Source organism: Rutidosis leptorrhynchoides, chromosome 3, assembly GCF_046630445.1.
Source record: "Rutidosis leptorrhynchoides isolate AG116_Rl617_1_P2 chromosome 3, CSIRO_AGI_Rlap_v1, whole genome shotgun sequence".
Lineage (NCBI taxonomy): Eukaryota > Viridiplantae > Streptophyta > Magnoliopsida > Asterales > Asteraceae > Rutidosis > Rutidosis leptorrhynchoides.
Genome location: NC_092335.1, coordinates 314,124,148 through 314,196,236, shown reverse-complemented (window position 1 = coordinate 314,196,236; position 72,089 = coordinate 314,124,148). Strand labels below are relative to the sequence as shown.

General features: G+C 35.3%; 1 protein-coding gene across 1 annotated transcript; it reads right to left on the bottom strand.

Moving 5' to 3' along the window:
• Positions 1-44,601: 44,601 nt before the first annotated feature.
• On the bottom strand, positions 44,602-46,000 carry LOC139901080 (thaumatin-like protein 1b). The gene is made up of 2 exons (XM_071883819.1): positions 45,868-46,000; positions 44,602-45,266 (listed from the first exon to the last, which is right to left on the bottom strand). Exons 1-2 carry the CDS (start codon positions 45,998-46,000, stop codon positions 44,602-44,604), a joined length of 798 nt encoding a protein of 265 aa, XP_071739920.1.
• Positions 46,001-72,089: the final 26,089 nt, after the last annotated feature.

The following is a 72,089-nucleotide window of genomic DNA, read 5'->3' as shown; positions in this document are numbered from 1 at the left end:
CTCTAGTTCTTGTAAGTTACTTGAGCTTTTTCTCCTTCTTTTCTCTTGTAAAAACCGTGACACACACACACACATATCACCATCATTGTTTGTTGTTTGCTTGTTCTTGCTAAAGTTTACTTACTTGTTGTTATTACTTACTAGTTATCAAGAATCAAACTTATTAGTTTATTCTTCATTTATCTTGTTCATAACAAGAACATGCAAGAACTAAACTTCCTAGTTTATGTTCTACATCTAATGTCTTGAAAGATTAAAGTTCATGGGTTGTAAAAATCATTACTTGAATGCATGTTAGTAAACATAAAAGTTTACTTTCTAAAGATCAAGACTTAGGCTTGAATCTTTAAAAGTATGAAACTCATGAACTTGTTACTTGTTTATTTGTTTATCACTTCCATTCTTGCACCTTAATTACACTTTACTAGTTGATAATCAAAGTTTTGTAACTTATGGTTTCACTAAAGTAAAGGTTCAAGTGTTAGTACTTATGATTTAACTTAATGACTTTACTTCGACTTGCACATGGGTTATGATGGTCAAACCATGGTAAAGATGATGTAAACATATCAATGATTTGTACACTTGAAGCTATAGGCATCAAGGATGAGAACCATGATGAACATCAAGCACCAAACTCACCGGAACCCATTATTTTCGGCTTTAATGTTCTCTGCTTACTGTTTTACTGTTTCTGTAACAGACCAGTAGACTTGGGCTGTTGTAATTATGATTTTCAAATATATCTGTTCGTGTAGATAACTTTTCATTTAAGACTCATCTTAATTCGAGTTACGGTTTAGGATTTATGGCCCTCCGATTGTCACTATGTCCTTTAACGTTGTGCAGAAATTTCTGACCCACTCGCACTTAGACCGTCGCCACGGTCAAATGAAGATGAGTTTGCTTCTGTATATTTTACCACACTTAAAGGACTCGTATACGGAGCCATGGCCACTGGTCTCACCTTATTTCAGTAGGTTTAGAGGCCGTGGTGACTGACCGAACTCAGCCCTTGTTTTAAACTACTTTCATGAACGAAACTTACTTTACGCCTTTTGTTTGATGATGAATGATGATGACCCTTAAGACCTTATTTACATGCTTTTAAACCTATTCAGACGATTTACTGACTTAGTACTATTTGACTTAGGTTGAGGACCTTCGGACCGATTACTTGCACACCTTTTCCGAACCGACCTTACGACTACATTATCATTGTGAGTTATAGCATCCCTTTTTACTTTAACTATTTGGGACTGAGAATACATGCACATTTCATGTTTTACATACTAGGCACGAGTACTTAAAAACTTATATATGTGTGGGTTATACAATGGCACAAACATTCCCTTTAGCTCGGTAACGTTTAATCATTGGTTTTTGGAACCGTGAACGCGAATCTTAGATATGGATCCATAGGGTTTGACATCCCCACTCGGGCTAGTCGCGCTAGCATTTAACGAGTGATTAATACTTCGTAATCATACGCACTTGCCAAGTGTACTTTCAGGGGGTATAAACGTTAAGTTAGTTACCAAGTGCCCACGGTTAAGCATATACTTTATCATATCATTTTGAAACGCTCTTGTAGCACTGAAATCTCGTGGCCTACCTTATGTTACTGTTATACTTAAACTATAGCTCACCAACCATTGTGTTGACATTTTAAGCATGTTTTTCTCAGGTGCCTAAGGTTTGCTTCCGCTGTGTTACTAGACTTGCTGATTATTTTGCATTTAAACTTCAATACTTTTGAACTATGTTTTGTAACGACCTAAAGGTCACTTTCATTTATTCATGCTTGCTATTCGTAGAAGCATACTGTTGGTGTAAAACATTTGATATCGGTTATGACGTCACCTTTTTAATCGTGAATGCAACTTCTTTTATTATAGCATATAGTACTTAACCTTGTAATGATCCTGTTGTTGATGATTCGTACACGATGGTTTTGTACGGGGCATCACATTTGGTATCAGAGCGTTGGTTTTAGGGAATTAGGTTGCATTAGTGAGTCTAAGACCAACCCGAGTAGGATTCACTAATAGGACTAATCTACAGCTTGCTAGTTTACGTGTTTCTGCTGAACTTACTGCATGCTGCTGCTTACTTTTACTGCTATATGCCGTATGCTACTACATGATTTCACTACTATATTATATTATTTGCTTTCGATTGCATGCTACTTGCATACGATTTGCCGTTATTGCCATGCTGTACATGATTTAAACTGTTGGCCTAATACGTGCTTGCTTTATGACTTACTGACATGGAAAATTTATTTTTCCTTGTTCAGATGTCGGATGTACCACCTGCTAGCATTTTAGGCAGTTTAGACTCTTCAGCTACTCCACCTACCACCGTTGCCGATCCACCGATCCTGACACGCACGAGTGACCCCGGCGCTTCATCTTCCGGGACTAGCAGCCAGCCGCCTGCAACAGTGACTACTTCTGATGGACACGTGGGCCCTACGGAGATTCCAGCTCCGTCTGCTCCCGGAACGTCGGGGTCACAACCCCTGCATCGGTGGGATTGAGATTCCCGCGGAGTTCGGGGAAGGGCCATTTTGTAACCATATGCGTACGCCTTGCCGACGCACTCCCGACGGACGTTTAGTGCCAATTCCGTCAGGCAGACACAGACAGATGTTGGCCGCCTTCGGACTGCCAGTTGAGCCACCCATGTCTCCACCACGTGATTCAGACGACGGGTCTTCCACTGATGCGCCATCAGACGACACCTCTTCGGATGACTCCAGTGATGATGAGGACCCTGCTGATATACCTATTCAGGCACCCTCCACCCCACCGAAGAAGCGGTACCGTCCTGATGGCACCGTCATTCCAGGGGTGAATGGAGGTCGTGCTTTCACTGACGCTTTTGGTCTACGTCGGAGGGTTACTGCCCGTAAGCGGCTCGTGCCGTACCCTGCCGACCCACTCATACGTAAGACACCTCGTTACGTGCTGACTATTTCTGGAGCCGGGACATCTGCACCCCGTTTCGTGCGGTCTGCACCACCCGCTCCGCCAGCACCATCCGCTCCACCTGCCCCACCTGCACCACCGGCACCACCAGCACCGCCCGCCCCACCAGCTCCCACTGTCGAGGAATTGAAAAGGGAGGTGGAGATTCTCCGAGCTCGGGTTACTGGGCTCAAGGAGCAGTTGGCTCAGGTTTTGGATATCCTACACCCACCTTCACCGTAGGACTTTTGTATTAGATTTCATGATGTAATCTAGTTGTAGCTTCTTGTATTATTTATGTATTGTAAGAACTTATGCGAATGTATGAAACTTATTATTAATGAATGGAACCTTGCGTTATTTAACTCTTGCACGATGTTCTATTTGCATTACTGTACGATGATTCTGTGGTATTTGTACCTAGATGCGTTATTTAATAACATGTGATGTTTTGATTCCATGTTGGTTAATATATACTATATCATTACTACTTGAATACTGGATTTTGACTTGGGTCAAAATTTTTGTTTAGAACATCATGGCTAACGGTCGATCCACACCTACTGCTGCTCAAATTGAAGAGATGATCCAAGAACGTGTCGCCGCAGCCCTAGCTGAAAGAAATCTCCAAGCTCCACCGCCACCACCACCAGTTATCCCACCCGTTCGAAATGGGTGTACTTACAAGGAATTCCAGAGCTGCAAACCACATAACTTCAGTGGAACTGAGGGACCGGTTGGTCTCACCAGATGGTTCGAGAAACTTGAATCAGTATTCCGAGTTAGCAACTGTTCGGAGGACAACAAGACCAAATTTGCTTCTTGCACGGTATCTGACGGTGCGTTAACGTGGTGGAACACGTTAGCTCAAGCGAAAGGTATCGATGAGGCGTATGCTACACCATGGGAGGAATTCAAAGCGGCTATGATTGATGAGTATTGTCCGAGAACCAAAATACAAAAGATGGAAATGGAATTCATGCAGTTAAAGGCCGTTGGGAACAACCTTGATGGTTACAACAGGAGATTTTTGGAACTAGCTCTTATGTGTCCGACAATGGTCACCCCGAAATTCAAGCGTATGGAGAGATACTTCTGGGGACTCCCTAAGTCCATCAAAGGAAACGTCACATCGTCCAAACCACCGAATGTTCCCAAAGCAATGCGCATGGCGCATACCCTCATGAATCAGATTCTCATTGATGAGCTGGAGAAGGCTAAGTTTGAAGCTGGTAGTAGCGAAAAGCGAAAGTGGGATAATAACAACCACCACAACAACAGGGGGAGAACCTATGATCAGACCACCGCTAAGAGACACAACAACGGTGGAAATCCCAACCCCGGAACAAGCTCCAACCCGAACTACAAAGGTACCCTACCGCAATGCAAGAGGTTTTACAAACACCACACTGGGTATTGTAATGTGGTTTGTGAGAAGTACCAACGGTCTGGACATATAGGCAAGGATTGCAAGGTCACAACTTTGAATGCAAGGGTGAACCCCACCGGGCCGAAGAAGTGCTACGGATGCGGAAAGACGGGTCACTTCAGGAATGAGTGTCCCGACAAACGAAAAGACGGCGGACCACCACGAGGTAGAGCTTTTAATGTTAATGCAAGGGATGCACGCGAGAACCCCGACTTGGTGACAGGTATATTCACTATCAACAATCTTTTAGCTTCTGTCCTATTTGATACTGGTGCCGATAGAAGTTATGTATGTAGACACTTTTGTGATAAGATGAATTGGTCGTTAGTCCCTTTAAAAGAAAGTATGCTTGTCGAGGAAGCCAACGGTAAACTTGAAAAGGTTGACCAAATTGGCCGAGGGGCTATTATTAATATAGCTGGTGCGAATTTTGAAATTGACTTGATACCTATCAAACTGGGAAGTTTTGACGTGATCGTCGGTATGGATTGGTTGACCAAAGTAAGGGTGATATTATTTGTGAAGATAAAGCTCTTCGTATACCACAAGGAGATGGCGAGCTGCTGGTTATTTATGGAGAGAGATGTACCTCGAAGTTGAACCTCATCAGTTGCGTGAAAGCGCAAAAGATCATGAAGAAGGGACGTCTTGCTGTTCTAGCACATGTGAAAACAGTAGAAACCGAGGTGAAGAGTGTGAACGACGTACGGATTGTAAACGAGTTTCCCGATGTCTTTCCAGAGGAGTTACCTGGATTACCACCACCGAGGGCAGTGGAATTTCAGATCGATTTAGTGCCAGGAGCTGCACCTGTAGCTCACGCACCGTACCGACTTGCACCTTCCGAGATGCAAGAGTTACAAAGCCAACTACAGGAACTCCTAGATCGAGGGTTTATTCAACCAAGTTCTTCGCCGTGGGGTGCACCTGTTTTGTTTGTGAAGAAGAAGGATGGATCCTTCAGTATGTGTATCGACTACCGTGAACTCAACAAATTGACAATCAAGAATCGGTATCCACTACCACGAATTGACGATCTTTTCGATCAGCTGCAAGGATCGAGCGTTTACTCTAAGATCGATTTGCGATCTGGTTATCACCAGTTGAGGGTGAAAGAGAGTGACGTGATGAAGACTGCATTTAGGACTCGCTATAGTCATTATGAGTTTCTCGTGATGCCATTCGGATTAACAAATGCACCTGCCGTGTTCATGGACCTCATGAATCGTGTCTGCAAGCCGTACTTGGATAAGTTTGTTATCGTCTTCATAGATGATATTCTCATCTACTCTAAGAGCGAAGAAAAGCATGAGCAACACCTCCGATTAGTGCTTGAACTCTTGAGACAAGAGCAACTATACGCCAAATTCTCCAAGTGTGAATTTTGGTTGAAGGAAGTCCAGTTTCTGGGTCATGTTGTGAGCGACCAGGGTATCAAAGTTGATCCCGCGAAGATTGAAGCTATCAGCAAGTAGGAAACCCCCACCACTCTGACTCATATTCGCCAATTCCTAGGTCTCGCCGGTTATTACCGAAGGTTTATCGAAGGTTTCTCTCTGATTGTGCGTCCTTTGACCGCACTGACTCACAAGGGCAAGAAGTTCATTTGGGAACCCGCACACGAATCAGCATTTCAAACTTTGAAGAAGAAGTTGACCACCGCACCTATCCTATCACTTCCTGAAGGCAGTGACGACTTTGTTGTTTATTGTGATGCATCGAAGAGTGGTTTTGGTTGTGTACTGATGCAACGATCAAAGGTTATTTCCTATACCTCCCGCCAATTAAAGATTCACGAACAGAACTACACTACTCATGATCTCGAACTTGGAGCCGTTGTCTTTGCGCTTAAATTGTGGAGACACTATTTGTATGGAACTAAGAGCACTATATTCACCGATCACAAGAGTCTCCGGCACATCTTCGATCAGAAGCAACTAAATATGAGACAGCGTCAATGGATCGAGACGCTTAACGACTACGATTGTGAACTCCGTTATCACCCTGGCAAGGCTAATGTTGTAGCTGACGCTTTGAGCCGAAAGGAGAGGATGGTACCCCTTCGCGTTCGGACTCTGAACATTACCATCCATTCGAACCTCAACAATCAGATCCGAGTAGCCCAAGGTGAGGCTCTCAAGGAGGAGAATATATCTCATGAACATTTGAACATACTTATCTCTCGATTCGAGGTTAGGGAGTCTGGACTCCGATGTTATACCGGAAGAATTTGGGTACCTCTTTATGGAGATTTACGGAACCTTATACTTGATGAAGCACACAAATCGAGGTATTCGATTCACCCTGGAGCGGGCAAAATGTACCACGACCTAAAAGAACAGTATTGGTGGCTGAATCTTAAGAAAGACGTTGCAACTTATGTTGGTAAGTGTTTGACTTGCTCGAAGGTTAAAGCCGAGCATCAGAGGCCCTCTGGATTGCTTCAACAGCTGGAGATCCCACAATGGAAGTGGGAAAGGATCACAATGGATTTCATTACCAAGCTACCAAAGACGGTGGGCGGATACGATACTATTTGGGTTATTGCTGACCGCCTTACCAAATCTGCACACTTCCTAGTGATGAAGGAAACTGATACAATGGAAAGACTTGCTCATCTATACATCAAGGAGGTTGTATCACGACACGGTGTACCTTTATCGATCATCTCAGATCGCGATCCCCGTTTTGCTTCTAGATTTTGGTGTTCTTTGCAAGAAGCCATGGGAACTCGTCTTGACATGAGTACTGCTTATCATCCTCAGACTGACGAGCAAAGTGAACGAACGATTTAGACGTTGGAGGACATGTTGCGTGCATGTGTTATCGATTTCAGAAAGGCCTGGGAAAGGCATTTGCCACTCGCCGAATTTTCTTACAACAACAGTTATCACTCGAGCATTAATGCTGCACCTTTTGAAGCGTTGTATGGCCGTAAGTGCCGATTTCCTATTTGTTGGGCCGACGTAGGCGAAAAGCAAATCACCGGACCCGAGGTAGTCCACGAAACGACGGAGAAGATTGCTCAGATACAAGCAAGACTTAAGACTGCCCGCGATCGCCAAAAGAGTTATGCCGATCTTAAACGTAAAGACTTTGAATTCAACGTTGGTGATCGTGTAATGTTGAAGGTTGCACCTTGGAAGGGTGTGATCCGTTTTGGAAAACGTGGAAAGCTGAACCCACGATACATTGGTCCTTTTGAAATCTTGGAACGTGTTGGACCCGTTGCTTACCATTTGGATCTACCAGCACAATTGAGCTCAGTTCATCCTACCTTCCACGTGTCAAACTTGAAGAAGTGCCTTGCTGCACCTGAACTTATCATACCACTGGAGGAACTTACAATTGACGACAAACTCCACTTTGTGGAAGAACCTGTCGAGATTATGGATCGTGAGATCAAAACTTTGAAACGCAACAAGATTCCGATTGTACGAGTACGGTGGAATGCCAAACGAGGACCTGAGTTTACTTGGGAACGAGAGGACCAAATGATGCGGAAGTATCCTCACCTTTTCCCGACTCCTCCATCTACCTCAGCTTAAGATTTCGGGATGAAATTTTCTTTAACAGGTGGGAATTGTAACGACCCTGGATTCTCCAACATTTATTTATTAATAATTATTATTATTAATACGTGTGATTAAACGAATGTATGTCATTACATTTGCATGTTGCCATGATTGCCCGAACTTGACTTTAATTGCCCGAAACGTCTTTGTGACACCCGGAACTTACCCGAATAATAATTTCAAGTATTATTTACATTCATGGTTAATTTTATTAATCATTTTAATTAACTATGGTGATTAGTTAGTTACTTGGGCTTTAATTGGATTTATTTGTTAAATACTTGAACTTGGGCTTGACAAAGTTAATGGACTCATGATATTGGACATATAAGCCCACCCTACATCTAAATGGACTACTAGAAGCCCAACTTTAGACTAGTAACTTGTTAATATAAACCTTGGAATAACTAGATTAAAAAAAAAAAAAATACTTGCAAGCATGCTAGTGATATTTCCTCATGCAATTAACTTTTCACATTCCACACAAACACCACTCTCCAATGCAAGAATCTAGCATGTTGACCCCTCCCCTTTGGCTAAGAAAACCGTCCACCATGGTGGCCTTGGAGGGTGGTATTGTTTTTAATTTTTGACTACATATTACTAGCATTCTCTCATTCTAAACACACACTACAACTTGCATCTTATTTTCTCTCCTTATTCTCTCTAGTTCTTGTAAGTTACTTGAGCTTTTTCTCCTTCTTTTCTCTTGTAAAAACCATGACACACACACACACACATATCACCATCATTGTTTGTTGTTTGCTTGTTGTTGCTAAAGTTTACTTACTTGTTGTTATTACTTACTAGTTATCAAGAATCAAACTTATTAGTTTATTCTTCATTTATCTTGTTCATAACAAGAACATGCAAGAACTAAACTGCCTAGTTTATGTTCTACATCTAATGTCTTGAAAGATTAAAGTTCATGGGTTGTAAAAATCATTACTTGAATGCATGTTAGTAAACATAAAAGTTTACTTTCTAAAGATCAAGACTTAGGCTTGAATCTTTAAAAGTATGAAACTCGTGAACTTGTTACTTGTTTATTTAGTTTATCACTTCCATTCTTGCACCTTAATTACACTTTACTAGTTGATAATCAAAGTTTTGTAACTTATGGTTTCACTAAAGTAAAGGTTCAAGTGTTAGTACTTATGATTTAACTTAATGACTTTACTTAGACTTGCACATGGGTTATGATGGTCAAACCATGGTAAAGATGATGTAAACACATCAATGAGTTGTACACTTGAAGCTATAGGCATCAAGGATGAGAACCATGATGAAACACAAGCACCAAACTCACCGGAACCCATTATTTTCTGCTTTCCTGTTCTCTACTTACTGTTTTACTATTTCTGTAACATACCAGTAGACCGGGGCTGTTGTAATTATGATTTTCAAATAGATCTGTTCGTATAGATAACTTTTCATTTAAGAATCATCTTAATCCAAGTTACGATTTAGGATTTATGGCCCTCCGATCGTCACTATGTCCTTTAACGTTGTGCAGAAATTTCTGACCCACTCGCACTTAGACCGTCGCCACGGTCAAACGAAGACGAGTTTGCTTCTGTAAATTTTACCACACTTAAAGGACTCGTATACGGAGCCAGGCCACTGGTCTCACCTTATTTCAGTAGGTGTAGAGGCCGTGGTGACTGACCGAACTCAGCCCTTGTTTTAAACTACTTTCATGAACGAAACTTACTTTACGCCTTTTGTTTGATGATGAATGATGATGACCTTTAAGACCTTATTTACATGCTTTTAAACCTATTCGGACAATTTACTGACTTAGTACTATTTGACTTAGGTTGAGGACCTTCGGACCGATTACTTGCACACCTTTTCTGAACCGACTTTACGACTACATTATCATTGTGAGTTATAGCATCCCTTTTTTACTTTAACTATTTGGGACTGAGAATACATGCACATTTCATGTTTTTCATACTAGGCACGAGTACTTAAAAACTTATATATGTGTGGGTTATACAACGGCACAAACATTCCCTTTAGCTCGGTAACGTTTAATCATTGGTTTTTGGAACCGTGAACGCGAATCTTAGATATGGATCCATAGGGTTTGACATCCCCACTCGGGCTAGTCGCGCTAGCATTTAACGAGTGATTAATACTTCGTAATCATACGTACTTTCCAAGTGTACTTTCAGGGGACCAAATGCCCACGGTTAAGCATATACTTTATCATATCATTTTGAAACGCTCTTGTAGCACTGAAATCTCGTGGCCTACCTTATGTTACTGTTATACTTAAACTATAGCTCACCAACCGTTGTGTTGACATTTTAAGCATGTTTTTCTCAGGTGCCTAAGGTTTGCTTCCGCTGTGTTACTAGACTTGCTGTAGACACCCGCTGCTCTAGTGATGTCAACTGCATGAAACACTTTTTTTTGCATTTAAACTTCAATACTTTTGAATTATGTTTTGTAACGACCTAAGGGTCACTTTCATTTATTCATGCTTGCTATTCGTAGAAGCATACTGTTGGTGTAAAACATTTGATGTCGATTATGACGTCACCTTTTTAATCATGAATGCAACTTCTTTTATTACAGCATATAATACTTAACCTTGTAATGATCCTATTGTTGATGATTCGTACACGATGGTTTTGTACGGGGCATCACAAATAAGTTAGCTAGGAACAGTTAGCGTAGATTCTTAACAAAATTCTTCTCATAGTTAAATTGTTTGTTTCTAACAAATTTTATTTTGTCCAATGTTTTCTTCATTATGCCACTTGTTGGATTCTGATAGATCAAAATCCAAATATGAAATTGAATGAAAATGGTTATTCTGCGGTGAACAGATACGTATATCTGTGGATGTATGTAGGATAGTAAATGACTGTTGAATTAGATTCGAAGAATATACAGTTTAACTTATTAATGTGAAATCTAAATATTCCTCGGATATTACCTACCCGTTAAAATATTTTCACCATTAACAGTTTGTACAAAAGAATTTTTAATTACAATCTTTATGAAAACATATATACATATATATTTTCTTCATATGTAATCATGGATTTAATGAGTTAATATGATATTAAACTCATTTGATTTACCTTTAGAACACGATTATATAATCTCTAAAACATTAGAGATTACATAATCGCCATGTTGAATGAAGATAAATGATGTAGAACGATGCTTAGAACTATGATTATACTCAAGGTTGTAACATCCCGCCTTTTTCCGTTTATTCATTTTAAAGTTCGTTATATATTTATAACATCTCCCGTTGATACGCGTTTTAAATTATCTCATTTAGGTAATTCACGCACCTGAATGAAACTTGAGGGACTAGACTTTCCAAATGACCAAAGATGTTACTAGGTCAAAGTGGTCCACATTCACTCTCATCCATTCATCCATCTCTTTCTCTTTTACTACTTCAACATTTTTCTCTCAAACTCAAATCCAAAGAATCATCATCTAAATCCAATCTAGCAAGTGTTTTGCAAAACAAATTACATATTTGGAATCCTTGCATCTTTCTCTTTGATTCCATACCGATTTCATTACATTTGGGTAACTTTCTAAAATCACTAGATTTTGTGTTCTTGATGTTTTTAACTTATAAAAGTGTTAATTAGTGTCTATGGATCAAGTCTAACATGAATATATGATTTGTATGCTCGATCTTGTTGTTTTGAAGTAACTAGCATGAACTTAAATTTTGGTGTGTTGTTCTTGAGATTTAGTTGCTTAAAATTTGTTAGATGTTAAAAGTTCATGTTTTAATTGTGTTACTAGTATCACTAGCTTCAATTTGATGTGTAAGTTGCTTTAGAAAACTTCATAAACTTGATTATTGATTTTGGTGATGTTGGTTAGGGTTTGATAGAACTAAATGTGAACATTTGATGCATTGAATGCCATGAATTGTTGTTGGTAAGTGTTTAGTTGGATTGTATGCTTGATTACCTACGAAATGGCGTATTGTATGTAGGTAGTAAGTTCCCGAATCACCAAACCGCATTTATGAACTTGAATGTATTAAATGTTGAGCATTCAATGTGATTTTAGTTGTTGTAAGTGGTAGATTGATTGATAAAATATGCTTAGTTGTTTTCCTCGTCAAAATACATTTCTGATGATATAAGATACATGTTTTGGTTGTTTGCGGGTCATAAATTGGGATTGTTTGAGTTTTGGTTCGTGCATTTATGTGTTGCAGCAAAATAGGAACTGTATACTGATCTGGACGCCGTCCAGATTCTTGGACGCCATCCAGTCCTTCAATGCTGGATGCCGACCAGCAAATCTGGACGCCGTCCAGATGCACTGCCAGTGACTGTTTTGATTTGCCATTTTACGAAAAATGTTTGCTATGCTACGCACCTCCGATTCAAATGTAACTTGTTCTAACATGCTCATATATGATTAAAAACCTCAGAAAAATAGTTCGAGGCCCGACCCGAACGTGTTGACTTTTTCGTTGACTTTGACCCGACCCAAGTTGACTTTTAATCAAACTTAACCAAATGTTTGTGCAATCGTTCTAACATGCTTTTATACTTGTATCTTGAATGAAACGTGACAATTTGACTCACATGCTATAGTAATCGAGTCGTAATGAGCCATAGGACTAATTGAACACTTTGACCGACCGTGTTTACCGATATTGATACAAACCAATTTGTTTAGGTCAAGACTAGCATTCGTTCTTGCACACGTTTACTTTATGAAGTACTTTTACATACGTGCACTCAAGGTGAGATCATAGTCCCACTTTTACTCTTTTGAACTTACATTTGGGATAAGAAAACATAAACGTTTCTTTTTACTAAGTGAACACAAGTACAGGAAAACAAACATTCTACATACGAGTTTAGAACAAAATCCTCAATTCGATTATTAGTACAGGAAAACAAACATTTTGGTGATGTTGGTTAGGGTTTGATAGAACTAAATGTGAACATTTGATGCATTGAATGCCATGAATTGTTGTTGGTAAGTGTTTAGTTGGATTGTATGCTTGATTACCTACGAAATGGCGTATTGTATGTAGGTAGTAAGTTCCCGAATCACCAAACCGCATTTATGAACTTGAATGTAATAAATGTTGAGCATTCAATGTGATTTTAGTTGTTGTAAGTGGTAGATTGATTGATGAAATATGCTTAGTTGTTTTCCTCGTCAAAATACCTTTCCGATGATATAAGATACATGTTTTGGTTGTTTGCGGGTCATAAATTGGAATTGTTTGAGTTTTGGTTCGTGCATTTGTGTGTTGCAGCAAAATAGGAACTGTATACTGATCTGGATGCCGTCCAGATTCTTGGACGCCATCCAGTCCTTCAATGCTGGATGCCGTCCAGCAAATCTGGACGCCGTCCAGATGCACTGCCAGTGACTGTTTTGATTTGCCATTTTACGAAAAATGTTTGCTATGCTACGCACCTCCGATTCACATGTAACTTGTTCTAACATGCTCATATATGATTAAAAACCTCAGAAAAATAGTTCGAGACCCGACCCGAACGTGTTGACTTTTTCGTTGACTTTGACCCGGCCCAAGTTGACTTTTAATCAAACTTAACCAAATGTTTGTGCAATTATTCTAACATGCTTTTATACTTGTATCTTGCATGAAACGTGACAATTTGACTCACATGCTATAGTATTCGAGTCGTAACGAGCCATAGGACTAATTGAACACTTTGACCGACCGTGTTTACCGATATTGATACAAACCAATTTGTTTAGGTCAAGACTAGCGTTCGTTCTTGCACACGTTTACTTTATGAAGTACTTTTACATACGTGCACTCAAGGTGAGATCATAGTCCCACTTTTACTCTTTTGAACTTACATTTGGGATGAGAAAACATAAACGTTTCTTTTTACTAAGTGAACACAAGTACAGGAAAATAAACATTCTACATACGAGTTTAGAACAAAATCCTCAATTCGATTATCATTAGTTACACTTGCCGGGTGTAAGCGAGAACTTATGTTGTATGGATCCATATGGGTTTGACAAACCCTCATTCGGACGATTCGCTACCGTTACTTCGGATAAAATATATTTTCGAGAAACAGTGTATGTTTTAACACTATTGTGATGGTGTTCTATGGATGGAAAGTTAAGCCTTGATAATTGGGTGTTCGTGATAGCAATTTTTAGAATGGATAATTATTATTTCAATGATATAAATCTTGTGGTTCATTTGTACTTACTTACTTAAACCTATGATTTCACCAATGTTTTCGTTGACAGATTTCTATGTTTTTCTCAGGTCCTTGAACGTTTTGTGATACATGCTTCCGCTCATTTCTTTTGATACTTGCTTGGATGTCGAGTATACATGCATACGTGGAGCGTCTTTTGATTTATCTAAAATTGTGTCGCATAGGTTTCAATTGTACTTATAACTTAGTAACGTAACTTTTGGTTGAACAATTCTTGTAAACTTTGAAACACTCTTACTTTTGAAATGAATGCGACATATCTTTGGTTAAACGTTATTTTAAAGACTTATGACCACGTGACGGGACCTAAGTAGATGGCGCCGTCAATGACAATTTTATCGGGTTACTACAGATGGTATCAGAGCGTTCGTTTTAGGGATTTAGAGTTCATTGGTGTCAACACCGAGTCATAGGGTACATTAGTGAGTCTAGACTACAACCGGCATATAGACTTGAAGTAGGAATTACTTGACTACTTGTGCATTTATACTCGAACTTTTCCACTCATATCTACTCTTATTTCATCTTAATCTCACGTTGTCTAATTTGATTGACACGCCACCTTGACTATACGAAATAATGTCGAATGCCCATATGAATCAGGGTAATATAATTTTCGAGATTATATTACGGTGACTCATATGAACGTTCCGACATTATGACATAAAGAATTTAAGGCGAGTCAAGGAAAATTTTCTCTCTATCCTTATTCCATATCATGATTAGTATTATTGAAAATATTAATCAACGGTATTCTTGTGTTTTGAAGGAACAATGCCTCCTCGCCGTGTACCACGCCACGAAACACCCGAACAAGCTCTACAACAAATTATAGCCACCACCATGGATGCCGCCATTGCCGGTCACTCATCCAACAACAACAACAATAACAACAACCACAACAACAACAACAACAACAATGGAGCCGGTAATTCAAATGAAGGATGCTCCTACAAAGCCTTCATGGGGTGCAAACCTCATACTTTTGATGGGACCGGGGGACCGGTTATTCTCACTCGATGGTTCGAACAAACGGAGGCCGTTTTTAGCATAAGAGGTTTTCGGGACCAAGATAAGGTCAAATACTCCACTCACACTTTCGCCGGTATCGCCCTCACATGGTGGAACACCTATGTACAATCGGTGGGTACCGATGAAGCTCACGCCCTCTCTTGGGCCGACTTAAGGGAAAAGATGATCGTCGAATATTTCCCTCGTGAAGAAACCCGAAGGCTCGAACAAGAGCTAAGAACTTTGAAAGCGGTCGGAAACGATCTCAAGGCCTATAATCAACGATTTTCCGAACTAGCCTTGATGTGCCCAAACCTTGTGAACCCCAAATCTTTAAGGGTTGAACTTTACATGGATGGTCTTCCAAAGAGCATCAAACACGGAGTAATGTCATCCAAACCCACTAATCATCAAGAAGCTTTAAACATGGCCCGCAAATTGATAGAAACGGTGGACAAAATTGTAGTGCCGGCACCTAAAGCCAAGGATAAGTCGGGTAACAACAAAAGAAAATGGGAAGCCCCCCAATCAAGCAACAACAACTTTGCCAAGAAGCCTTTCACCTCCGACGGCAAGAAGGGTTATGTCGGAAACCTACCTCTTTGCAACAAATGCAACAAGCATCACTTTGGTGAATGTGGCAAGCTAATTTGTCATCGGTGCCAAAGAGTTGGTCATAAGGCCAACGAATGCAAAAGTGTCGCCCCCGTCGCTCGAAAGGGGCCCAATGCACCAAAGACGATCACCTGTTATGAATGTGGCCAAACGGGCCATTATAGAAATGCATGCCCGAAGAAGAAAGATAACCCCAATACGCGCGGCCGAGCTTTCAACATTACACCGAGGAAGCCCGAGATGTCAATGAACTAGTCACGGGTACGTTTCTTCTCAACAATTCTTATGTTTCTTTGTTATTCGATTCGGGTGCCGATAAGAGTTTTGTATCCAAGACTTTGACTCATTCTTTTAGCACTCCACCACTTCCACTAGATACCACTTATACCATTGAAGTGGCCAACGGGAAACTATTGAGTGCCGACACATATTACCGGGGGTGTACATTAAACATTTTGGGTAATGCGTTTGAAATTGACTTGATACCCATGGAACTAGGAAGCTTCGATGTAATAATCGGTATGAATTGGTTAGCAAAAATGAAATCCCACATCCTTTGTGATCTTAACGCAATCCGAATTCCTATCAAGAATGGTGAACCCTTGATTGTTTATGGCGATAAGAGTTGCACCGGACTCAACCTCGTCTCGTGCCTTAAAGTTAGAAAACTACTCAGTAAGGGTTATTTTGCGATCCTTGCCCACGTTAAGAAAGTCAAGTCCAATGAGAAGCATATCGATGATGTGCCAATTGTTAGTGACTTTTTCGATGTATTTCCCGACGAATTGTCGGGTCTTCCACCTCATCGACCAGTAGAATTCCTAATCGATCTTATTCCGGGAGCCACACCCGTAGCAAGTGCACCGTATAGACTTACTCCATCCGAAATGTAAGAATTGCAAAGTCAAATCCAAGAACTACTTGACCGTGGTTTTATCCAACCTAGCCATTCACCATGGGGCATCTCCGATTTTTTTCGTTAAGAAGAAAGATGGATCCCTACGAATGTGCATTGATTATCGCGAACTAAATAAATTGACGTTTAAGAACCGATATCCTCTTCCTCGCATCGATGACCTCTTTGATCAACTACAAGGATCTCGTGTATATTCGAAAATCGATCTCCTCTCGGGTTATCATCAATTAAGGGTTAAGGGGTAAGATGTCTCCAAAATCGCTTTCCGGACTCGTTATGGTTGTTATGAATTTCTTGTTATGCCATTTGGTCTCATTAATGCACCGGCGGTGTTCATGGACCTTATGAACCGCGTGTACAAATCGTATCTCGATAAATTCGTTATTGTGTTCATCGATGACATCTTGGTCTATTCTAAAAGTGAAGAAGAGCACGAACAACATCTCTGACTTATGCTTGAACTCTTGAGACAAGAACAACTCTATGCCAAATTCTCTAAGTGTGAATTTTGATTGAAGGAAGTTCAATTTTTTGGTCGTGTTGTAAGTGTTCAAGGTATTAAGGTCGATCCAACAAAAATCGAAGCCATTAGTAAATGGGAGACTCCTACCACTCCTACTCACATTCGTCAATTTTTGGGTCTCACCGGGTACTATCGTAGATTCATCGAAAACTTCTCCTTGGTTGCTCGTCCTCTAACCGCGTTAACCCACAAGGGAAAGAAATTCATTTGGGCAACCGAACAAGAATTCGCATTTCAAATCTTGAAAACAAAGATAACCACCGCTCCTATCTTGTCACTTCCCGAAGGCAATGATGATTTTGTTGTATATTGCGACACCTTGAAACATGGTTTTGGGTGTGTATTGATGCAACGAAAGAAAGTCATTGCTTATGCCTCTCGACAATTGAAAATTCATGAACGAAACTACACGACACATGATCTCGAACTCGGAGCCGTTGTCTTCGCACTTAAAATGTGGAGACACTATCTTTATGGAACAAAGAGTACTATCTTCACCGATCACAAAAGCCTTCAACACATCTTCAATCAAAAGCAACTAAACATGAGACAACGATGGTGGATTGAAACTTTGAACGATTACGATTGTGAGCTTCGTTACCATCCGGGAAAGGCAAATGTGGTAACCGATGCCTTAAGTTGAAAAAAAGGGCGGTGCCTCTTCGTATCCGATCTTTAAACATCACCATTCACACCAACCTCAATAGTCAAGGATGAAAACATCTCTCTCGAACACTTGAACGTCCTCACCTCTCGATTTGAAGTTAAGGAGACCGGACTCCGATATTTCGCCGAAAGGATTTGGGTTCCTAGTTATGGGGATTTACGAAACCTCATTCTAGATGAAGCCCACAAGTCACGATACTCGATTCACCCCGGTGCCAATAAGATGTACCACGACCTCAAAGAACAATATTGGTGGCCGAACATTAAAAGGGACGTCGCTACTTATGTTGGAAAATGCCTAACTTGCTCCAAATTCAAAGCCGAACATCAAAGACCGTCCGGACTTCTTCAACAACCCGAGATCCCGCAATGGAAGTGGGAAAGGATAACGATGGATTTTATCACCAAACTACCAAAGACGGTGGGCGGTTATGATACTATTTGGGTTATTGTTGACCGCCTCACCAAATTCGCGCACTTCCTAGCCATGAAGGAAACTGACAACATGGAGAAACTCACACAACTTTACATTAAAGAAATCGTAGACCGTCACGGTGTACCCTTATCGATTATCTGCGACCGAGATGGCCTTTTGGTTTCTAGATTTTGGCGTACTTTACAAGAAGCGTTGGGAACACGTTTAGACATGAGCACCGCATATCATCCACAAACCGATGGACAAAGCGAACACACAATTCAAACTTTAGAACATGCTACGAGCTTGTGTTATCGACTTTGGAAAAGCTTGGGATAAGCACTTGCCTCTCGCCGAATTCTCCTACAACAATAGTTATCACGCGAGTATTAACGCCGCACCATTCGAAGCTTTATATGGCCGAAAATGTCGTTCACCTCTTTGTTGGGCCGAAGTAGGCGACACACAAATCACCGGACCCGAACTCATTCATGAAACAACCGAGAAGATCGTTCAAATCCAAGATAGGCTTAGGATGGCCCGAAGTCGTCAAAAGAGCTATACCGACAAATTACGTAACGACCTTGAATTTCAAGTAGGTGATCGCGTAATGTTAAGAGTCGCACCTTGGAAAGGTGTAATCCGTTTCGGGAAACGCGAGAAGCTAAATCCGCGGTATATTGGTCCTTTCAAAATCTTTCAGCGTGTTGGAACCGTTGCTTATCGTTTAGATCTTCCGTCTCAATTGAGCTCCATTCATCCTACCTTCCATGTATTCAACTTGAAAAAGTGCCTTGTCGAACCTGATATTGCCATCCCTCTCGAGGAGCTTACCATTGATGACAAACTTCATTTCGTGGAGGAACCGGTTGAAATTGTGGACACCTCCGTCAAAACATTAAAACAAATCCGAATTCCAATTGTCAAGGTCCGTTGGAACGCCAAAAGGGGACCCGAGTTTACCTGGGAAAGACAAGATCAAATGCAAAGGAAGTATACTCATCTATTCGTGAATTAGGAAACGCAAGATCTCGAGGAAGAAACAACGACTACTACGCCTACTTAAATTTCGGGACGAAATTTCTTTTAAGGAGTAGGTAATGTAACATCCCGCCTTTTTCCATTTACTTTCCGTTTATTCATCTTAAAGTCTGTTATATACTTATACCATCTCCTGTTGATACGTGTTTTAAATTATCTCATTTAGGTAATTCACGCACCCGAATAAAACTTGAGGGACTAGACTTTCCAAATGACCAAAGATGTTACTAGGTCAAAGTGGTCAACATTCACTCTCATCCATTCATCCATCTCTTTCTCTTTTACTACTTCAAAATTTTTCTCTCAAACTCAAATCCAAAGAATCATCATCTAAATCCAATCTAGCAAGTGTTTTGCAAAACAAATTACATATTTGGAATCCTTGCATCTTCCTCTTCGATTCCATACCGATTTCATTACATTTGGGTAACTTTCTAAAATCACTAGATTTTGTATTCTTGATGTTTTTAACTTATAAAAGTGTTAATTAGTGTCTATGGCTCAAGTCTAACATGAATATATGATTTGTATGCTCGATCTTGTTGTTTTGAAGTAACTAGCATGAACTTAAATTTTGGTGTGTTGTTCTTGAGATTTAGTTGCTTAAAAGTTGTTAGATGTGAAAAGTTCATATTTTAATTATGTTACTAGTATCACTAGCTTCAATTTAATGTGTAGGTTGCTTTAGAAAACTTCATAAACTTGATTATTGATTTTGGTGATGTTGGTTAGGGTTTGATAGAATTAAATGTAAACATTTGATACATTGAATGCCATGAATTGTTGTTGGTAAGTGTTTAGTTGGATTGTATGCTTGATTACCTACGAAATGGCGTATTGTATGTAGGTAGTAAGTTCCCAAATCACCAAACCGCATTTATGAACTTGAATGTAATAAATATTGAGCATTCAATGTGATTTTAGTTGTTGTAAGTGGTAGATTGACTGATGAAATATTCTTAATTGTTTTCCTCGTCAAAATACCTTTCCGATGATATAAGATACATGTTTTGGTTGTTTGCGGGTCATAAATTGGGATTGTTTGAGTTTTGGTTCGTGCATTTGTATGTTGCAGCAAAACAGGAACTGGATACTGATCTGGATGCCGTCCAGATTCTTGGACGCCATCCAGTCCTTCAATGCTGGATGCCGTCCAGCAAATCTGGACGCCGTCCAGATGCACTGCCAGTGACTGTTTTGATTTACCATTTTACGAAAAATGTTTGCTATGCTGCGCACCTCCGATTCACATGTAACTTGTTCTAACATGCTCATATATGATTAAAAACCTCAGAAAAATAGTTCGAGACCCGACCCGAACGTGTTGACTTTTTCGTTGACTTTGACCCGACCCAAGTTGACTTTTAATCAAACTTGACCTAATATTTGTGCAATCATTTTAACATGCTTTTATACTTGTATCTTGCATGAAACGTGACAATTTAACTCACATGCTATAGTAATCGAGTCGTAACGAGCCATAGGACTAATTGAACACTTTGACCGACCGTGTTTACCGATATTGATACAAACCAATTGGTTTAGGTCAAGACTAGCATTCGTTCTTGCACACGTTTACTTGTTGAAGTACTTTTACATACGTGCACTCAAGGTGAGATCATAGTCCCACTTTTACTCTTTTGAACGTACATTTGGGATGAGAAAACATAAACGTTTCTTTTTATTAAGTGAACACAAGTACAGGAAAACAAACATTCTACATACGAGTTTAGAACAAAATCCTCAATTCGATTATCATTAGTTACACTTGCCGGATGTAAGCGAGAACTTATGTTGTATGGATCCATATGGGTTTGACAAACCCTCATTCGGACGGTTCGCTACCGTTACTTCAGATGAAATATATTTTCGAGAAACAGTGTATGTTCTAACACTATTATGATGGGGTTCTATGGATGGAAAGTTAAGCCTTGATAATTGGGTGCTCGTGATAACAATTTTTGGAATGGATAACTATTATTTCAATGATATAAATCTTGTGGTTCATTTGTACTAACTTACTTAAACCTATGATTTCACCAACATTTTCGTTGACAGATTTCTATGTTTTTCTCAGGTCCTTGAACGTTTTGTGATACATGCTTCCGCTCATTTCTTTTGATACTTGCTTGGATGTAGAGTATACATGCATACATGGAGCGTCTTTTGACTTTATCTAAAATTGTGTCGCATAGGTTTCAATTGTACTTATAACTTAGTAACGTAACTTTTGGTTGAACAATTCTTTTAAACTTTGAAACACTCTTACTTTTGAAATGAATGCGACATATCTTTTGGTTAAACGTTATTTTAAAGACTTATGACCACGTGACGGGACCTAGGGCGCCGTCAATGACGATTTTGTCGGGTTGCTACAAAGGTACAGAATGAAATGTTGAGGCATGCATTGTTGATGGTACTGGTGCTGTTATTGATGGTACTGTTGGTGCTAGTGATGTTGCTGAAGATGGTAAATTTTGCACCATATTCTCCAATTTGATTACTCGAGCGCGAAGTTTGTTGACTTCTTCTTTTATTCCGGGATGATTGTCGGTCGGAATGAGCGGATGAATAAGGTTTAGAAGTTTAGATAGAATATAATCGTGGCGAGGTATTCGGGAAATGAGGGTGAAAATGATGTTTTAGACTGGTTCGCCGGTAAGTGCTTCAGGTTCATCGCCAAGAGGTGAATTCGGTTGATGGAAATGATTGCCTTCTTCGCGTCTCCATTGATTAAGTCGACTACGAACCCATCAGATGAATTGGGGATAAATGATTGGTTAATTCATTCTGGGGACACTGCTTTCGGAGCTTAGGTGAAACTCCATATCGGAATAGCTGTCGAAATCCGAAGAATAGTTGATTCACAATAGTTGATTACATCGCGAGGTTTTTGACCTCTATATGATACATTTTACAAACATTGCATTCGTTTTTAAAAAACAAACTTTCTTTACAACGAAAGTTGACGGCATGCACACCATTTCATAATACATCCAACTATAATTGACTTAATAATAATCTTGATGAACTCAATGACTCGAATGCAACGTCTTTCGAAATATGCCATGAATGACTCCAAGTAATATCCTTAAAATGAGCTAATGCACAGCGAATGATTTTCTTTCATACCTGAGAATAAACATGCTTTCAAGTGTCAACCAAAAGGTTGGTGAGTTCATTAGTTTATTGTAAACAATCATTTTCAATAATATAATAGACCACAAGATTTCCTTTATTCAATAATCATACACTCGCAAGTGTTTAAAAATTATTCATATGGATTGAACACCTGGTAACCGACATTAACATTATGCATATAGAATATCTCCAAAACAGAAATCCATCTGTATAATATAAACTCGAAGTACTAAAGCATACCATTTTCTAGTATGGGGGTGTTAGTGCTCGTAGATCTACCTTTAGGATTCGCGTCAATTAGGGTGTCTGTTCCCTAATTCTTAGGCTTCCAACCTAAAAGGGGTGATATTTGATTCGATAATGCAACCATAGTATGTAGTTTCGATTACTTGTGTCTATTTCGTAAAACATTTATAAAAGCAGTGCATGTATTCTCAGTCCCAAAAATATATATTGCAAAAGTATTTAAAAATGGAGCAAATGAAACTCACAATATTGTATTTCGTAGTAAAAATACATATGACGTCATTGAACAAGTGTAGGGTTGGCCTTGGATTCACGAACCTATATCAGGTATATATATATATTAATACACATAGTCGTAATCGAACAATTTATTTATATTATTATAACTTATATTATATATTTAATTTTTGTATATATTAAAAATGATTAATCTTTATATAATTATATTACTACATATATTTAGTTAGTATTATATTAAAAGTACATAATTTGTTATATATGAATATTTGTATGAAAATTGTTATTATGATTAATACATACTTATATGCAAAATTACTTATAAATATATTTTTATATATTTAATATTTATTTAGTAAAATAAGTTTAATACTGGTAAATAAAATGTATTTGATTATAATGATAATATTAGTAATAATAATATTGATAGTAATGATAACAATAATAATAATAATAATAATAGTAATAAGAATAATGATACTTATAATAATGATAATACTAGTAATAAAAATAATGATAATAATAATATTAATAATAATGATAAAATCATGTTTAATGATAATAATAATAATAATAATAATAATAATAATAATAATAATAATAATAATAATAATAATAATAATAATAATAATAATAATAATAATAATAATAATAATAATAATAATAATAATACTAATAATAATAATCCTAATAATATCAATAATAATAATAAACATATAATTAAAAGTAATAATAATAATAATAATAATAATAATAATAATAATAATAATAATAATAATAATAATAATAATAATAATAATAATAATAATAATAATAATAATAAAATATAATGCTACCTCTGAAAGAATCGAATTTAAAAACAAAACGCCACCGTTTAGGCTCGAACCCACGACCTCTTGCATAACAAACACGCAACTAACCATTGAACCATTCGATATTTCTTGTTATAACTCGCACTTATTTTTATTTAACATGTAAAAAGCGGTTTATTATTTTCGTTTAAAACCATCATCACCATTATTGTAATAGCACCATCATCATCATCTTAATCAAGTATTATTATCATCATCATCAACTTTATTTCATCGTCATCATTTTAACGAGCATCAATACCACAAAATCATCACGCTCATCATTTTACATCTTCATCATTATCATCACCATTTCCTTAAACCATTCATTAACCATCATCATCAATCGATTATTAGAAACAAAAACAAAATATTTTAGTGAGAAAGAATATCAATCGTGGCAACAAGTAATCTTCATTACTCGTATCATCAAATATCATCACTGTAGTGGCCCAAATAGAAATTATGGCAGCCCAATTCAAGATTTTTAATCCAACAGCCCACTTCGATTTTTTTTAGTTGGCCCAAGATGTATGAATGTTTCGGTGTCTAGGTTTATTCATGAAGCAGGAGTCGCCCAAATAAAAAAAATATACGTGTAGCAGCAATAAATTATGTCCAAGTGGGTTTGCTTTAAAACAGAAACTGCAGCCATCGAATTAAATAATCACAAGTTGCACAAGTGAGGTTTTCTTTGATGTTAAAGGTAATTGGAGACAGGAGCTCAAGTTGCAGCCATAAAATAGCTGACGCAACAATTCTTCATCAACAAATAGCATGGTCATCATCTCTCGCGTTTATTATCACAGGAACAGAAAACTTGTTATTAGAAACGAAAGAAGGATATAAAAATGATGGTGGTTCGTTGGGTTTTTCAAATGGAACAGAAAAGTAGCGAGGGAATAGTAGCAGGGTTGTTTGGTTCGGGTTCACATTCAAGAAGGAGAGAGAGGATAGAGAGATGAAAAAAAAATATGTGAAGGTGGTTGTTTATCACGATGGAGAGGAAAGGGAGAGAGAGGTTGTGATGGAGGTTAACGGTTTTGACAGAATACAGACTTAGCAATTATAAGCTTGAAACTCAAATGGGTTTCACTTTATTAAATAAAAATTACATTAATTATTCACTCCCATCCCTAAGTAAAATATAAAAAGTTTTAAAATTCAACAAATAGTTCCTAAATACATTTTTAAAAAGCCTAAATTTTATATTACTCATTTTTGGATCACCGTTTATTTTAAATTCACCTAAGTTTGAACTTAACTTATTTAAAAAAAACATCGAATGATAAATGAGTGCTTCGATCGTTTACTAAATAAATTCGGAACTATATTTATATATTCAGTATACCTTATTTATAGATATAGATATGTTTTAAATAATAATTATTATATATTATTTTATTTTACATAGTTAATTATAATATATTTCAAATTAATATTTATATATATTTAAATATATACGTATCTATTTACAATTAATTGTTCGTGAATCGTCGAAACTGGTCGAAGGTCAAATGAATACATGAAACAGTTCAAAATTTTTGAGATTCAATTAAATAGACTTTGCTTATCGTGTCGAATCGAATAAAGATTCAAGTTTAAATTTGGTCGGAAATTCCCGGGTTGTCACAATATATCCGTTGATGATTGTGGTGTTGATATTTGAGGGGGTTATAGAGTTTACGGAATTTGTGGTGTTGTAGGCGTTGCTGATGCTGGTAATACTATTGGTAATGACGACGGTACTGCTGGTGCTGATGATGCCGATGGTACTGCTGTTAATGCTTGTGCAACTTGTGTCGTTTGTAAATCACGCACTATTCCGATCAGGGTTTCTACTCTATCTGATTTATGGTTAAGGCTAGAATAGATAATCTCTAAACTTTAGAAATTACATAATCGTCGTAGAATGTTTCTCCGATGAAGTTATGAATCAATACTTCATCATTTGTTGCTGTTGGTATTCCTTGGTATCTATAGGGCGTATGACGTCGATACTCGTGGGACGGATTGTGACGTTGAGGTTTGCGATGCAGTTGTTGTTGGTGGTGGTAATGGTACTGTTGCTGTTGTTGATGATGGTACTGGTTATGCTGCTGGTGCTGATGTTGGTGTTTGTAACTTTATACCATATTCTCCAAAGCCACTACCCGAGCGCGAAGCTCGTTGACTTCTTCTATTACAACGAGGTGATTGTCGGTTCGAACGAGCGGATAAATAAAATCTAGAATTTGATGTAGTATGTAATCATGACGAGATACTCTGAAAATGAGAGAGAAAATAGTGTCTCGAACAGGTTCGTCAGTAAGTGCTTCAGGTTCTTCGCCAAGAGGGCAATGTGGTGGATGGAAAGGATCACCTTCTTCTTGTCTCCAATGATTAAGGAGGCTATAAACCCGTCCTTAATTCATCCAGAATAGATGATGGCTGATTGGTTGGTCCATTCCGGTCACACTGCTTTCGGAGTTTGAGTGGGATTCCATTTCGGAATCTGAGGGACTTGAACTAATGACGAATTCCATTTCGTACGATTGAATAAGGATTTTTGGATATGAAATGATTTTCGGTTATCGGATGGTATTCTAATTACATAGAATATCCATAGATATAGAACAAAGATTTCGTTGATTACGGAGGAATTTGCGGGATATGTCAGGCAAAGCTTACAGTGAAAGATACGCTAAGATATGAATTAGCAGACATGCTAAGATATGAATTTTGTCTATACACTATTCATGCAATCAATGCTATAAGATGTGTCTAGACTAAGAATGATAAGCAGGTAATTTTTCGACAAAAATGATAAGCAAAACTTTTGACATGCAGACACGGTCGAAGTCCAGACTCACTAATGCATCCTAACGACTTATCAGTTAGACACACTAATGCAGACCTGATTCACTAAGACCACCGCTCTGATACCACATGTAAAGACCCGTCCTAATCCATAAGAACGAATACAATAACATATGATTACATTGCAAGGTATTTGACATCTATATGTTACATTTTACAAACATTGCATTCGTTTTAAAAGACAAACTTTCATTACATAGAAAGTTGACAAGAATGCATACCATTTCGTAATATCCAACTATAAATGATCTAATCTGTCATTTACTTAATCATAAACTTTACTGAACTCAACGACTTGAATGCAACGTCTTTTGAAATATGCCATGATTGATTCCAAGTAATATCTTTAAAATGAGCAAATGCACAGCGAAAGATTTCTTTCAATCCTGAGAATAAACACACTTTAAAGTGTCAACCAAAAGGTTGGTGAGTTCATTAGTTTATCATAATCGATCATTTTTATCATTTTAATAGACCACAAGATTTTCATTTCCATTTCTCATAAATATCGTGCATGCAAAAATTATTCATATGGATTGAACACCTGGTAACCGACATTAACAAGATGTATATAAGAATATCCCCTATTATTTCGGGACATCCATCGGACATGATAAAACAACATCGAAGTACTAAAGCATCCGCAACCATGGATGGGGTTTGTTAGGCCCAATAGATCTATCTTTAGGATTCGCGTCAATTAGTAGATCGATTTACTAATTCTTAGGCTACCAAGCAAAAAGGGGCATATTCGGCTTCGATCATTTAACCATAGAATGTAGTTTCAATTACTTGTGTCTATTTCATCAAACATTTATAAAAAAACAGTGCATGTATTCTCAGTCCCAAAAATTTATATTGCAAAAGCATTTAAAAAGGGAGTAATGAAACTCACTATACTATATTTTGTAGTAAAAATACATATGACGTCATTGAACAAGTGTAAGGTTGTCCTCGGATTCACGAACCTATATCAATTATATATATTAACACATATAATAATATTTAACAAGTTTAGGTATTAATATTAATATACTTGTTATATTAATAATTCATATATTATTTATTATATTTATTACATATTAATGTTTAGAATATTCTGTAATGTATTACATTTTATATTTTGTGTATTACTTAATTTTATTATATAAAAGTAACATTTTGATTAAAAATATAGAAGTATGTAGTATTAGTATATGTATGTAATAAATATATTTTATGTAAATAATATTTATTGTAATGATAATAATAATGCTAGTAGTAATATTAGTAATAAATAATGATAGTAATAATAATAATGTTCAAAATAATAATTTTAATGTTAAAATAATAATGATAATAATAATTATTATAATATTCATAAAACTAATAATAAAGGTAATAAAAATACTGATAATTTTAATAATAATATAAATGATAGTTTTAAAGATGATAATTTTAATAGTAATGATAATAATAAAAATATTTATTTTCATAATGATAATAATGTTAGTGGTGTTAATAAAACTTATCTCAATAATAATAATGATATGATAATAATAATAATAATAATAATAATAATAATAATAATAATAATAATAATAATAATAATAATAATAACTCTAATAATATCAATAATAATAATAATAATAATAATAATAATAATAATAATAATAATAATAATAATCATATTAACAACTATAACCATAATTTTACTAATAATTATAATAATAATAATATTGATAATATTACTAACAATAATAATAATAAATATTAATTACAATAATGATATTAATGATAATTTTTAATAATAATATTATTTATTTTATTTATTTTATTTATTTATAGTTTTAATAATAATAATAATAATAATTCTAACAATAATGATAATAATAAAAGTAGGATTTATACCATCTCGATAATCATCCGAATTACGTCATTTTCGTTCTCATACTCATCATAATCATAATCAATACCTCATCACCCTCCATCATCTTCATCATCTCATGTATACTATCCATCATGATCATATTTTTATCGTAATCACTAACATGTTATCTTCTTCATTAACTTACACAAGCCTAATAACCATCATGATCATCATTATCTTTATAACCATAATTACGATATCACGATCATAATCGTCTGAACTATATTCATCATCATTATTATTTGAGCTGGGTCTCGGCCTATTAACACCAACAGGAAAACACGGCCCAAGTCGCTAATTTTTAAAAAAATATCCTCTGGCCCAACAAGCAAGACCCACTTAGCTTAGTCCATTTGTGTGATTAAATGGATCCACAAGGCAGTCCATAGTAAATAAGAAAGGTTTCTTTTCTTGGTGATGGGATCTAAATAAAGTGGTGTTTTAAACTCGTCAGACAGCAAAAATCAATTCGAGGAAGAGCAATAGGGTTTAGTAGCAGCAGCAAAAGAAATGGTGGTGGTGATGGCTGAAGCAAAACAGAAATAATAAGTGTAGGTGATGGTTTAGACAGCTGGAAATCAATAGTAGTAACATTAACATAGTAGCAGCAAAAAGGGAGTAGAGCTACAACAACCTCGTCTGATTCATCAACGTCTTCTTCACATTTTAATTGTAAAATAGACAAAAGAAATAGCAGCAGTAGCACACTAACAATATAGTAGCAGGTTTGTGACAACTTAGGGAGGTTGTGTTGAATTCGACTAAGATTAACAAGAGTTCATCACATCGTCCGTCATCGTTTAGGTGTGTTGGCTACCCAAATTAAAAATACATATACATATATATCTGTAACAGAATAGAACAGGGATGAACACATACAACCTTTAAATTCGATTCATCAATTTCGAGCGTTTCATGCTTTAATCCCAACATAAAAGTTGTTATAAATCACTCCTCAAATGCTCGACACCCATAATTAAAACCTGAAACAACCTCCAATTTCCCAATTTGATTGAAGAGTACCGGTTTTGACTTTTTCCATAAATCTTTGACTGTCGATTTAACAATTAATTTGACAAATTGGAGCTTGAAAATTTATAGAGAGCTTCACTAACTGATTCATAACAACTCGGCCTTATTAGATTTTTGGGTTTGATTCAAAAATGGATTATGGATTAAAACATGTCGCGGAGAGAGTTTTAGGTTTGTTGCTCAAATTTCTGTCGGATTTAACGAATGGCAGTGGAGGATGTATAACGTATAAATAATTGATCTTATGCAGTACCAATAATTGATCGAAGATTATATGGTAGTGATCATGGTCGACAGGGAACACGGGTAGGAGAGGAAACGAACAAGGGAGGAGAAAAAGAAGGAATAAAACAAATTTAGATACATTTATTAGATAGAGATATATAACTGATCTAGTTTAATTATTTATTTTTATATATTATATTTGATATTAATACTAAATAAATACAATAACAATAATATTTTTAATATTGGTAATAATAATATTAATGATAATAATAATAATAATAATAATAATAATAATAATAATAATAATAATAATAATAATAATAATAAGAATAATAATAATAATAATAATAATATTTATACTGATTATAATAATTTAAATGATAATTTTTGCAGTAACATTAATGATAATAAAATAATAAAAATATAATACTACTAATTCAATCACTAAACAACTATAATTAATTACTCCCTATACACTTAGCTAACATTAAATAAATAAAATACCTTCTAACAGTTAACAATAATTATTATCTCAAACATAGCATAACTAATTAATGCCCATAACAATTACATCAATTAGGACACAGTTTTATTGTATGCATCAAATCTTACGTTTAAAACATAATTACTTTGTTTCATTTATGATTTTCTATTCATGATCACTTAAATAGTTGATGGATAATTAAAAGGTTTGATTCATCACAGACCACTAGTTCATGTCAACAAAATTTTATCTTAACAATAACATCATCTATTATTTTATTTACATAAATGAATTAAATTATATAAGTTTCTTTTTTAAATTAATATTTATATTTATTTATTTACAGCTAGTAGTTCGTGAATCATCGAGAATAGTCGCAGGTCAAATGAATATATGAAACAGTTCAAAATTTTTGAGATTCAGTTTAACAGACTTTGCTTATCGTGTCGAAATCATATTAAGATTAAGTTTAAATTTGATAGAAAATTTCTGGGTTGTCACATTTGTTTTCTTGGGTGGTAGAAGATTTTCATGAGAAGAAGCTAAACCGGAGTACAAGAAATTGGTTTAATCAGATGGGTTTGTTTTCTTGGGTGGTAGAAGAGTTTCTTGAGCAACTTGATCTGGAAAGTTGTAGCCGTCAAAGGTGCTGTTGAAGGTGCATACGAGGTTGTTGAAACTTGTTCGTGAAAAGTGACTAACCGGGGACAAGAAATTTGTAGAGCCCGTGGCCGATTTTTTGGGTGGTGTAAAAGACTCTTGGAACAGGTATGTTAAATAGGAAAGCACACAATTGTATGCGTTGTGGCTATGGATGTTTAAATTGAGATAACTGTGGACGTGATCGGGGAAGATATCGGGAGTCCGGATGAGCAGAGATGTTGTTGAACAAGTTCAAACCAAAATGACTGTGGACATGACCACGGAGGAGGTCGAGATTCCAGGTGAGTCGAGATGGTATTGAACGTGTCGAAGAGAGCTATATTAGATGTTACAAGTGTGATGAATGAGTATAGCATAAAAAAACCAATTAAGGGGTGATTGTTGGGTTAATTGGTTTATGTTATTATTTTATTAGTTATGTTTATTATTTAATAGTTATTAAATGTTTTAGTCTATTTTTTAACTGTAATTGTTAGGTAACTAGACAGCCAACCCGGATGCTACGTTTATTTGCTTTCTATTTGGAAGGAAGCAAGAATAAAAATAAAATCGGGTAAAAGAAAGAAGAAGAGATAGGTGAAAAGTGAGGTCCAATGAGGTGGAGAATAAATTACAACAACCAATCAGATTTGGAAATACACTTTTGTAAATAGCTTTTTAGGTAATGTAGTCCGAGATTGGTGGACAATGACTAGTTAAATCATGGGTCAAATAGGTGCATGGAGTAAATGGGTAGTGGACTAGTGGTGCTATTTACGTGTATTTATGTGCATGTACATTAGTTTATATTAAGATATATATACACTTTCATGTTATAATAAAATTTAGAAGTTTTGCTACCTTTCTTCTCTAAACATATTCATGTTTTAAGTTATGTTCATATGATTGATTAATTCTTTTGATATATGAGTTATAAGACCACTTCCAACAGTAAGTCCTCAACTATGTCATCCTCACCTCCATCCGAGGGCGCCGATGGCAATCTATCCGCCCTCGGCCGCCCTCGGCCGCCCTCGGCGTCCCTCACCCTGGTCATCCTCAAATTTTTCATATCCAAGCATATTCCAGGACGTGTATTGTTGGTGTTTTGTGTTGGTCCGGATTACGGATCAAAACAACCATTAACGGGCAAGATCAAAGACGGAAGAGATAAACACGATGAATCAAACATAAATCAATATTATTAATATAAACGTCAAACTTACAATTGATTTAAACGGAGAAACATCGGTGGCCAGGGGAGATCGAGCATGATCTCCCCTATGCACGGGAATCGCCAAAACGGCTCTTTCAAATTAGGGTTCTAGCCTGACCCCAATTAGGGTTTTACTCTCTTAACCCTAAAGACACACATAAACTGATATATATAGACGACCTAGACTTAGGTTGCCCTAATGGGCCTATCAACATGAATAGCTCAACAGTTACATATGCTCCTATAACTAATCAGTTTCAAGTGTGTATATAAACTAGGTGTACAATATATGAATAGACGTTATTCGCTCAGTGACGGCCATACAAAAATATGCATCAACAATTTCCCCCTTGGACGTTGCTGGCGAATGATTGTAAACACCTCTTGCAATCTTCAGTCAATCTCTGCAGTAGTACCATAATCTTTTGAATCACAAGCTCCATCAAAAGTCTTTCAGAATACGTGAAAACCCAAACTTCGAACATCAAAGTCTTCCAGAATTGAAGTCGAAATGCTAATTATCATCCTGTAGTTTCTTCAAACTTCACTCGTACGTGTTACCCATAGTACCAATGCATCAAGATTCCCCCTAAGACTGAACTGAGATCCCTATCGACATCTCTGATAAAATCTTCAAACAAACCAACTCTCTCAGAATCATAAACCACAGAATCTTCCCCCTCACTGATAGCTGTATCCTATTAAACATTGTAGCACTAACGTTCATCCTGACTTGCTTCTTGTAAAGGCAAAATATGTAGAGAAGTCCGTCCCACAATTAATAACTCAAATAAGTCTTTATTGCCATCAAACTCACCAAAGAAAGTCAAATTGGTATCTCATGATCGTGAAACATCAACCTTAGTTCCTTCTTTAAGAGGAACTGGAACAAACATATTCCCTCTATAAAGTGGAATATCAAAAAAACGATTCCCTCCATAACGTGGAATCTCGAGAAGTGCGGAATTATAAACGTTGTTGGCCCATAAATAGTCGTATGCTCCCGACTACCCCATAATACTTCTCAAAATAAGTGTTTCCGTACTCAACTTACTAAATAAGTCTAACGGACAAGGAGGTTGTCCACTAAACTTTATACAGCAATACTTCAGTGAATAAACTAGAAAGGTTTCATGTGGAAATAATGAATGATAAACATTAAGGACCTTGGATGAAAAACTTACGAAAGTTGAGGACCAAAGGTATAAAACTTTGAAACTTTAGGGACAAAACTTGTAAATTTTTTAAAGTTCAGGAGCTGAATATGAAATTTTCAGAGAGTTCAGAGATGAAAACTGAAAATTCTGAAATTTTGTTAAACATTTTGCACTGGTGGTCCCTGAGGTTTTAACAGCCGTTAGATAAACTAACAGAGAAGGACTACAACTGTTAAATATTAATTGTTGGTTGAAATTGGGTCGGATCCGATTTGCTGGTTCATGGGTACATTTGAATTAAATGGATCTGTGAAAGGACCCGTTCATATACATTATAAACGATTCACAATAGTTGATTACATCGCGAGGTTTTTGACCTCCATATGATACATTTTACAAACATTGCATTCATTTTTAAAAGACAAACTTTCTTTACAACGAAAGTTGACGGCATGCACACTATTTCATAATACATCCAACTATAATTGACTTAATAATAATCTTGATGAACTCAATGACTCGAATGCAACGTCTTTCAAAATATGCCATGAATGACTCCAAGTAATATCCTTAAAATGAGCTAATGCACAGCGGAAGATTTCTTTAATACCTGAGAATAAACATGCTTTAAAGTGTCAACCAAAAGGTTGGTGAGTTCATAGGTTTATCATAACAATCATTTCAATATATTAATAGACCACAAGATTTCCGTTTATAAATATATATACACTCGCAAGTGTATAAAAGTATTCTATAAGTTGTAGGCACCCGATAACAAGCCTTAACATTCATGTTTTACCCTCTGAAGTACACCAGATCAGGTGTGTTTAAAATAACCTCGAAGTACTAAAGCATCCCATAGTCAGGATGGGGTTTGTCAGGCCCAATAGATCTATCTTTAGGATTCGCGCCTACCGTACATAGACAAGTAGTTTAATGTTACCAAGCTAAGGGTATATTTCTGGTTTAAACCCACATAGAATTAGTTTTAGTACTTGTGCCTACTTCGTAAAATATTTATAAAACAGCGCATGTATTCTCAGCCCAAAAATATATATTGCAAAAGCAATTAAAAAGGGAGCAAATGAAACTCACAATACTGTATTTTTTTGTAAAAATACATATAACGTCATTTAACAAGTGCAAGGTTGGCCTCGGATTCACGAACGTATCAATATTGAGATTCAATATTGCAGGAAAGTACGTAGACGCAACGGAGATGATAAACACTAGATTGACCTCACGAGCATAACCATGAACCATACCCATCACCTCCATAGCTATAACCCATAATTTCCTTAGTTTCGACTCATTCAAAAAAACTATTTTGAAATCACTCGGACAGCACTCCGTCGTAATATTTTATGTATACTAATAATATCTTGAAATAATACAGAGCAAATATATATATATATATATATATATATATATATATATATATATATATATATATATATATATATATATATATATATATATATATATATATATATATATATATATATATATATAAATCGATTGAGAGAGTTTAGAGAAATATATTTTCAAGTTTCTATGAAATAATGAAACCTATTGAATTCTATTTATAATAGATTTTTGAATTATTAAAGTATGAATTATTAAAGTGAATTATTAAAGTATGAATTATTAAAGTGAATTATTAAAGTATGAATTATTAAAGTGAATTATTAAAGTATGAATTATTAAAGTGAATTATTAAAGTAAATTATTAAAGTATGAATTATTAAAATGAATTATTAAAGTTAAAGTAAAGTAAAAGTAAAGTAAAGATAAAGTTAAAGTATAGTAAAAGTATAAAAACTATGTATGTATAACACGCGTATAAATATATATAATACTAATTTAAATCGTTATATATATTTAATGAAATAAAATATAAATATCGTTATATTTATTATACTGGTTAAGTAATGAGTTGCCAAAAGTTATTCTAGATATTTATAAAAGTTATATACGTTTTAATAATAAAGTTCTTTTTAAACTGAAAACATCTTTGTACGTTTGAAAATAGATTAATAGAATATTATGGAAACCAATTCTCCACTAACTTTTGTCTAACTTTCGTAAATGACATTTTTTTTGTTTTTATTTATAAATAGCTTTACAAATTATTCTGAATATCGTTAAGAGGAATAGATTTTCTCAAATCATAGTGGACCTCTCAACAGAGACTTGTAATCATAATTCAATGTTTCTGATAATTCAATCATTTAATATATTTTTTAATTTCATCGAAAATGTGTAAAGTATTATACGTTTAATACTTTATTAATATTCTCAAGTTATAATATATATATACATATACATATCTATTTATATATAACGGTTCGTGAATCGTCAGAATTTGGTCGAGGTTATAATGAATGTATGAACACAGTTTAAAATTCTTGAGATTTAACTTAACAAACTTTGCTTATCGTGTCAGAATAATATAAAGATTAAAGTTTAAATTTGGTCGGAAATTTCCGGGTCGTCACAGTACCTACCCGTTAAAGAAATTTCGTCCCCGAAATTTGATAGAGGTCGTCATGACTAACAATGAGAATGTTATTATAACGATTATAGAGTTTTATCATGTTAAAGAAGAATGGATAAAATAATTCGATTACTCGAAGCGTGTGAGTGTAGTTATCGTAAATGAATGAAATAAGATAATAGTGATTCGTCGTATCTTTTGACGTCATCACGATTGATCTCCGAAAAGAAAATCTTTGTAATCTATATTGGATTTGATTATTCGGCGATTAAGGAAATTATGATCCTCTTCGAATTAATGCGATAATCCATTTTGATTTCTCTGTCGGATATTTCACTATAAATCCACCTCATTTGTTTTCTTACAACTCACACCTTCTCAACTCATATTTTAAAGTATTTGTCAATATGCTTCATCCAGTGCTGATTCTTGATATACTCCTCACTTTCATATCTGTCACTCTTCTTTTTCATCTGCCTCCAGAAGAATCTATTTACTTCTACTATACTCTTGGTTTTATAGTGTTTTTAGTTCTCCCGTGTCTTTATATTGTTATATGCATTGATATATACGGTTTGTGATTTCTGGGTTGTTGTTGGGTTTTATATCTTCCCTTATATTTCAAAGTCCTTGCTTCTTCTATAATCATTGTCATCCACAGTTAATGCTCTCTTCTATTTGCTATGATTTATACTCCCATTTCTAGTTCAGAGCTTTGTCCTTTCGTTTCTTCTTCTTGCGATTAAGCACCGCTTGTAATGGTCCAGAATTCGCAGATATAAATTTCGGAATGAACATTGTTAATGTTCTAGGAAGGAAATTGTAATGACACGATCTTGACTTGTCAAATTACCAGAATACCTCAGAAAAGGCCGAATCATCAAGAAATATATTCTTGATATTTAGAGATCAAAGAGAATACAAGAGTCGTGTAACATAGCACATGATGACGTTATGATCTGTGAATCATCATGTTCCATTTAGAAACTCAGCATGAATTACTGTAATATAATCACGTTGATCAAGTGTCATTATATTATACTAACTCATGCTTCAGCTCCCAACACTTCTTCAAGAATATTCATATTTTAAACTCGAATGTTTCAGAATTTAGAAACTAAAATAGTTTCTTTTATGATATAATACAGATAGCGCGAAGAGGTAAATGATTTCAGATAAGAATAATTATAAAAATATCTTCAGAAGTATGGATGATATTTATAATGAAAGATACGATGATATCTTAGAATGTCTAATATCAGAGGATGATGAAGGATATTGTCCGCAGGGGTTTAGAGTCAGGAGCAAGGTATTCGTTAATGACTTCAGCAAGTACTGAATCATTTGGATTCTTTGAAGGCAGGTTCAGCCTTTGTGATTTGTCCACAGCCTCCTTTACACTTTGCTCAATCCGTTTTCCAGTTCCAAATCTTCTCTTTTTCTGAGCTTTGCCAATATACTATCCTTTATCATCCAACTTTTTACTGTTAAGGTCGTTTACAGTTTTTGCTGCTTCATCAGCATTTTTCAAAATTTCGAGAACTGGTTCGCAGTTTAGGGTGTTTTTCAGAAATTTCTCATTCAAAGAATGTAAGTCTTAGAGGTAGACGTTGTGTGTATATGTAATTGTTGATGTAGACATGCTGTGAGGTTTCAAAATACTGATTGCTGATTCTCAATAATTGGTATGGCAATTCTTGTTATAAGGTACGAATGAGTATATGATAGGGTTTCGATAATTGTAATGATTTTTTTTTTTGGAAAGTCAAAGATCAGTGAAGTTGTTGGTAAGTTTATTGCTAATGTGGTGAATATAAACGATTCCCCGGTAACGTTGGCGAAAGGGCAACGTATCTATCGAGGTTATAATAAGACTGTTTTGATTGAGAAGTCGAAGTTGACTTGCTGGAGCTGTGACAAAACTGTCTATTTTGAAACGGAATTGAAAAGTTATTTTAGCTAGTAAATTCCAAAGGGTCTAACACGGATACGTGTCGAACTATGACTTGGGTTTTGAGAGTTTTTCAGGTGTATAACTGTGGGTAACATGTGGTTGGATCATCATCTCGATTGTTCCTTAGTTGAAGTGTCTTCAGGAATTTCGAAGGGTTTGAGCACATATTGTAATCGTTAATACATATGATGTTCTAACACAGTTTTGAAGTCAAAGTATAGCTTTGAAAGATATAGGAATCTAAGAGTGATGATACTGGTTATATTTCGAATTGAATTATGCGATTTCAAAATCAGACTATGTAATTGAATTTGAATGAGTATGATTGTTTTGATTTATATGAAAGAATGGAATATATAATTGAATTTGAATGAGTATGATTGTTTTGATTTATATGAAAGAATGGATATTGTTGTGAAAGTAGGGAGTATAGTTGATGATTGCTGAATCAGTTTCGAAAAATGTAATATATTAATTGTGAATTTATATATCTCTCGGGTATTACCTACCTGTTAAAATTTTTTTCACAATTAATATTTTGTACAAAAGAAGTTTATTACAGTCTTTATGAAAATATATGTGTATATTTTCTTTAGATGTAATATAGATTTAATGAGTTAATATTAAATTAAACTCATTTGTTTTATGGTTGGAACTAGAATTGAGTAATCCCTAAAACTTTATAAATTGCATAAGTATTTCTTCAATAATATTGAAATTATGAATCATTACTTTGTTATTTGTTGGTTTTCGTGAAATTCTTGTGAACTTCGCAAGGTACGAATGATGTTATTTGAAAAGTTTCGAGTACATCGATGATGAAAGTGTAAAATCAAACATATATTCGAATAATACACTTGATTTATTATGAATTGGATTTTTATTGAATTGAGACAGAGATTGTAATTAACGATGGTTAAGTTGCGGACGAAGGACGTACATCATTGCATATTTGTAATATGAATTAACTGAGTAGTTAAGATTCACACATAATAGCTTAGTACGGGAAGATTTATTACGGTTTAAAAATTTATACATATAAAATATACATATAAATCTTTCGATTGGAAATGAGTTAATACTTCATAACTCGTTGATACAATATATTTATTGTTGATTCGTAATGATGTCCATAATGATTCTTGAACTGACAGAGTTTGTGATGTTACAGGTGCTGTTGATTCTGACGATGCTGACGGCACTGACTGTGTTAATGATGCTACGGTCCTGTTGATGCTGTTGGTAAAACAATTCTAGCTTGTAAATCGTACACCATTTTCGATCAAAGTTTCTACTCTACCATATCCGTTCACTCATCCGATTTACGGTCAGAATTAAATAATCTCTAAGATTTTGGAGATTACATAACTGCCGCAGAGATATCTCTTCAATGAAGTTTATGAATTAATACTTCATCGTTTGTTGTTGTTGATATTCCTGGATATTTACAGGGCGTATGACGTTGATGTTTGAGATACAGATTGTGATGTTGCAGTGTGGGATGTGGATGTTGTTGTTGGTGGTGGTGGTGATGGTACTGTTGGTGTTGCTGATGGTGGTACTGTTTATGCTGCTGGTGTTTGTAACCTTTGCACCATATTCTCCAAAGCCACTACCCGAGCGCGAAGCTCGTTGACTTCTTCTATTACACCGGGGTGATTGTCAGTTCGGACGAGCGGATAAATAAAATCTAGAATTTGGTGTAGTATGTAATCGTGACGAGATACTCTAGAAATAAGAGAGAAAATGGTGTTTCGGATAGGTTCGCCGGTAAGTGCTTCAGGTTCTTCGCCAAGAGGGCAATGTGGTGGATCGAAGGGATCACCTTCTTCTTGTCTCCAATGATTAAGGAGGCTACGAACCCATCCTCAATTCATCCAGAATAGATGATGACTAATTGGTTGATCCATTCCGGTCACACTGCTTTTGGAACTTGAGTGGGATTCCATTTCGGAATCCGAGGGACTTGAACTAATGACGAATTCCATTTCGTACGATTGAATAAAGAATTTTTCGATATGAAATGATTTTCCGGCTATCGGGTGGTATTCTAATTATATAGAGCAAAAGGTTTCGTAGATTACGGAGGAATTTACGGAATATGCCAGGCAAAGTTTACAGTAATAGATACGCTAAGATATGAATTAGCAATACGCTAAGATATGAATTTTGTCTATACACTATTCATGCAATCAATGCAATAAGATGTGTCTAGACTAAGAATGATAAGCAGGTAATTTCCAACAAGAATGATGAGCAAAACTTTTGAAATGCAGACACGGTCGAAGTCCAGACTCACTAATGCATCCTAACGACTATCAGTTAGACACACTAATACAGACCTGGTTCGCTAAGACCACCGCTCTGATACCAACTGAAAGTTGGGGACGCATCCCACTCAGTGCCTTCAGCTAACCGCCTGTGACCACTGAGCGTACCTCAGAAACTGATTTTACGGCCCGCCTCTCGGCAGTACAGCCAACCCTAATAGGGACCGCGAGGAGTAAGAGCCAATGCTTCGTCACAGGTAACACTGTGAGAACCCCCTCTACGATTAACCCGCTAATAAACGGTATTAAACCAGCTCTGATACCAACTAAAAGGACCCGTTCATATACATTATAAACGATTCACAATAGTTGATTACATCGTGAGGTTTTTGACCTCTATATGATACATTTTACAAACATTGCATTCGTTTTTAAAAGACAAACTTTCTTTACAACGAAAGTTGACGGCATGCACACCATTTCATAATACATCCAACTATAATTGACTTAATAATAATCTTGATGAACTCAATGACTCGAATGCAACGTCTTTCAAAATATGCCATGAATGACTCCAAGTAATATCCTTAAAATGAGTTAATGCACAGCGGAAGATTTCTTTAATACCTGAGAATAAACATGCTTTAAAGTGTCAACCAAAAGGTTGGTGAGTTCATAGGTTTATCATAACAATCATTTCAATATATTAATAGACCACAAGATTTCCGTTTATAAATATATGTACACTCGCAAGTGTATAAAAGTATTCTATAAGTTGTAGGCACCCGATAACAAGCCTCAACATTCATGTTTTACCCTCTAACGTACACCAGATCAGGTGTGTTTAAAATAACCTCGAAGTACTAAAGCATTCCATAGTCAGGATGGGGTTTGTCAGGCCCAATAGATCTATCTTTAGGATTCGCGCCTACCGTACATAGACAAGTAGTTTAATGTTACCAAGCTAAGGGTATATTTCTGGTTTAAACCCACATAGAATTAGTTTTAGTACTTGTGCCTACTTCGTAAAACATTTATAAAACATCGCATGTATTCTCAGCCCAAAAATATATATTGCAAAAGCAATTAAAAAGGGAGCAAATGAAACTCACAATACTGTATTTTTTAGTAAAAATACATATAACGTCATTTAACAAGTGCAAGGTTGGCCTCGGATTCACGAACGTATCAATATTGAGATTCAATATTGCAGGAAAGTACGTAGACGCAACGGAGATGATAAACACTAGATTGACCTCACGAGCATAACCATGAACCATACCCATCACCTCCATAGCTATAACCCATAATTTCCTTAGTTTCGACTCATTCAAAAAAACTATTTTGAAATCACTCGGACAGCACTCCGTCGTAATATTTTATGTATACTAATAATATCTTGAAATAATACAGAGCAAATATATATATATATATATATATATATATATATATATATATATATATATATATATATATATATATATATATATATATATATATATATATATATATAAATCGATTGAGAGAGTTTAGAGAAATATATTTTCAAGTTTCTATGAAATAATGAAACCTATTGAATTCTATTTATAATAGATTTTTGAATTATTAAAGTATGAATTATTAAAGTGAATTATTAAAGTATGAATTATTAAAGTGAATTATTAAAGTATGAATTATTAAAGTGAATTATTAAAGTATGAATTATTAAAGTAAATTATTAAAGTATGAATTATTAAAGTGAATTATTAAAGTATGAATTATTAAAGTGAATTATTAAAGTTAAAGTAAAGTAAAAGTAAAGTAAAGTAAAGGTAAAGTTAAAGTATAGTAAAAGTATAAAAACTATGTATGTATAACACGCGTATAAATATATATAATACTAATTTAAATCGTTATATATATTTAATGAAATAAAATATAAATATCGTTATATTTATTATACTGGTTAAGTAATGAGTTGTCAAAAGTGATTCTAGATATTTATAAAAGTTATATACGTTTTAATAATAAAGTTCTTTTTAAACTGAAAACATCTTTGTACGTTTGAAAATAGATTAATAGAATATTATGGAAACCAATTCTCCACTAACTTTTGTCTAACTTTCGTAAATGACATTTTTTTGTTTTTATTTATAAATAGCTTTACAAATTATTCTGAATATCGTTAAGAGGAATAGATTTTCTCAAATCATAGTGGACCTCTCAACAGAGACTTGTAATCATAATTCAATGTTTCTGATAATTCAATCATTTAATATATTTTTTAATTTCGTCGAAAATCATATTGAAACAAATACGTTCGTGTAAAGTATTATACGTTTAATACTTTATTAATATTCTTAAGTTATAATATATATATACATATACATATCTATTTATATATAACGGTTCGTGAATCGTCAGAATTTGGTCGAGGTTATAATGAATGTATGAACACAGTTTAAAATTCTTGAGATTTAACTTAACAAACTTTGCTTATCGTGTCAGAATAATATAAAGATTAAAGTTTAAATTTGGTCGGATATTTCCGGGTCGTCACAATCTGGGTAGCTGAATGATCCATATGTACATGCTTATCAATCGTGAAATAAAAAGAAGAGAATCTTTGCAATGTTGGAACATAGGAAACAAGGGGACAAAGGAATAAAGTGGGGAACATGTGAGACCCAATGCAAAAGAACTTCATAATATTATCTCACCTAAAATTTTTTGCAGTTTCTGTTTCTTCTTCCTCAATTCACGTACGCACACCAGTTTTTCCAGCTCGAAATTCGCGAAATTTTTGCGTTAATTTTCCAGAAACACGCGTGAAAGATGTTCTCCAGCGTGTTAATTACATGTTTAAGATTTTTGTACGTGTGGAAACTCAAGAACACCGGAGAAATTGAAGGATGAACATGCGGCGGCGGTATGGTGGTTCCATGGTGGTTGGTGGCGGCCTTCATAAAAAACATATCAAATCTCCACCAAAACGCACCAAAATTTGCAGGAATCACCATTAGAACCCAATAAACGTAAAACCATTCTCAAATTCACCCAAAACATAACCAAAATCTCGAATCAAATCGATTTCAGTTTCGATTTTTTGAAAACAAAAACTTCTCAGATCTCGATGAATATAACGAATTAGATTCTGAAACTTTGAAGAAACATTCACGAGATGATTTTCAACCTTTCTATTAAAACACTTTTTCTTAATTCGGTCTAGATCTCAAAACCCCATAAAAGTCAACAAAAGTCAACTGTTAGATCTAGAAACGAATTTACAGCAGAAATTAACGTCTTTAACATTTGATCTAATCACAAACTCGGTTGTACCAGCTCTGATACCAATTTGTTAGTCCGGATTACGGATCAAAACAACCATTAACGAGCAAAATCAAAGACGGAAGAGATAAACACGATGAATCAAACATAAATCAATATTATTAATATAAACGTCGAACTTACAATTGATTTAAACGGAGAAACATCGGTGGCCAGGGGAGATCGAGCATGATCTCCCCTATGCACGGGAATTGCCAAAACGGCTCTTCCAAATTAGGGTTCTACCTGACCCCAATTAGGGTTTTACTCTCTTAACCCTAAAGACACACATAAACTGATATTTATAGACGACCTAGACTTAGGTTGCCCTAATGGGCCTATCGACATGAATAGCCCAACAGTTACATATGCTCCTATAACTGATCAGTTTCAAGTATGTGTATAAACTAGGTGTACAATGTATGAATAGACGTTATTCGCTCAGTGACGGCCATACAAAAATATGCATCAACATTTTGTTCTTTTTTTAATGGAAATATGTGGTAAAATACATGAAAATATAATGGAACTTTATGGTGTTTAAATAAAATTTAGAAATGGTCAAAAATGGAGGTATGGTGTTGAAGAGGAAAGAAGAAGATGAAAGTAAAGTAGTGGCGATGATGGATCACGTTTTATTTAATATTATGAATTATAATATATAATATTATATTAATTTATCTCATTAAAAATACTGACAAATTACAAATTGTTACTCCGTAGAAGTTAAATGGGCTTTGTTCATTTACTACATAAATTTTCTTCTGGACTATTTTGTAGTGATCAATAATAATAATAATAATAATAATAATAAAATTTGAGAAAGTATGTCATGGTTGACAATAATGTGTTATGAGAGAAAGTGGTGAGAAATGAGGAGAGAGAAAGCTCATGTGACGTTAAAGAAGTGTTGAGGAATGCGTCATATGATTGAGATTGATCTAATGGCATGCGATATATCAGTTATCAAATCAAAAACTACTTGAAATTGTTTCATAATTAAAACCTAGCATTGTTCACAATAATGCCAAGGTAGAACGTTTGTAACACAACATTTTCCAGAATTTTTTACTAACGTGATTAAAATAACATAAAATAAGTAAATAATGAAACATTGTTCATTAATCTTTATTCATACATTCATTGTTCATACATTCTTCATTCTTTATTACAAATATCTCATGGACAAAATGTAATGTCATAATTATCACCAGTAGCACAAGTAAAAGTGCTTGAACTATCATCAAAAGCATAACTGTATGACATAGGACAAAGTGCCTTAAAAAAGTTTGATTTATCTGATGGTGGACATGTTTCAGATGTTGCGAAAGCACCCCTGCAACAATCTTGGTCACTGTTAAATGCGAGACACGCGCTTTTACATCCAATCGTTGTACCGGATCCATCAACCACGGCAAGATCAGATGGACATTGAGCATTAATATCAGCCGAACAATCAGTTGATGGACAACCAGCACCTTGTGCGGTGATAGATAATGGCAGATTGAATCCGTCAACGTTACTAACATCATAAAAGTCTGTTGAACTTGAACCTGGAATGGTGAATTCGGCTAAGGTTACGGGTGGGGCTCCACCAGCACCATTGCATGTTACTTGACCCGAACCACAATCTCCACTGGCACAACTAAATGTTTCACCATCATTTGAGCATCCGTATCTAGCCCAAACTCGACCTGACCATGATGCAGATATGTCAACACTGTTTGAATCTCCGGGTCCTAATTCGAACCCTGTTGTTACTTGGTTCCCTGAACTGGTTTGAAAGCATGGTGCTATTGCAAAATTGCAATTGTTTTTAACCGTTAAAACCGATGATCTAACATCTGCAATGAAAGAATGTTATGTACTAATTTTTAGCAACGAACGAAATCGTGAGATAGATGGAAAAGAGCAAATAGAAGTTCCATCTTCATATTAAATGATTTGTAGTTTAGTACTGTATGAAAATAGCTCAAACGGTTATCGGGTTTTGTAGATGGAGCAAGTATAGTATGAACTAGAAAAAATTCGACCGCGCGGTCATATTTGTATATACGTTGTTTGGTACCTAATATATCTAGTAGGTTGGGTTGTTTGTTGGACGTGTACGTATATGTATGATATATAGCTCGAAATATTTAGTGTTTTTTTGACGATGTCCGTTTCGCGTATAGTTAGTCACGTTGTGTTCGTAAAATAATATCGAGTTGAACGGTGGTCTCGAAAAAATTTAGCTCGCACCGAGCGAGAATATAGGGCCTGTTATTTAGTGTTTTTTTAACGATGTCCGTTTCGCGCATAGTTAGTCCCGTTGTGTCCGTCTGATTTTTTCGAGTTGAACGGTGGTCTCGGAAAAATTTAACTCGGACCGAGCGAGAAGATAGGGCCCGTTAAAAATACGGGTGGAATCATTTTCTTTTGTTTTTTTTAAAATTATATATTTACGCTTTTTACCCCTAAAAAAGGAGAAAGTTGGGGGGTCGTTTTGTATATGAAGCCGAATTTGAGGGGCCTGGTGTAGTGTGAACGCAAACTCAAAACGACTTTCGGATAAAACTGAAACTACGATTTTTCCCATGCATATTAGCATATAGGGGTAATTTTATTATATATATATATATATATATATATATATATATATATATATATATATATATATATATATATATATATATATGGGCAGGATCAATGAGGACGTAACCAATCGGGGGAAAACGGGAGGAAGCAAAATAAATTTTTTTTCGTTTTTTTTGGAATTTTTTTTCCGGCATCAAGATCACACGAAAATATGAACATTTAGAAGAGACACTTTGTGATGAATGTTATTATTTAGGCGGGAAAACGATCGACAAAAATAACATTCAAGATAATATTGTTCGTGAAGAATATGAACGTTTTTTTTTCTTCATGTTTTGTGAAGTAAAATTTAGCCCGATTTAGAGTTTAGAGTTTAGGGTTTAGGGTTTGGTGTAAACCCAAAACACCAAACCCTAAACCCTAAACCCTAAACTCTAAACCGTTCGTGTTAAAAACTCAATCTAAATCCTAAATCTAAACCCTAAATCTAAATCCTAAACCCTATATTTCTAAACCCTAATATCTAAACCCTATAAACCCTAATATCTAAACCCCAATAGCTAAAACCTCAACATACGCTCGAAAAACACGATAATTGTTATATATTACTTCTTCGATCTTTTTCCCGCCAAAATAAAAACATTTATCCCAAAGTGTCTGTACTAAATGTTCATATTTTCATCCCATCTATAATGTTCGCGAACAAAGTTTTTTCAAAAAACGAAAAAAAAAAAAGTTTTTGCTTCTCCCCGCTTCCCCCCGATTGATTACTTCCCTCTTGATCCTACCACAATATATATATATACTAGGTTTTGAGCCCGTGCGTTGCACGACTACTCAAAATCCGCTTTAAATAAGTCACTCATTTTAATTTTATGACGTTTGATCTACGTTTTCAAGCAATTTGTGGTTGTGTTTAAGGGGGACATGTCGACTCAATAGCTTAAGTGTGGTTAATTAGAGCCCGTACTCTATTTTCAATAAGTCATAGTTGTTAAAAAATGACGCATTTCTAGTATGTTTCGTTGGCAAAACGGGACTATAAAATACATATGTGTTTCATATTGCGTGTAGTTGCAACAACAAAAAATTGCTCGAGTTCTATCAGATTTAAGAAATCGGTTTAATCTAATTATGTAATGACATAATTTTACTAATAGGAGTAATACGTTACTATTCTCTCAAAATTAGTATTAAAAATTGTTTGGTAGTTTTTCTTATGATTTTTCTTAGGACATGTGTGTATGAACAAATGTATGTAGGTTTTCAGATTATCGTAGTAGTATATAGGAGTATGGATGAAATAGGAATTAAATTGTGTAAAATTGGGTTTAGTGAATTTTTTAAATTAAATGGTACATATGATAGTTTTAGTATTTAAATTGGGTATATATGATATTATGTTATTTACTTGAGTAAATATGTGATTTTAAGGGTTAATAAGGGTATATATGAAAAATTGTGACATGTGAAAATTACACTTGGCTTAATATGCAATATTTAAGGAGCTAATGACATGTAAGCTAAACAAAATCTCTTATATATATATATATATATATATATATATATATATATATATATATATATATATATATATATATATATATATATATATATATATATATATATAAAAGTGATTTTTATATCTATTTCTCTATATACAACTACCCAAAAGAAGTATAAGTCGTTTTGTATGTAAAATGAATATTCTCATCACCGTTTTCTACTGTAGCCATAAATTTGTAATTTTTGTTTTAAAAAGGTTATTCCAAAGTTTAATTCAAGATTGGTTTGGAATGTGTATTTGCAGCGCTTCTTTTATTAAAAAAGGTATAAAAATTGATTTGACGCTAATTCAAAGAGATTATTTTGAAACGTGCATTCAAGCTCATTGTCTTTCTTTTTGTTATATATGTTGATGTTGATGTAATTTTTTTGTTTTTTATTTTATAAAAGAATTATATGACATGTAATTTATAATTTCTAGTTTTTGTAAGTATTTAAGATTTTTTTTGTAACGATAACCTCGAAGGTGTCGTTAACAAACATTAATAAGTAGTACATAACGAGTACTATTGACCTTTGTTTGACGGTTATTCTTTTGTACAAATATTTTAAACACTTTTATGATAGCTCATAGGGTAATCGATAGAAAAATGATTATATTCTTTACAACTTTTTTTTTCATACAATATTTTTTTCCTTTTTTAAAACCTTTTTTTTATTCTTTTCCTTTATTTTACTACTCCTTAATAATAAAGAAAAATTTTCTATTTCAGTGGCTTTGATTGGTTTATTTATATATATTTAAATTATCTGTGTTTGATAGGTTGAACAAGAAAATTGTTGAAGCATATTGTAAGTCCATAGTTCTTATTGAGTCTGTAATGTTAATTTTAAGTCATTGGGTTTAAGACATTTTAATGAATATTTAATATTTACATTTTAATATATTGATTAATCTATTTATATTTAGAATGTATTGAACGTTTTTAATTAAAGAATATCAAATTACTAGCCCAAGACTTTGTCATACGTGCACATGTCTCATACATTCACAGTGAGTTGGGTGTGAGCCTCTAAGTAATTAAGAATCACACACGCGCATGAGTAAGTCATGCGCACGCATGACTTTCCACACACGTATGTGTGTCTCATTGACACACTAAGACTCACACACACGTTAGTATGTCATACACATGACAGACTCATGCGCGTGTGATTATATCGGTAGTATAAATAGAGTACTTTGTGCCTCATTTGTAACCTAACAGTTTACACACACTTACTATACTCTAGTCGTTTTGCTCTCTAGATCTGAACGTTTACTCATTTTTTAACTTGAATAAACAACTCAAGACGTTCTAATCACATCATTCATTGATTTGGTTGGACGTTACTATAAATCTTAATCAACTAATTCTAATAGTTAAATTGTGATTCCGTTTGATTCTGAAGATCAAAATAGCAACATGTTTTTTTTTTCTAAGCTCACTAGGGGTTTTATTTATTATGGAGAAACATATGGTGTTGAATAACAGTGAGTAATACATCTGCAGCATCGTGCAGCTAACCAATGATCGTTACTCTTAAATCTCACACTTCGATATTTAAACAAATTGAATAATCACAATGAACAATTGATCTCATCATCAAAATTTAATGATTATCTATTATATATTTATGAATACAGTATATGAAAACACTAAATTACCAACTAAAGTAATAAAATTAAATTTCTCAATTCCTTCCTGAAGGAGTTGAATTGGACCCCTACGTCGATGCGAGAAGTATACCCAATGTGTAATGTTGCGGCATGTTTAATAAGGTAATCAAATTAACATTGTAGCTTATTTTAAATGATGATTTGATATCTATGATAATAACTTTTTAATAGTAGTGTATTCTATAATGAAACAACCCAACCCGTATTCCATACGATAAATTTTTTTTTTTTATAATACACATTTACGCGCCAATTAAATATGTAAACCATTCCACAAGTTTCATTTAAACTTACATCAATTTAAATGTTTACAAAAGGCACGAAGGCCATTAATTAAGTTTTATACAAGTTTGACCCACTACAATGATAGTTTATAATCCAAACGACACTCGAGCACGGTTTGGGGCTAAACTACCCAAAACGTTAGGCCAACTTCAAAAAGCTAACACCAAAAGCACCCCCTGTCAACACAAACGGGAGACAACTAATCCAACCGTATGCCCTTACCCTTGTCCAAACCGGAACCTATAAAATGATAAACAACGAGAGGGTAAGCAATGCTTAGTGAGTGCAACAATTATACATACATATATATAACCTATCCATTTGCAATCACAATACCAAATACCTCATACGAACTTGTAACTCGAATAGCATGTCAACATACCCGTAACACTAACAAGTCGTACATCATCACACCACTTCATTAGCATATACTCAACTCAATATATATATATATATATATATATATATATATATATATATATATATATATATATATATATATATATATATATATATATATAATATGCTAAACAAAACAACAATCTCAATATGGTTAACCAATATCGCTATGGTGCTACCGGCTCGTGGTTCACACCATACGCTTTTGAGTCATACTCGTTTATAGTGCTATCGGTTCGTGGTTCACACTCGATGCTACCGGCTCGTGGTTCACATCTTAGTTTATAGTGCTACCGGCTCGTGGTTCACACTCGATGCTACCGGCTCGTGGTTCACATCCTAACCCACACATGTTATGGCACTACCGGCTCGGTGGTTCATACCATAACATTCACAAATAAATACGCTATATACAACATACGTATAATTACTCCACTCACCTTGTCACAAGGATGATGATTTAGCACTTCCGAGCTTCAACGCAATGTACCTAAATCATTAAGTGCACATTCAATTTCACAACTAGTGGGATTAACCATGATACTTCCACTTGAGCATTTAATGACCCATTTTGCATTAAATGACTCAACTACACACAACCGCCCATAAATGGCCAAGACTCGAGTTTAATCACTAAGGCTAGTGAATTAAAGTCTACTAACATTAACTAGCACAACCTAGGGTAATTCATACCCATTTCCTCTAAACTAGTCAACATCACCCCTTTTGACCCATTTTAACACTTACACTTCCAACTTTGTCAAACATGATCTAATTACAATTTCATCCACATTTTAACAAGTGTTTTAATGCTTACAACACCATTAACACTTACAAACCCCATTTCATTAGACCAAACCCTAGATTATGGTTGTTAGGGTTTTCTTTCAACAATCTAACCCAAAATCCACCCATTTAACCCTCAAATGGGTCATACAAGTTCCAAATGAACAAACCCTAGCATATACCAATTAAAATTCAAAACATAGAGTTGAGACTTACCAAAATTATCCACTTGTAGCTAATAACAAGGAGAACAACTTTAATTCTTGCTCCTAGGATTGATTCACAAATCTTCACCTCCAAATCTTAAGTTTAATCTAAGTGGGTTTTGTGTTTTGGGAGGAAATTGTGAAAGAAAAAGGAAAAGAAATGAGTAATAGAGGATAAGTGGTTGGTATTAAAGGCTCCCATCAGATCTACACGCAAAATGACCAAACTACCCCTAAAACCCTTTTTAAATCGAGCAGAAAAAGGAGTCTGGACAGCAGATCTGCCGCGGCGCGGCTCGTTTGTCGCGGCGCGGCTCGTTTGTCGCTGCGCGACGTATCGAAGGAAAAACGACCCCTGTCAACATGCTTTCTGATCTGGAATTGCTTTATGTGTCGCGGTGCGGTCCCGCCCGTCGTGGCGCGGCGTTTGCCTAGGCCTGGTCACTTGGACAAATTAACACAAATCGATGGTTCAAACAACTAGCACACCTTATTCACTCTTCCTATTCACGACTAAGCTTCAACCTTAAGTCTCACACGACTCAATTCCATCGCGACACATACATATACACGCTCACGCACGCATTCTCAAATATATATATATATATATATATATATATATATATATATATATATATATATATATATATATATATATATATATATATATATATATATATATATATATATATACACACACATACATATATGCACTAACTCATAAACTAACACTTTGGCGCATTTAATCACATAAACGAACAAGTTATAATCGTGCTAATAATTAAGTTTGTACCTTTAAACTCGCACGGGAAAACGGGGTGTTACAACTCTCCCCCACTTGGATCGGAGCGCGTATCCAAGCCGCATGACAAGAGGGAAGATAAACCAACACAAACTCTTCGGGCTCCCAAGTAAACTCGGAACCCTTACTACGACGCCATTGAACTTTAAAAGTCCTAACCTCTTTATGTCTCAACCTTTTGACCTTCTCATCAAGTATGGCAATCGGTTCCTCGATATACTCTAACTTATTATTTAGCTCAATCTCGTCTAATGGCACCCAAGATGAATCATCCACAAGACACTTACGGAGATGAGAAACATGAAATGTATTATGGATCCCCGCAAGCTCTTCAGGTAATTCCAAACGATACGCGACTTCACCAACACGAGCTAAAACCTTAAATGGTTCAATAAACCGAGGAGCTAACTTTCCTCGTTTTCGGAATCAAATAATACCTTTCCATGGCGAAACCTTAAGCATCACCATGTCACCTTCTTGAAATTCGATCGTTCGTTTACGTTTGTCGGCATACGACTTTTGCCTATCTTGATCCTTCTTCAAATGCTCTCGAATCATATCAATTTTGCTATTCGTCTCTAAGACCAAATCGGTACTCCCGATTTCCTTTTGTCCTACTTCACCCCCAACAAATCGGGATTCGACACCTACGCCCATAAAGCATCTCATAAGGTGGCATCCCAATACTAGTATGATAACTATTATTGTACGAGAATTCCACCAAAGGTAAGTGCTCGTCCCAACTACCACCGAAATCGATAATACATGCCCGTAACATATCCTCCAATGTTTGATTCGTACGTTCGGTTTGACCGTCCGTTTGAGGATGATACGCCGTGCTCAACTTCAATTGCGTACCCATATCTTCATGAAACTTTTTCCAAAACCGAGATGTAAAGCGAGTATCTCGATCCGAAATAATAGATATAGGAACACCGTGTCGAGAGATGACTTCCTTGATAAACAACTTAGCCAAAGTCTCCGACGATATCGCTTCCTTAATAGGAAGAAACAAAGCACTCTTCGTCAATCGATCAACTATAACCCAAATCGAATCAAATTGGGTTCTCGCCGTTTTAGGTAACTTCGTGATGAAATCCATGGTAATGTGCTCCCATTTCCATTTCGGGATTTCCAACGGTTGTAACTTACCATACGGCTTTTGGTGCTCGGCCTTAACTTGCAAACACGTGACGCATTGCTCAACATACTTCACAACATCATGTTTCATGCCCGGCCACCAATAATCTTTCCTTAAATCAAGATACATTTTCGTCGCGCCCGGATGAATGGAATACTTTGACTTATGTGCTTCATCGAGTAGCACTTGTCGGTAATCACCCATCTTAGGCACCCACACTCTTCCTTGAAAAGACAACAAACCACGCGAGCCCATAGTAATGAACTCCGATTGTCCCACAATTTGCTCCGCATGCTTGTTGTGAACGTAAGCCTCTATTTGAATCACACCGAGTTTTTCAAGAAAATCGTTAGTAATAATCATACGTAACAATCCCAATCGTAACGTCGGGTGATGACTCTTTCGACTTAACGCATCCGCGACCACATTCGCCTTGCCCGGATGATAAATTCTCTCACAATCATAGTCTTTTACCACATCCATCCACCTACGTTGACGATAATTCAAATCTCGTTGATTAAAGAGATGTTTCAAACTCTTATGATCCGAATAAATCGTACACTTGACACCATACAAGTAATGGCGCCAAATTTTCAACGCAGGCACAACCGCCGCCAACTCAAGATCATGAGTCGGATATCTTGTCTCGTGTTCCTTTAATTGTCGAGAGGCAAAAGTGATGACTTTACCTCTTTGCATTTGAACACACCCGAGTCCATTTAACGAAGCATCACAATAAACCGTCATGCCTTCCACTCCTTCCGGCAACACTAACACCGGAGCTTGACACAACTTCTCTTTTAGCAATTGAAAAGCAATTTCTTGCTCGTCCTCCCAATTAAATCTCGCGTTCTTCCTTGTCAACTTCGTCAATGAAGAAGCGATTTTAGAAAAGTCTTGGATAAACCGATGATAATAACCGGCCAATTCGAGAAAACTTCGGATTTCCGTAGGCGTAGTCGGTTGTCTCCAACTCTTCACCGTCTCTATCTTTCCCGGATCTACTTGAATGTCATCTTTGTTCACAATGTGACCAAGGAATTGAACCTCCCTTAGCCAAAATTCACATTTGGAGAACTTAGCATACAACTTCTCCCTTCGTAACGTCTTCAATACTTCACGTAAATGACGTTCATGCTCGTTCATACTTTTCAAGTAGACTAGTATGTCGTCAATGAACACAATTACCGACTTGTCCAACATAGGTTGGCACACTCGGTTCATAAGATCCATGAATGCTGCCGGTGCATTCGTAAGACCAAAAGGCATAACTACAAACTCAAAATGCCCATAACACGTTCGAAAAGCCGTTTTCTCAATATCTTCCACACGGACCCGCATTTGGTGATAGCCGGACCGTAAGTCAATCTTTAAGAAATACGTCGCACCTTTGAGTTGATCAAACAAATCATCAATCCAAGTCAATGGATAACGATTCTTGATCGTCACCTTATTCAACTCCCGATAATCGATGCACATCCGCATACTACCATCCTTCTTTTTCACGAATAAAACCGGAGCGCCCCATGGCGAAGCACTCGGTCGGATAAAACCCTTTTCAAGTAGCTCTTGGGTTTGATTTAACAACTCTTGCATTTCCGTTGGTGCTAAACGATAAGGAGTTTTAGCAATGGGAGTAGCTCCCGGAACCAACTCAATGCGAAATTCAACTTGTCTTTCCGCTGGAATACCCGGTAACTCGTCCGGAAAAATGTCTTCGAATTCACTAACCACCGAAATTTCACGAATGGGTGGTGGCTCATCACGAGTATCAACAACATGGGAAAGAAAAGCCATGCCACCACTAACAAGAAAACGACGTGCCCGTGCAAAAGAACATATCGGCACAAGTCTTCTTCGTTTATCGCCGTGAATAATTAACTCTCCCCCACTTGGGGTCTTCACACGAATAAATTTCTCATGGCATGCAATATCGGCTCTATTGTAATCGAGCCAATCCATGCCCACAACAATATCAAAGTCGCCCAAGGTCATAGGGATAAGATCAATTTTAAAGTCTTCGGCACCAAAAACAACATCACAATTTTTACACACATCAACCACTAGCACCATCTTGCCGTCCGCTATTTCGACTTCTACCGGAAAACTTAACTTAGCTAACGGTCTATCAAGTTTAGGCACAAATTTTGGAGACACGAACGAAAAATTTGCACCGTTATCAAATAAAATCCTTGTCGGATTAGAGTTAACCATAAAAGTACCTGAGACAACTTCGTTGGATTGTTTGGCTTCGTCATTGGTCATCAAGTAGTTGCGACCCCTATCCGTGCCCGCCGCCTTCTCTAACTTCTTAGCATGATCATTATTCAAATCGGGGCATTCCGGCCTCTTGTGTCCCTCTTTACCACAATTAAAGCAAGTGATTTTGGTCGACGCCTTGGTGCAATCACGGGCCATGTGCCCTCTTTGGTTACAATTATAACATGTGGGCTCGAAACCCCCAGAAGTACCCTTCTTCACACTATTAATGCTCTCGGAGCCTTTCTTGTTCTTTTTATTTGAAAAATTCGAATGACTCGAACCTTCAAACTTTCTCTTTGAAAAAAGTGAAATCACTCTTCCTTGGAACCTCCGGCTCAAAACCCCGAGCCTGTAACGACCCGACCAAATCGTCATTGACGGCGCCGCTACTTAGGTCCCGTTGCGTGGTCATAGTCTCTATATGAGACGCGTTTGACCAAAATTATGTCGCATTCATTTGAAACGTGCATGACTTGCAAAGTTTAGTTCACCAAACGGATCGACAACAAGTTTAAGTTTACAAAAGTAGTAAAGTACAAATGAAATATCTTGCGACATAATTAGTTTAAAATCACAGTTGCTATAAATAGCGTAAGTATGTAAACAATATGTTTGAACCCAAAGATGCTATCACTAGCGTATGCATGTATGTATGCTTGACTCCAAGCAAGAAATCAGAGTGTATGCATGTATGCTTGACCCCAAGCAAGTATGAATGTACGCGGAAGCATGTATCAAATAGCCATGTATGAACCTGAGAAACATATAGAAAACTGTCAACGAAAAACGTTGGTGAAATCATAGGTGTATTAGTAAATGTTATATTTTGAACCACAAGATTTAGTATTTCCATAAATTGATCATCCAAAAGTTGCATTCCAAAAGTTAGTTCGCGAGCACCCAATTATCAAGACTTAACGTTTCCTTCCATTGTATACCCCATCACTTAGTGCTAGAACAAACACTGATTCTCGAAAATATATTTCATCTGTAGACGGTAGCGAACCGTCCGAAATGAGGGTTTGTCAAACCCGTATGGCCACACAATATAAGTTCTCGCTTACACCCTGCAAGTGTAACTAATGATAATCGAATTGAGGATTTTTGTTCTAACTCGCTGTGGAATGTTTGTTTTCCTTGTACTTGTGTTCAAAGTATAAAAGCAAGTAGTACAAAATGTAACAAAGTATATGTTTCTCAGCCCACAATTTAAAAGTATAAAAAGTTGTTGAAAAGGTGGGACTATGATCTCACCTCGAGTGCACGAGTATAAAAGTACTTCAACAAGTAAACGTGTGCATGAAAGTTGCTTAGCCTTGACCTAAACAAGTAAGTTATATCAATTAACCGGTTACGACACAAGGTCGGGTGAAATGTGTTCAATTAGTCCTATGGCTCGTTACGACTCGATTAAGTATAGCATGTGAATCACGTTGTCAAGTTTCATGCAAGAATCAAGTATAAAAGCATGTTAGAACGATTGTATAAAAGTTTGGTTAAGTTTGACTAAAAGTCAAACTTGGTCAAAGTCAACGAAAAAGTCAACACGTTCGGGTCGGGTCCCGAACTATTTTTCTATGCTAGTTATTCATATATAAGCATGTTAAAACAAGTTGCATGTAGATTGGAGGTCTAGAACATGTCAAACATTTTTAGTAAAAAGGTCAAGGGAAACAGAATCTGGACGCGGCTTATGTCGCGCCGCGGCCAGGCCTGTCGCGCCGCGACAATGGCCGTGGCCTGGTCCCAGGCCTGTTTCACTTGTTCAAGGCTTGGTAAAATTTCAAACAAACGCAAAACTCAAACCGTAAACAATTAGAAAGCGTATCTTATACCGTTGGAAAGCTCTTTTGACAAGGAACACAACTAAACATGTTTCATCAAACAAAAACAACATTTTCCATAACCGATTTCTCGTCAAGTGATCATTTAAAAGTCCATTTTCAAAGTTTCAAGTTCACAAAATGCATTTTAAGTTTCGGGAATCCAATTCACACATATGATATGCCGTTTTGAAGGTAATGAAACATGCATTACAACTAAATACTAACAATTAACATTTCATGGTATTCAAGCATCAAAAAAGTTCATCTCAAGAACGATCAAACCCTAATCAAGAATCACAAAATCATTAATCATGTTTTTGAAGTTTTACAAATCAACCTACACATCAAAATGAAGCTAGTGATACTAGTAACACAATTAAAACATGAACTTTAACAATTTAACAACATTTAATCTTCCAAAATCAAAGATTAAGCAAACCCATTTTCAAGTGTTCAAACTAGTTACTCAAAACAACAAATCGAACAAACAAAACATATATTCATGTTATACACGAGCCATAGACACTAACTAACACCATTTCAAGTCAAAAACACGAATTTAGAGAAATCTAGAGTTTTAGAAATGTTACCCAAACGAGATGAAGTTGGTATCAAATTGTAGAGGATGAAGAGAGGATCACGAATATGTAATTTGTTTTGAAGTTTGCTTCCCGATCCGAATTTAGATGATGAATGTTTGAATTGGGTGTTTGTGTGTGTTCTTGCTAGAGAGAAAGAGAGAGAGATGGAGGTGATTGAATGGTGAGGAAGGTGGGGAGGTGGTGACTAGTTGCCCCAATTTGGCCAAGTGACGAGATTGGTCCCTCAAGTTTCAAAGCGGGTGCGGTAATTAACCAAACGAATATTTTTAAAACGCTCGAGTAAACGGGTGATGTCAAAATTAAATAGCGGGAATATAATGAACGTTACTCACGGAAACTATTAATTTAAATACGAAAGATTATGTTTTAAAAAAAAAGACGGTGTTAAAATTAAATTTAATGGAAAAACGTGGGATGTTACATTATCCACGTCTCAAAAGAAATTTCGTCCCGAAATTTAGTTGGAAGTAGTAGTTGTTGAATCTTCCTCGAGATTTTGTGTTGCCAATTCTACGAATGAAGGAGAAGTACGTTCTAGGGTATTTCAACGAACCTGAAGGTCGGGGTCGTATGTCGTTTTAAGGTTTGGTTCCATGATTTTATGGTTTCCGGTCCTCCTAGGAAGTGAGGTTTATCGTCGATAGTGAGTTCATCAAAGAAGATAACAAGTTCTCGTTTCGCAAAACACGTCTTTGAGTTGATACATCGAATGTAGGATAACGGAGACCCCAAAATGAGTCGGAAAAGTCTAAACGGCTAGCGACGGGTCCAAAACACCCCAAGAATTTAAAGGGTCAAAATATCGCGGATTTAGCTTCCTACGTTTTCCCGAAACGGATTGCACCTTTCCAAGGTGCGACTCTTAACGTGATGCGGTTTCCCACGTGGAATTTGAAATGTTTACGTCTAAATCGGCGTAGCTCATTTGGCGACAACGAGTCGTGTTGGGTCTTCCTTGGATATGGATAAGTTTTCTCGGTCGCTCATGAATAACCTCGGCCCCGGTGAATTGATCATCGTTTACTTTGTTCGACAAAAGAGAATGACGTTTCCAGTCATATGTGGTTTCAAAAGGTGTGACGTTAAGAATCGAATGAAAATCATTGTAGTATGAGGATTCGGTTAAGGAAAATACTTTTCTCAAGTAAATTTGAAGTTGGTAATACAAATTCGTATTATGGTTTTCAAGACTTAAATCGTATGTTTGTTCGGTCCGTCGGGTTGTGGATGGTACGCGGTACTCATGTCTAAACGCGGTCCTGAGGCTTTTTGTAAGGCACTCCAAAATCTAGAAGTGAAACGAGGATCTCGATCCGAAACGGGGTATATTTCCCTAAGGCATATTGAACAAGTTTGCTAGGAATTGAAATCGTTAGCTAGGACAAGTTTCTCAAGAAAATTCGCGTCGCGGAAGATTTATCGGTTTCCAAAAACGTTCGTCGGGGCAAGTTCTCCTCGGTTTCTGAAAGAAAAACGTTCGTCGGAACTATTCACCCTCGAGGTGAATACTAGTATAACGTGGAGAGTCTCTCTCCATTGGGAATTTAGAATAAGGACCTCCTGAACCGGAAGTACGAGGGTGATGCAAAAGAAGTTTCCGCCCCGATGTGAGCATAACGAGTAAGTTGTAGTTAGTCAATAAGACTGTGCGAGGACGAGCTAGTATACCCGTGTGACATACGGTTGAAGTCGAATGGAATCGGTAATTCATTCGGAAGCATAAATATAATTTGACAATAATTGAAGGTGTGTCCCCGGTATGGTTGTTATAAATATTCTCGGAGTTTTCGGATGTCCAAACCTGAACGGATGAAGTCATGTACATGGCACATGGTGGTGTTTAGGTTGATCGAGTCTAACCACCATCACGCGTCACTAGAACTTTGGTATGTCTTACCGTAATATAACCACGTTGATCGAGTGTCGTTATATTACGCTAACTCATACCTCCATTCCCACATCACTCTATAGATTCAAGTTCGTGTCATCGCGAAAATCTAAAATGAACAAAATGTAACAACGTCTCAAACGTGACTCGTATTAAATCGAAATAGTTTCTACAACTCTAAAGAAGCGTCTCCCCGCGGGAAGTGTATAAACGATTGTTAACGTCAAATCGGTTCGATTCAAACAATAATGTATTTAGGTATGAAAAGAGTAACGAGTCATGATAACAAGTAGTACGCAACCGTAGCGATAAATAGTGATGACGATACTCATCTAGAGTAGTGACGGTGACTTTACAATACTCATGGATAGTAAGCTAAGACGGGGTGGATAACAACCAAAGAATTAGAGTTCCCGAGCTAGAGTGGCTAACGAAGTCGCGGTCATCCGTACGCGTATGAATCTTGAATTCACGTGTTTTACCAAAAATTGGCGGAATACGAGTTCGTATGGTGAAGGTTGGGTACCATTAAAAAGTTTGCCTAAGAATGATTCAACTATAATGCACAAGTAGTCACGTAAGTGCTATCTATAGAAAATGTATGTCAGAATGCAAATGCTAACTATCCGGTTGTAGTCTAGACTCACTAATGCGTCCTAACGACTCTGTTAGACACACTAATGCACGTCCTAGTTCCCTACAACCAACGCTCTGATACCATCTGTAACGACCCGACCAAATCGTCATTGACGGCGCCGCTACTTAGGTCCCGTTGCGTGGTCATAGTCTCTATATGAGACGCGTTTGACCAAAATTATGTCGCATTCATTTGAAACGTGCATGACTTGCAAAGTTTAGTTCACCAAACGGATCGACAACAAGTTTAAGTTTACAAAAGTAGTAAAGTACAAATGAAATATCTTGCGACATAATTAGTTTAAAATCACAGTTGCTATAAATAGCGTAAGTATGTAAACAATATGTTTGAACCCAAAGATGCTATCACTAGCGTATGCATGTATGTATGCTTGACTCCAAGCAAGAAATCAGAGTGTATGCATGTATGCTTGACCCCAAGCAAGTATGAATGTACGCGGAAGCATGTATCAAATAGCCATGTATGAACCTGAGAAACATATAGAAAACTGTCAACGAAAAACGTTGGTGAAATCATAGGTGTATTAGTAAATGTTATATTTTGAACCACAAGATTTAGTATTTCCATAAATTGATCATCCAAAAGTTGCATTCCAAAAGTTAGTTCGCGAGCACCCAATTATCAAGACTTAACGTTTCCTTCCATTGTATACCCCATCACTTAGTGCTAGAACAAATACTGATTCTCGAAAATATATTTCATCTGTAGACGGTAGCGAACCGTCCGAAATGAGGGTTTGTCAAACCCGTATGGCCACACAATATAAGTTCTCGCTTACACCCTGCAAGTGTAACTAATGATAATCGAATTGAGGATTTTTGTTCTAACTCGCTGTGGAATGTTTGTTTTCCTTGTACTTGTGTTCATAGTATAAAAGCAAGTAGTACAAAATGTAACAAAGTATATGTTTCTCAGCCCACAATTTAAAAGTATAAAAAGTTGTTGAAAAGGTGGGACTATGATCTCACCTCGAGTGCACGAGTATAAAAGTACTTCAACAAGTAAACGTGTGCATGAAAGTTGCTTAGCCTTGACCTAAACAAGTAAGTTATATCAATTAACCGGTTACGACACAAGGTCGGGTGAAATGTGTTCAATTAGTCCTATGGCTCGTTACGACTCGATTAAGTATAGCATGTGAATCACGTTGTCAAGTTTCATGCAAGAATCAAGTATAAAAGCATGTTAGAACGATTGTATAAAAGTTTGGTTAAGTTTGACTAAAAGTCAAACTTGGTCAAAGTCAACGAAAAAGTCAACACGTTCGGGTCGGGTCCCGAACTATTTTTCTATGCTAGTTATTCATATATAAGCATGTTAAAACAAGTTGCATGTAGATTGGAGGTCTAGAACATGTCAAACATTTTTAGTAAAAAGGTCAAGGGAAACAGAATCTGGACGCGGCTTATGTCGCGCCGCGGCCAGGCCTGTCGCGCCGCGACAATGGCCGTGGCCTGGTCCCAGGCCTGTTTCACTTGTTCAAGGCTTGGTAAAATTTCAAACAAACGCAAAACTCAAACCGTAAACAATTAGAAAGCGTATCTTATACCGTTGGAAAGCTCTTTTGACAAGGAACACAACTAAACATGTTTCATCAAACAAAAACAACATTTTCCATAACCGATTTCTCGTCAAGTGATCATTTAAAAGTCCATTTTCAAAGTTTCAAGTTCACAAAATGCATTTTAAGTTTCGGGAATCCAATTCACACATATGATATGCCGTTTTGAAGGTAATGAAACATGCATTACAACTAAATACTAACAATTAACATTTCATGGTATTCAAGCATCAAAAAAGTTCATCTCAAGAACGATCAAACCCTAATCAAGAATCACAAAATCATTAATCATGTTTTTGAAGTTTTACAAATCAACCTACACATCAAAATGAAGCTAGTGATACTAGTAACACAATTAAAACATGAACTTTAACAATTTAACAACATTTAATCTTCCAAAATCAAAGATTAAGCAAACCCATTTTCAAGTGTTCAAACTAGTTACTCAAAACAACAAATCGAACAAACAAAACATATATTCATGTTATACACGAGCCATAGACACTAACTAACACCATTTCAAGTCAAAAACACGAATTTAGAGAAATCTAGAGTTTTAGAAATGTTACCCAAACGAGATGAAGTTGGTATCAAATTGTAGAGGATGAAGAGAGGATCACGAATATGTAATTTGTTTTGAAGTTTGCTTCCCGATCCGAATTTAGATGATGAATGTTTGAATTGGGTGTTTGTGTGTGTTCTTGCTAGAGAGAAAGAGAGAGAGATGGAGGTGATTGAATGGTGAGGAAGGTGGGGAGGTGGTGACTAGTTGCCCCAATTTGGCCAAGTGACGAGATTGGTCCCTCAAGTTTCAAAGCGGGTGCGGTAATTAACCAAACGAATATTTTTAAAACGCTCGAGTAAACGGGTGATGTCAAAATTAAATAGCGGGAATATAATGAACGTTACTCACGGAAACTATTAATTTAAATACGAAAGATTATGTTTTAAAAAAAAGACGGTGTTAAAATTAAATTTAATGGAAAAACGCGGGATGTTACAGAGCCAACTCGAATAGCTCTTCAAAGGTCTTAGCCATTCCCCGACTAATCTTACCCTTTAACTCATCGTTCAAGGTACGGTAGAAATCTTTCATTAGCTTGTGATCGTCACCAACGTATTTCGGGCAAAAACGAGTCTTTTCCAAAAAGGTAGACTTGAGAGTAACCAAGTCCATTGAACCATGTTGCAAATGATGCAACTCGTCCCGGATTCTATCAAGGTCGGAAGAAGTTCGGTATTCTTGGAAAAATTCCTTCTTAAATTCATCCCATGTCAAGCTCATGCATTGCTCTTCACCATATAAATTAATTTTATCGTCTCACCACAATTTTCCTTCTTCACGTAACATGCTAGACCCATATCTCGTCTTCTTCTCGGGAGGACACTCCGCGGTACGAAACGCCCCCTCGATATCGGATATCCAACAAGTGCTTTTCAATGGGTCCCTCACCCCATTAAACATCGGAGGTTGAGTATCCTTGAAATTTTTGTAGTGGAAGTCCCGCCTTCCTTCACCTCCTTCACCACGAGGATAAATGTTTCTAGCGTCAAGAGCCTCATCGAAGGTGGCCTTCATTCGTTCATTAATTAAATCGGTTATTTGCTCGTCAACCGATTCCTTGAAAACTTTTCTCACGCTAATAAGAAAATCCTCCTTGTAGTTCTTCAAGATGGCCTCAACTTTTTCCGTGAATTCGGGGTCCTCGCTTGTACCACCGATATCGTTATCGTGTCCGTTTCTCGTCTTCATTCGATAAAACGGAAAAGGTCAAACCATGAACGAAAGGCATAACATGTAAGTATATACATGCGCACCACACTACTCCATCTTGCTCAACAATCGTCGTACATTACTCGTTTGACACGATTTGCACCCGTAACAACGGTAGCTAATCGTTGTTACGCGAGCACGTCGCATTAACTAGCTAGTACAACGTCCATCTTGCTTGATGATTGATAAACACAACACAAAACAATTAGCACAAGGTTAGTTCACATAAACCAAAGCACTAACAAATTCCGATTTGACCCAAAGTCCTACAAGTCCCGCATAAAGCGCTCACACAATAAAGTCTAAGTCTAGGCACCTATCTCGAGTCGCCTAAATCCCTTAGACCATACTCTGATACCACTTGGAACAACCCAACCCGTATTCCATACGATAATTTTTTTTTATAATACACATTTTCGCGCCAATTAAATATGTAAACCATTCCACAAGTTCCATTTAAACTTACATCAATATAAATGTTTACAAAAGGCACGAAGGCCATTAATTAAGTTTTATACAAGTTTGACCCACTACAATGATAGTTTATAATCTAAACGACACTCGAGCACGGTTTGGGGCTAAACTACCCAAAACGTTAGGCCAACTTCAAAAAGCTAACACCAAAAGCACCCCCTGTCAACTCAAACGGGAGACAACTAATCCAACCGTATGCCCTTACCCTTGTCCAAGCCGGAACCTATAAAATGATAAACAACGAGAGGGTAAGCAATGCTTAGTGAGTGCAACAATTATACATACATATATATAACCTATCCATTTGCAATCACAATACCAAATACCTCATACGAACTTGTAACTCGAATAGCATGTCAACATACCTGTAACACTAACAAGTCGTACATCATCACACCACTTCATTAGCATATACTCAACTCAATATATATATATATATATATATATATATATATATATATATATATATATATATATATATATATATATAATATGCTAAACAAAACAACAATCTCAATATGGTTAACCAATATCGCTATGGTGCTACCGGCTCGTGGTTCACACCATATGCTTTTGAGTCATACTCGTTTATAGTGCTACCGGCTCGTGGTCCACACTCGATGCTACCGGCTCGTGGTTCACATCTTAGTTTATAGTGCTACCGGCTCGTGGTTCACACTCGATGCTACCGGCTCGTGGTTCACATCCTAACCCACACATGTTATGGCACTACCGGCTCGGTGGTTCATACCATAACATTCACAAATAAATACGCTATATACACATACGTATAATTACTCCACTCACCTTGTCACAAGGATGATGATTTAGCACTTCCGATCTTCAACGCAATGTACCTAAATCATTAAGTGCACATTCAATTTCACAACTAGTAGGATTAACCATGATACTTCCACTTGAGTATTTAATGACCCATTTTGCATTAAATGACTCAACTACACACAACCGCCCATAAATGGCCAAGACTCGAGTTTAATCACTAAGGCTAGTGAATTAAAGTTTACTAACATTAACTAGCACAACCTAGGGTAATTCATACCCATTTCCTCCAAACTAGGTCAACATCAACGCTTTTGACCCATTTTAACACTTACATTTCCAACTTTGTCAAACATGACCTAATTACAATTTCATCCACATTTTAACAAGTGTTTTAATGCTTATAACACCATTAACACTTACAAACCCCATTTCATTAGACCAAACCCTAGATTATGGTTGTTAGGGTTTTCTTTCAACAATCTAACCCAAAATCCACCCATTTAACCCTCAAATGTATCATACAAGTTCCAAATGAACAAACCCTAGCATATACCAATTAAAATTCAAAACATAGAGTTGAGACTTACCAAAATTATCCACTTGTAGCTAATAACAAGGAGAACAACTTTAATTCTTGCTCCTAGGATTGATTCACAAATCTTTACCTCTAAATCTTAAGTTTAATCTAAGTGGGTTTTGTGTTTTGGGAGGAAATTGTGAAAGAAAAAGGAAAAGAAATGAGTAATAGAGGATAAGTGATTGGTATTAAAGGCTCCCATCAGATCTACATGCAAAAAGACCAAACTACCCCTAAAACCCTTTTTAAATCGAGCAGAAAAAGGAGTCTGGCCAGCAGATCTGCCGCGGCGCGGCTCGTTTGTTGCGGCGCAACGTATCAAAGGAAAAACGACCCCTGTTAACCTACTTTCTGATCTGTAATTGCTTTATGTGTCGCGGCGCGGTCCCGCCCGTCGTGGTGCGGCGTTTGCCTTGGCCTGGTCACTTGGACAAATTAACACAAATTGATGGTTCAAACAACTAATACACCTCATTCACTCTTCCTATGCACGACTAAGCTTCAACCTTAAGTCTCACACGACTCAATTCCATCGCGACACATACATATACACGCTCACGCACGCATTCTCAAATATATATATATATATATATATATATATATATATATATATATATATATATATACACACACACACACACACACACATATATGCACTAACTCATAAACTAACACTTTGGCGCATTTAATCACATAAACGAACAAGTTATAATCGTGCTAATAATTAAGTTTGTTCCTTTAAACGCGCACGGAAAAACGGGGTGTTACATATAAGTTTTGAAAATTTTAACGTGTATAATAACTCATTTTTATATATCAAACATGTATTGATAATCTAATGAGACCATAAGCGAAACAATGATTTAAAAATTCCTTTTATGTTTAAGAGCCTGTGGTGTTGACGAATTTTAAAAGTTCTTTTGAGTTTAAGAGTCCGTGGTGTTAACAAATTATTAAAGTGATTTTGGGTGGTGTTACACTTGTATAAACTAGTATACGATTACGTTAGTATTGATACTCGCTAAATGTATTATACAATTATAATAAAAAAATCGTTTATCACCGATAACATTTGTATCGAAAGTATTAATATCAAAAACATTGTATACGATAACGTTGGTATTACACACACATTATATAATGTATGATAACATGAGTATGATGTATTGAAAACATTAGTATCGTAAACGTTAGTGTTAGTATTGAATACAATTACAATGTGTACAACAATAAGTTGTTCTCATTAAATGTCGCAAAGTTTCTTGAACATAGAATGATACGTTTATGAGCCCGTCCGTTAAAGTACGTATCACAAATGTCAAAAAGTTGTTATACTTTAAATTTATTTTAATATCATATTTTGTATTTAGTATAGATATTTGATTGTTTATTTGAATTAAATTATATACCTAATTTTAGTTAAAGTTTATTCATTTATTTTTCGTACATTTCAAATAGACATTTGTGTTGAGGAGTATAATTTATGTTCAAATATAATCTTATGTATTAGGGTGCACATCTTGTTCACTACTTTTTATTTATATACCTGCTAATATGTGATTTAATATCTAAGTAATTGTATTGTACTTAGAATATGATTAAACAATATTAAATTTTAATATATATTATTTTAATTATCTATTTAATTTAAATTATTATTTAATTTTATATTTTTGGTAACGTCAAATAAATGTGAAGTTGTTATTTCTATTTTTATATTTATATTATTTTATTTAATTTGATATTTAAAGTAATTGTATTTTATTTAGAATATGAATATTTCCTTTATTTACAAAAATCATTAAATAGATGGAAAAAACAATAGAATGACACGTGACAAAAATAAAGGAGAAATTGACACGTCTGCATAATAACACGTACTTTATATAATATATAAATAGATAGATAGATAGATAGATAGATAGATAGATAGATATATAGATATAGATAGATAAATTATACTCTAAGCCAATTGAACTTAAAATTTTGTATTGATTTCATTGATAGATTGTATTAGATGGATAAAAAATGTTATATGGAAACACTAAAAGTCAAACAATCTGAATATAAAATGTTTTATCCATTATCCATAAAAAGAGGATGTTTATTTTTTTATTAATTATGCCATATATACGGAGTAATATTATAATTTATATAATATAATAATCTATATATGTAAATCTATATCTTTATGTATATACTAAATTATATTAATAATTAATTCAATTTAATAAGAAATGGACAGCTAAGCAAAAAGTTTTTTGATTTATATATATATATATATATATATATATATATATATATATATATATATAAGACTATCAGATAACTAATGGGAGACTCACATATAATTTACAGATAAAAGCTATTGTGAATACACTTAGCTTCGTTCACTTGAGGATGACAAAATATCCACATACATATCCCCATCTTCGCCTCTGAATGAGACAACCATGTATTTATGTAATTAAATATATAATTCTTAAAGAGATGACAAGCATATTGCTACGGGAATTTCGCTAAATACATTTATAATAAGAATTCTCATATTGACAGTTGGTACAATTTTATATGAAATGTAAAAAAATAAGTTTATAAAAAAATTAGTGAAATAAATTTCATATTAAAAAATCGGTTTGTTAATTGTAATAAAAAAATAAAATAAAATAAAATAAAATAAAAAACTAAAGGTCACTATTCATGGCCTAATGATAATCTATATCTATACATTATATAAAGCACGTGCCATTATGCTAACGTGTCAACTCCTCCTTTATTCTTGACACGTGTCATTCTATTGTTCATCTCATCTATTTAATTGATTTTCTCAAATAAGGAAACTATTCATATTCTGAATAAAATACAATTACTTTAAATATTAAATTATATAAATAAAATAATATAACTATAAAAATGGAAGAAGCGGGAGCAATAGAACTTCACGTGTGGCGTTAACAAAATTATAAAAAAAGATAGTTTAAATTAAATAGATTAATAAAATAATATAAATATAAAAGTTAATATTGTTTAATCATATTTTAAGTACAATACAATTACTTAAATATTAAATATGACAATATTATTATCGGCTATTAGCATGTATACACATAAAAAGTATTAAACAAGATCCGCACCCTAATACATAAGATTATATTTGAGCATAAATTATACTCCATAACATAAATGTGTGTGTGAAATGTACAGAAAGTAAATGAATAAACTTTAAATAAAATTAGGTATATAACTTAATTAAAATAAACAATAAAATATCTATGCTAAATCCAAAATATGATATTTAAATATATTTAAAGTATATCAACTTTTTGACATTTGTGATACGTATTTTAAAGGACGGGCTCATAAACGTATTACTCTATGTTCAAAAAACTTCGCAACATTGAATGAGAACAACTGATTGTTGTATTGTAATTTTATTCAATACTAACGTTTATGATACTAATGTTTTCAATACCTCAAAATCATGTTATCATACATTATATAAAGTGTGTGCAATACTAACGTTATCGTATACAATGCTTTTAATGGTAATACTTTCGATACAAATGTTATCGGTGATAAATGGTTTTTTTTTTTATTACAATTGTATTATACATTTGGTAAGGATCAATACTAACGTAATCGTATACAAATTATACAAGTGCCGTGCAACGTACGAGCTCATAAAACTAGTTTAATATATAGAACAGGAATTTGGTGCCTTATTTCAGGATTCTAATGTATATCGAATCTTATATTAGGTTTAATAGTTGAATAATATATTAGGCTTTTCAATTTATATCGAATTATACTGCATCATAGTTTAACCTCAAATTGTTCTAACAGGTACGCATTATATTTAAATATTGTTGTTGATATATTAAACCATATATATATATATCTGCTTGCAGATTGGGCTTATTTTATGTGCAGATTGATCGAGCAAATGGAATCAACATATGACATTCAATCTGTTGCAGGTTGATCTTCAATCTGTATGCAGATTGACCTTCAATCTGCAACAAATTAAAACTTTTTTTTTTTTAATTTAACTCTGCAACATCATAAAAAATACACGAAAAGATTAAAGCAAACATGTTATTATCGATTGAACTCAATATGTGTACAGATTGAACTCAATCTGTACACAGATTGAGTTCATCTACAAAATTCACCTACTCAATCGAATGTGCGGATTCTTAAATCAATCGAATTAATGTTTGAAATTGATGTTACCTTGTTCCATTAGCAGCGACTAGAAGATTTTGTAAAGGATTCAAGGTCTGAAAATAACTGAATCGTAAAAATCGAAGTTGCATTTCATTCTCATCATTCGTCACTGTTCATCATGAAATTGAGGAATTCGATGATGATTTGGAGTATAATCCTTCAATGAAGCTGATAATCGCTGCCTTAGGATCTTGTGTCAATCGATTTTAACCTTCAATTTTATTGATTTTGATGTTTGGTAAAATCAGATCGTGGTTCGCTGGGTTCTCTCCTATGGAGAGTTCTTCCAGGATCCTTTCAATATATATATATATATATATATATATATATATATATATATATATATATATATATATATATATATATATATATATATATATATATATATATATATATATATAGAGAGAGAGAGAGAGAGAGAGAGAGAGAAAGAGAGAGAGATTTAATCAGGAGGGAAGCACTTTTTTGGGGGGAAGTGTGGGGAAGTAATTTTTTTTCTTTTTTTTTTCAGGCATCAAGATCACATGAAAATATAAACAATTAAAAAATACACTTTGTGATGAATGTTATTATTTTGGCGGTAAAACGCTCGAAGAAAAAAATGAATACATTCAATGCATTGAATGTTTTGATCTGAGTTTTTTTTAATGGGTTAGAAATTAGGGTTTAGAAATTAGGGGGTTAAATATTAGGGTTTAGCTATTAGGGTTTAGAAATTAGGGTTTTGGGTTTAGAAATTAGGGTTTAGGGTTTAGAAATTAGGGTTTAGATTGAATATTTTAACACGAACGGTTTAGAGTTTAGGGTTTAGGGTTTTGGGTTGAGGGTTTAGGGTTTTGGGTTGAGGGTTTATGGAGTAAACTCGAAACTCCTATACCCTAAACCCTAAACCCTAAACTCTAAATCGAGCTAAATTAAAAAAAAAACACTTCACACAAGATGAAAACAAAACGATGCAAATAAACTCAGCAGCAAAACATTCAATGCATTGAATGTTTTTATTTTTTCTTCGAGCGTTTTCCCGCCAAAATAATGACATTCATCACAAAGTGTCTTTTTTAAATGTTCATATTTTCATCTAATCTATAATGTTCATGAACAAAGTTTTTTTAAAAAACAAAAAAAAATTGCTTCCCCCTTCCCCCCAAAAAAGTGCTTCCCTCTTGATTACGACTATATATATATATATATATATATATATATATATATATATATATATATATATATATATATATATATATATATATATATATATATATATATATATATATTGTAATAACCCGGCTTTTTATAAATTGAATTATTTTAACGCCCCTCTTTTTTTTAGATAATATCTTTCGTTATCTAAATTCGTACCCTCCGTTGATTAGCATTTTAATATTCCTATTATTGAATTATAACATCTCCCGTTTACTCTCGCGTATCTAAAATAATTCGTTTGTTTAATTCACGTACCCGCTTTCAAACTCGAGGGACTAATGTTATCAAGTGGGCAAACTAGTTGACTAGGTCAACTAGTCAAACCTCACCACCACCACTCATTCATTCACCTCCCACTTCTCTTTCTATCTTCATACTTCCATCTTTTTCTCTCAAACCTCAACATCAAAGATTCATCATCTAAATTCGATCTAGGAAGCTTACAACAAAACAATTTGTACTTTTGGAATCCTCTCTTCATCCTCTACGTTTTGATACTAATTTCACTACTTGGGGTAAGGTTTCTAAAAACTCTAGATTTCTCTAATTCAATTTATAAACTTGAAATGGTGTTAGTTAGTGTCTATGGCTCACTAGGTTGTTGTGTATGTAAATGATTTGCTCGATTTTGTTGTTTTGAGTAACTAGCATGAACACTTGAAATGAGTTTGTTGAATATTTGATTTTGGGTGATTAAATGTTAAAGTTCATGTATTAAATTTGTTACTAGCATCATTAGCTTCAATTTGATGTGTAGGTTGACTTGGAAAACATCACTAACATGATTATTGATTTTGTGATTTTTGGTTAGGGTTTGATAGACTTAAATATGAACTTTTGATGCATTGAATACTATGAAATGTTTTTGGTAAGTGTTTAGTTGCAATGCATGTTTAATTGCCTTCGAAACGGCATATCGTATGTGTACATTGGATTCCCGAATCATGAAATGCATTTATGAACTTGAAACTTTAATGAGGAACATTTAACGATCATTCGCCGAGGATTTAGTTATTGTAAATGAAGTTGATTGATGAAATGTGTTTACTTGTATTCCTCGTTAAATTACCTTTCCAACGATATAAGATACGTGTTTTGAATGTTTGCGGTTCATTATTTGTGAATTGGTGAATTTTGGTTTGAGATTTAAACACTTGAAACATCCCAGGGATCAGCCCAGTTACTTTTCCGCGGCGGTGCCAATCCTTGGCGCGGTGCGACGTTTGCCTGAAAAGTGGGCTGTTCAATTTCGCGTTTTCACGTTTAATTCTAACTATGCTACGCACCTCCGATTAACATGTAACTTGTTCTAACATGCTCATATATGATTATATAACTCAGAAAAATTGTCCGAGACCCGACCCGAACGTGTTGACTTTTTCGTTGACTTTGACTTGACCAAAGTTGACTTTT

Bases quoted from the DNA above. Each gene is read 5' to 3' on its own strand.
- LOC139901080 (XM_071883819.1), bottom strand. From the start codon at position 46,000: ATGGGAAAAATCGTAGTTTCAGTTTTATCCGAAAGTCGTTTTGAGTTT. The intron at 45,267-45,867 runs GTAAATATATAA...CTTTCATTGCAG, and splicing joins CTTTTTTAGGGGTAAAAAGC to ATGTTAGATCATCGGTTTTA.